The 53,300-nt window shown below is 47.0% G+C and overlaps 1 protein-coding gene across 1 annotated transcript; it reads left to right on the forward strand.

Moving 5' to 3' along the window:
- Window positions 1-13,326: 13,326 nt before the first annotated feature.
- Window positions 13,327-52,668, forward strand: GPR137B (G protein-coupled receptor 137B). Its single transcript, XM_004578520.3, has 7 exons — window positions 13,327-13,896; window positions 36,905-36,954; window positions 41,010-41,232; window positions 43,249-43,398; window positions 45,399-45,527; window positions 49,283-49,407; window positions 52,173-52,668. Exons 1-7 carry the CDS (start codon window positions 13,483-13,485, stop codon window positions 52,282-52,284), a joined length of 1,203 nt encoding a protein of 400 aa, XP_004578577.1. The 5' UTR covers window positions 13,327-13,482; the 3' UTR covers window positions 52,285-52,668.
- The last annotated feature ends 632 nt before the right edge of the window (window positions 52,669-53,300 follow it).

Below are 53,300 nucleotides of genomic sequence, written 5' to 3' on the forward strand. Positions count from 1 at the left end.
AGGCATGGGTGCCCTCCTCACTGATACAAGCCTCCAGCGATTCCTTATGGAGGAACGGGGAAAGAGAAAACCCTTGTGTGCAAGCCTTACAAATGGAGATTTCCTTTCATAGACTTAAGACCTTTCCTACAAGAAGGTGACCCATTCTGTTTTCAAAATTTCTCCTTCATCTGCGGTTTCTCAAAATAATCAGATTAAAATTAATGTTATGCTAAAGAGCTGCGTTTCAGGTTCATCTTCTGCAGTGGGCTTTTATGCAGGGCTAGGCACTGACATCCATGATTTTATCTCATCTTTACCATTGCTCTAAGAGGTTGACTGCCCAGTCTTGGGAGAAGACAGGTGGTTATCAGCAAGGCCATGCCTCTCGTTAAGTCAGTGAAGCCTAGCATGCATCCCTTTCAGAGCTCTCGCCTCAGTGCTCAGGAGCTGGTGTACGGTGGCCTGCCCCCTTCCCTGCGGTTAGTCAGCTCCAGAAACCGCAGCTCAGTCCATGGAGTCTGCTGCCTGGCCTACAGGATGCCATGCAGGCAGCTCTGTCGTGGACGGTTTGCTCTGAAGCATGTTATGGAGTTGTTAAAGCAGAAGCCTGGCAATGTTCCCAGGACCCGGATGTGCGGAGGTGGCAAATGCAGGTCAGGCCCCTGCTGGTGCGGCCTGGGTGTGACCTTCTGCCCCACTGTGGGCAGCAAGGAGTAGCCACTCACTCATCCTCCAACTCCCCAACGTGACCCCCATTCTCACAGTAGGAACTGTGTGATTTCCACCCTCTCCTCCACCCTGCCTTCCTCTCTAATTGATTTCCCAGTATAAGAGATCAAGCATAATTGCTTCTGCATTTGTTATCACAGGGGCTATTTAAAGCATGCAACTGGAAAGTGTTTTGGATCTGCCTCTAGAGGTTCTGGGGCCAAGTTTAAGTCCCCCTGCTACTGGGGAAGAATTAGTTTGTTCTCAGAGCATCCAGTTGAATCATTGCTTCTACCAGTCAAATCCTGCCAGCCAGACCCCCAAGTCCAAAGAGCTGCCACTCACAGTGCCCCTGGATTTGCCCTCCTGGCCCTGTCTGTCTCCCCATTTCCCAGTCTACAGAGGACAGGCTTTGTGCTGGCACAGTGGGCAGAGAGGTCATTCCTCTCTTTTGAAGCACAAAGCATGCACTGTGTCCTGCCATGCAGAGGAAAACTGTGGGGCCCCAAGTGCTGACCTGCTTCTCTTCTTGGGGAGGCCTTTGTTTTCCCTTTCAGCAGGCTGGGCCTGAAAAGTAAGTTGAAACTCATGGCAAGCCACAACATGGACATCATGACGAACGGGCTAGTAAGTGGCATCTGTTCAAAGACTGCATCAGATTCATCACTGCACTAGGAGACAGGGGTGCCCTGGAGGCTCCTGGGGCAGAAATGAAGGAAGACTCATTGAAATTTCCCCAAACTTGAAGGCAGTCCTAAAGAACTCTATGACCGGGATAGGTGTTTGGCACAGCAGTGATAATGCCATTTAGGAGACCCACATTTTATCTTGGAGTACTTGTGTTTGTGTCTGGGTTCTGCTCCTGAGTCCAGCCTCCCACGATGTGCCCTCTGGGAGGCGGCAGCTGATGGCTCAAGGGCTTGGCTCTCTGCCTCCCCCAGCGGAGACCTGGAGTGAATTCCTAACTCAGCATTTGGGGAGTTAACCAGGGGATGGGAGGTCGCTCTCTACCTCTTTTTCTCTTCCCTGCTCTCTTCTCTGCATCTCTCTTTTTCTGTCTCTCCAGTAAAATTAATCAATTAATTTTAAAAAGCTACATGACTGACAAGGTTATGAAGTTTAAAAAAAAATCTCCTGAAATTCAGTAGTCGAAACAAAATGTGGCAAGTTGTGCATGAGAAAAGAATTAGCTTTATTTTCTTTCTACAGAAAATTATATTGCAGAATCAGCCTTATATGAATATTTTCAGCCAAAACTACGCAAGAAAAGGAAGGATTTTTAGAGATGCCTCAGGCAGTCAGCAAGTAAAACTGCATTATTGTTCAGGGTTTCATGATGTTTGTAGCATTGTTCAGCTTCTTAAACTTTGCACATTTTTGTCTTAAATGCAGTGCTTGTTTTAAATCCATATTCACTCTAGGACTTACTTTTCTGTTTTTAATTTCCTTCCCCTTGAAGAGACTCTGTAACAATGAATAAACTTCAGGAGCTACAGAATCTGGTTCTTGCCAGGCCTCTTGCTCTGAACATGCCTGTCACCTTCATCATTTTACTCTGGCCCAAGGCTCTAGCTAAGCCTCTCCTGCACAGGTCTCCAGAGCCTGTAGATCCGACTTTTAACTCTTCTGTGAGCCAGGAGGGCTTGAGGTGCCACGGTCATGGCTAATGTTCCCTGCAGTGCCTGCATCTTACACCCCTGAAAATAAGGTCGGGTCAGTTCTCAGCCTCTAAGATGTAATCATGTTCCCTGGAGTATAGTTAGTTGCCTTTTCCTGCCCAAACCTCCCTTTGCTGAGATGGAAATAGGAAGCATGGAGAGTTTTGAACATGACTGCCAGCAGCTAAATTGCCCTTCCAAGAACACTTGGTAAGAACTGGATCTACTTGCCTCCCTAAACCTTGAGAAAGCTCTCAGAGCGACTTCCCTGGAGCAGAGCAGGATGTGAACAGGCATCTTGGGATTCATTTATAACAAAAAGTTCATCCTGTTTTTAGGCAAGTAGGAAATATTTCATGTTCTTGACCTCTGTGTGTCCCAGCTTATGCTAAATCCTTCCTTGTGCCCCCCCTTTATAACCCCAGATCCACTTAATACTGAAGTTTTAACGAAAAGAGCATTAGATTTCCTTGGATACTGGTTAAAGATTGTCCTAGATTTGGAGTTTGTTATGAAGAATCCCAAGAGCCACTGCTTGAATTAAATCTGAATTGGTTGGGCCCTACATGGTAGCCGAGCAGCTCAAGTCCTTGCTTTGAATGCACTGGGATCCCATATGGGCATCAGTTCATATCCCGTCAGCCCCACTTCCCATCCAGCTCCCTGCTTGTGGCCTGGGAAAGCAACCCTGTATCCACATGGGAGACCCAGAGAAGGCTCCTAGCCCCTGGCTTCAGATCAGCTTAGCTCTGGTCGTTGCTGTCACTTGGGGAGTAAATCAGCAGATGGAAGATCTTCCCTTCTCTCTTCTCCTCCTCTCTATACATTTGCATGACCCATAAAAATAAATAAGTCTTTAAATTTAAAAGAAATTTGAATTGCTTATTGTGGGGGTATGAAACCAGTCCAATATGTACTCCCAGTAATAGTTGGACAGCTTGGTAAGTCATTGAACATCACTAGATTGTACACATGAAGTGGATGGATTTTCTTCCAAAAAAAAACTTTTAAAATAATAAGTGATATACTTAGAGATCTTTCAAGCAAACTCGAGAGCAAATATATGTGTGTGTGTATATATGCAAATATATGCACACATACATAATTAACTCATATTTCAAAAGCAGTGTAATTCGAATAGAAAGTCTTAAAAGAGTTCCTGATGTTTACATGGAGTAAAGGCTTGCTCAACCATTATCACTCATATTTTCTTGTTGACTTTTGAATTCCAGCATTCCTGAAACCTTTGAAACAGCTGGCATTCAAATTTTAAGACTGTAATGGAGGTAAAACAAACAAAACAAAACAAAACACCCCACAAGAAATGTTGACTTTGTCTTGGGTGGCTACCACCACAAACTACAGTCGCCTGGTTAGGTGCTTACTCGATAGGGAACCCAGCACCTACCAATGTGTGCTGGTCGTGGACATGAGGCGATCACCACGTGTTTGTATCACTTGAGGTTGGGCCAAGTAGGACTGTCACTGCCTAACACGAACAGAGGCATTTTATGGGTGGAGCTTGGAAGCCATATGATCATCGCTGTTTCTAAGGACTGAATTTTAAAATTGTACAATTCATAATTACGTGACTAATGTAACTGTGTGGGCCACTGACATTTGTGAATGGGAAGTCTGAGTATGGGATCCTCTGCTATTAGGTTTTTATTTTCCCAGAGGCCTGTGCTCTTTCCTTTGGCTGATATTCCTACTGGTCAGTATGCTCTTTCCACAGACCTCTATTAATACTCCAGACTGGGCCAGTTGTGGTTGGTCAGCTGGCTCCTGTTCATGTCTGTGGCTGGACTCAGCAGCTAATTAGGACAAAGCGTCCTTTCCTAGGAAAATAGAGCATGGATTTGTTTATGAAAATGAGCTGATTCTCACCTGAGGCATTCTTGTCCTCTCAAGTGGAACACCTGTGTTCTGCTGGGCGGGGAGGGCTGCATCCAATATAGCATGAACCAGGATTAAAGAGGGGGTGATAGGTAATAAGAAAAGAAATTGACACCTGAAATAAGTCTTGGAAAACATGTCAGCAAGCCAGAGGGATCCTGTCTCTGCGAGAGTGAATCAGCCCAGTCCTGTCCTGGTGGCTTCATTCATACAGAGAACCATATTTCATATCCACTGAAACCACCTATGGGCTTTCTGTTTACTGGCTAATCACTCTGCCAGGCAGGAGGTCCTCAGGTGGATCATTCCAGAGAGGAGGGGAAGAGAACCCATTTCCAGGTACCTTAGGAATGTGTCCTGCCCAAACCTCTGGCCTTAACAACCACCACCTTGTCAACAGAGTGTCACCCCTACAGCTTCCCACTCTCAGACACTTGGCACTGATCTGTCTCTGTCCCTCTCTGCCTGTGGGTGACTTTCCCTAATGACCCCTGACATCTGAACTTGTTATCTTGAGAACAATGCCTGCCTCTAAGGGCTTTGGCCGTTGCTGACTGCTGCCTTACATGCAGAACGCTCTGACGGAGTTTTGTTCTTGACGCGCAGTTTCTGTCTCTGGCAGGGAACCGAAGTGAGGGTGTGGCATGAGCCTTAGCTAGGGGACAGCTCTGGTCAGTTGGCCTGGGCCAGCTTCACAATGAGAGCTCAGTGAAATTCAAAGTTAAGAGGGCTGTCTGGCAATCACCTCATCTCACAGAACAGCCAAGAGGCATCCTTTCTCTATTTTTTTTAAAGATTTATTTATTTTTATTGAAAAGGCAGATATAGAGAGAGGAGGAGAAACAGAGAGAAAGATCTTCCGTCCGATGGTTCACTCCCCAAGCGACTGCAACAGCCAGAGCTGAGCCAATCTGAAACTAGGAGCCAGGAGCTTCTTCCGGGTCTCCCACATGGGTGCAGGGTCCCAAGACTTTGGACCATTCTCGACTGCTTTCCCAGGCCACAAGCAGGGAGCTGGATGGGAAGTGGGACTGCTGGGATATGAACCGGCACCCATATGGGATCCCGGTGCGTTCAAGGTGAGGATTTTTACCACTATGCTATCGCGCCGGGCCCCCCTTTATCTATTTTAAAGAAATATTTGTTTGTATTGGTTACTTAATACCATGTCAACTAATTCCATAACATTATAAATTGTTACTGATGTAATGTCGGGGCTTTTAATTGATTGGGATGAAACTCTGCCGGCTCTACCTTCAGACCAGAGATGGTCTCCCCAAGAAACCGTTGAACTTATCTGGACAATAAGATGCTGGACTTTAGGCTTGGTAGATACTTGCAATGAAAGAATTTCAACTGAATTTGAACTATGGTAATGCAGCACAGTGGAGGAATCCACCATGGGGGGTGGTTTGGGGAGGGGAGGGGGGAATCCCAGTGCCTCTAAAACTGTGTCACATAATGCAATGTAATCAATAAAAAAAAAGTAAAAAAAAAAAGAAATATTTGTTTGTTTATTTGAAAGACAGTTATAGAAAGAAACAGAGATCTTCTTTCTGCTGGTTTACTCCACAAATGGTTACCAAAGCACTGGCTAGGCCAGGCTGAAGCCAGGAACCTGGAAATCCATCTCACGTGGAACAGCAGACACCCAAGCACTTGGGCTGCTCTAGGCTGCTTTCCCAGGTGCACCAGCAAGGAGCTGAATCAGAAGTAGAGCAGTTGGTGTCACAGCTGTGGTTTAAGCTACAGTGACCCATACTTGCCTTCTTCTCATCCCTTAAATAGTTAGAAGGAAGTTTAAAGGAATCTTGAGGGCAGATAATAAAAAAGGTAATTCCATGCAGCTGCTAGACATCTGCTTTTCAAAAGGTTAATTCTTAACTTTTAACTGCATGCATAAAATAATCTAGAAAGCTGTATAAAAATCAGTTCCTAGACTGGGAACTCCCTTTGGGGAATTCCCTAGCGTGTACAGTAGAGGCTACTGCTATAGGACCAACTGATGTCCAGTTCCCAGCCACTGTGGCTGCTGAGAGGTGGGCAGATGGTCCAGGATCTGCTAATTAGGTGCTCCCTTACCCCACACTTTCGTGACATGAAGAAGCTTGATGTGCATAATTTTTTATAGATATCCACTCACCTGACACCCTTCATAACCCATTTTCCTTCCCCTGCTTCTAATATGGGTCTGGTCGTAAGTATTTTCTTGGCTTCCTTTGTGTCTCTAGATGGCTGCATGAAACTTCTGGCCAGGGTGAAATCAGGGGAAGTGTGAAGGGATTTCTTGGTGAACCCTTGCCGTCTTGACAGAGGAGCCAATCCTTGTATCTCCTTCCAACATCTGCCTTAAATGCAAACATGATAGCTGGGGCTGTGGTAGGCATATGGTAAACATGAGGAAACAATTCTGAGATTTTAAAATCGAGGGTGTTAAACATGAAAGAGCCCAAGGGTCTCTCACATATATTTTAGACAGATGTGTCAATGCTTGCAACACCAGAAATATAAGCTTATAAGAAAAGTGAATGTTTAACCTATTATTAGATTCTCCATTACTTTCCTCTGCCTTCTTTCCTCACTGATAGAGGCATCTTCCATTGAAACTCTGTAGTGCAAACCAGCAGTGTTTTAACTGAAGGTAATGGCAGTGATGTTATTCAGGAACCAGTTCTGCAGCATTCCGTAGGGGGTCTCTGCTCCACCTCAGCCTCCAATCTTCTCCAGTAGTTCTAAAGCCTTGATGAACTACATATGTGCTTTGTGGATTTTTTCCCTTAAATTAACCATATCTTGGGCCCAATGCAGTGGCTTAGCAGCTAAAGTCCTTGCCTTGAAAGCACCAGGATTCCACATAGCGCCGGTTCTAGTCCTGGGAGCCCTGCTTCCCATCCAGCTCCCTGCCTATGGTCTAGGAAGGCAGTCCCAAAGCCTTGAGACCCTGCACCCATTTGGGAGACCTGGAAAAAATTCCTTCCTCCTGGCTTCAGATCGGCGCAGCACCGGCTGTTGCAGTCCCTTGGGGAGTAAATCATGGGACAGAAGAATTTCCTCTCTGTTTCTCCTCCTCTCTGAATATCTGACTTTGTGATAAAAATAAAATAAAATGAATCTTAAAATTATTTTAAAGATTAACCATATCTTTTATTACTTGCAGTCAAGAACTCTGGAAACACAAAAGTTGATACCAGTAGTACTCACGGTTGGTTGGTTGGTTGGTTGAGAGGAACCTGGACTTAATGGAAGCCCAGGAGAACAGGAGTTGAATGGAATGAAATGGTGAACAGGAGTTGAGGTTCCTGAGATTTTATAGTATAATGCAGAAGTAGAAATCTATGGAAACAGGAGTGTTGTTTGGCTATACATTCACCAGTGCTCTACCTACTCCTTTGTTAAAGCATCAAGAAATTTATTGGCAATGGAAGTGCACTGATACAGCTATCTTATGGATGTCTGGGAGGCTGTTGAGAGCTGCTGGAGTTGAATGAATTCTCCCAAGTTTGCCAGAGATATAATTATCCATAAGGGAGAAATTATCAGCAGGCAGCATTATAACCATAGGCATTCCCAGGACCAGTCTGGAAGCCAGAATTGCCTGCACATCAACTGGTAGAAGCCAGCTGACCATGAGCCACTAGGACCAAAATATATGGGTAGCCCTTTGTAATCCTAGTTGATCTGTATTACAAAAGTTAAAAAAAAGAAAAAAAGAACTTTCTAGGTATGGCTGAAGCTGCCTCAACTGAAAATGTTGTACCTGAATCCAATTCTTGGGTCTGAACTTGAGTGTTAAAGAGATGGAAAATTCCTATTAGTTCCTCCATTTCAATCATTCAGTTGGTGTGGAAGATAGAGAATGAAAATAGATTACCGTAAGCTTAATGTCGTGGTCACTTAAATACAGAAAGACCATAGAGTCCCTGGCAAGGGTACGGAAGAGATGCTTTTCCTCCCCTCATTCCCAATAAAAACCCAGCAGCTGTTTTGCATTGTCTGGTGAGGATGCCTTTCCTGTCGTGTAAGAGTTGGGTCAACTCTGGCTCCCTGCTACAGTGTATTTTTCACACTGTGTTAACCATCCTGCTGTTCTTAAGGATATTGGTGTCCACCATATCAATGGCACTGTGCTATGAGGACCATAGAGCAGGGATGGCAGTTACCCAGTACGTGAGAACCATTGTGAATCACAGTGTCAAAAATAAGTTCTATGAATCTACAGGGACCCAGGATCTCAGGGTAGCATTTGAAAGGGTCTGGTGGACTGGGTTGAGGTATTTGCTCCAAAGCAAAGGATGAGCTGTTTGTACCTTATACTGCCTCCTCCAAGAAAGAGAGGTTGGTTAATTAGAGTTCCTCTTATGGAAGCAATGTGTCAGCTCATAGTATGAATGAAAAGGGTGCTCATTTTGAAAAGGGAACCAGAGATGGAATAGAATCTACTTGGTCCAGGATGCAACACATCCTTTTCTGCCATCTCTAACTTGGTGCCTCTAGTGGTGCTCAGATGTGCCTGTCAGTGGCATTGGTGTAGGGTCTAACTAAGATGCTGCCTGGAAGGCCTGCATCCCATACCAGAGTGCCCGGGCGAAGGTTCCATCTCTGGCTCCTGACTTCAGCTTTTTTACTAAGGTACACTCTTAGAGGCAGCAGTGATGGCCCAAGTAGTTGGGTTCCTGACATCCACCAGGAGACCTGGGTGAAGTTTTGGGCTCCTGGCTTCAGCCTAGCCTAACATGGCTGTTGCGAAAATGTGGAGAGGAAACCAGCACATTAAATTATTCTTTCTGTGTCTCTCCCTTTCAAATAAATAAAATAAATTTTAAGATTGTCAGTAGTGTATTGGATTGGTATATGATCCTGGGACAAGCCCTGTCAGGAGAATCAGTATCAGTTGTAAGGGTTTGGGGACAAATATATGCTTTCCTTGTTACATGCCGATTTTCCTTTAGTGATAAAGACTTACCTTGTTACTGGGCTAGAGATGAGATTGAAATATGATCAATTACTATGTAGTCTGAGCTGGCCACCTTGAGCTGGATGTCATTTTAAGGCTCTCCAAAGATCCAGCTACACTGGAGACACACAACCTTCAGGTGAACAGACTGATCTGCCATGCAGAGATAAGTCAACTTTTGTCTCCAGCTTACAGACACAGTAACTATATGGGCAGGGGCTAGACAGATCTATGTTCCTAACAATCTGGCCTTCAGCTCCCAAGGCTGGCCTGGATTCTAACCAGCCATCTTCGATTATTTGAAAGGGCAGCAAACTTGAGAGGTCCTAGACAGCCATGTGGAAGCAGATTATACGGACTTCTTTAATCGTGGAGGATAATAGCAACCTGTCCTTCCCAGAATAGGCAATACTTCTAAACTTGGATTGACTTTCTTTGTCCACTTTGCCAGTCATCTTCAGACTTTCTGAGTACCCCGTTCATCATCATGGTAGCCCCCACAGTATTGCTTCTGACCAAAGATCTCACTTTATGCTAAAAGAAAAAAAAATGTGATGAGATAATTTTCATTCGTTAGTAGCAGCTAGCTTTACAGAATGTTAGAATGACAAATTTAGCTGTGCAGTGCCCACTAGAAGGCAGTGCTCCTGGGAAGGTTTCTCTTCTGAAATCAAATTGAAAGGGATGTTAACTGTCCTTCACTTCAGCATACACAACTATAGGCACTTAGAGGACATCTCTCAGTAATATACCTATGACCCACTTGCAAAGTTTTGTTTCTGAGGGCCACCTGCAGCACTGGCACCCCATATGGGTCCCAGCTGCTACACTTCTGATCTAGTTTCCTGCTAATGCACGTGGGGAAGCAACAAAAGATGACCCAAGTGTTTGAGCCCTAGCATCCACTTGGGGGACAGGGAAGAAGCTCCTGGCTTTGGCCTAGCCCAGCCCCGGCACCAAGAGCATTTGGGGAGTAAACTAATGAATGGAAGACCTCCCTCTCTCTGTAACTCTGCCTTTCAAATAAATGAAATGAATCTTTAAAATTTGTGTCTGTTGCTTTACCTCTGGGCTCTGCTAATTTGGAAGTCTTAGTAATGCAGGAGGAATTCCAACATGGTTTCATTAAAATGGGAAGTGAGATTTTGATTATTTCAGACTCCTCATGCAGTGAGTAACTTGCAAAAAAGGACTACATAGTGGTGCCTGTGATGACAGTGACACTCAGGAGAAGCCTGGGCTCTGTTTAATGAAAAGAAAAATAGGCAAAGAGAGACTCATGGTACTACTGTCTGTTGCTACTGGCAAGTCCAAGGGCAAACTTTAATAACCACAGATGCCTTAGAAGTGAAAGCTGTCCCTTACTAATTGAGTTGCCTGATGAAGAGAAAGGGTGATTTCGTAATGTATGTAAAGGAGAAGAACCAAAAAAATAGCAATTATGGCCTTATGGTTAACTGCAAAATCCAGAATTCTAATTTGTTTATGAGAGTACTTCACAAAGTTCAAGGAAAAACAAAACTAAAAAAAATTAGGTCATTTTATTGCACAATAATTTGAAATCTGCATATTTTTCAATAACATGCATTTCCACGAGCTTTTTTGTTTTAAGGTAAACACATGTATCTTCCTCATTATATATACTTATATGTATATAAGTATATATACATATACTATGTTAAACAATTGCCTTTTGCCATCCACTCCTTTTCTTCTACTGTTTTCTCTTAGAGCAGACTAGTTATAGGTATCCTAATGATTTAATCTGTGGAATGCAGAATAAGAGGGAACTGTAACAGAATTAAAGGGGTAATATCATCCAGGTCCACTTGGGTTTGAAGCTGGACAGTTAACAAGAAGGGGGGAATGGACTGTCCACTGTACAATGGATTTTATATCCAGTGGGGACATTTTTGTTATTTCGTATCTCTGTTATCAGAATTGTAAGCGAGGCAAGCACAGCTGGCACTGAGTAGTCAATGGAGTGGGATGATAGAAACAGTGGGCATTTTCCAGGCTGCTTTGAAGCTATGGGTGGCTGGTTCCTCTCCCAATATATTCTCCATTCTATCTGCAATAGAAGGCTTTTAGACCTAAACAGTGCCATGAGGAATAAAAACTCCACCTCCCAAGCTCCCTTGAAGCCAGCTCACTAAGGTAACTACACTCTACCGACAAAAGATGGCATTGTGGTGGAGTGGTTTGTAGTGCCACCTGCAATGCTGACATTCCCATATGGTTGGAGTCCCAGTTGCTGCACTTCTGATTCAGCTCCCTGCCAGTGTGCCTAAGAAAGACCCAAGAATTTGGGCCCCTGCACCCTTATGGGGAAATTTGGATGAAGTTCCTGGCTTCAGTCTGGCCCAGCCATTGTGGCCATCTAGGAAGTGAAACATTAGATGGAAAATCTGTCTCTCCTCTCTCTGAAACTACCCTTCAAAGAAAAAAAAATCTATTGATGAGTTCAAAGTGAACACGCTGTGCACTATTTCTGGAAAGGCTACACAGACAGGAGAGGGAAAATTGTTCTTCCTACTGCCAGCTTGGGATGTGGTGAAATGGATACAATCTGTAGCCATATTGGATCCTGAGGTAGCCTTGGGAATAGACCCATGTCTAGTGGAGGAGAAATACCAGAGCCTGGACCTGTGATGCTATAAACTATATTCACTCTGTTAACATAAATAAAATCATAAATGTTATTTTTACCAGAGGCCACACAGGTTAAGAAGGCACAGTTTCCATCCTAAGGAAACGAACAAGTGCGGCTAACTAAGAATTAGGCAAGGGTGTTGGGGCAGCTGCAGGTGTGATACTGAACATAATCCCGAGTGCAGGCTGGGTGTGGTCTGTAAGGACCCTGCAGGCAGTAACACCCTGACCAAGGAATGAGATGGCCCGGTGTTGAGGAAGGTGTGAAGCATTTTCTAGGCCTGGGAAGTTAAGCGGTGTGAGCACTGCGTCACCCCTGTTAAGAGGTGTGTAAGGAGAGGAAAGCTAGGGTAGCAGATTGGACTTTATCCTGGGAACAGCTGAGGAACTTTACATTTGGGAATAACAGGGTCAAAATCATTCTTCAGAAAGATCATTTGCAGCTGCTCAATGCAGAGCTGTGAAGAGAACAAGATGGGGGTGGGGTGCAATGCTGTGTTTTTTCTTTTAAATAAGCTTGGAGAAGGAGAGAATAAAACCACTGAGGAAAAAAAAAGTGCAGTGTCCAAGGTGCGCTTGGCCTTGAGTCACTGGGAATACACTGGTCACACAGCAACACGATAAGTTCTGATGAAGGGCTCCGTTTAGGAAAAGAGAACAATCAGCAGTGCATGGGCAGTGTTAAAATGGGAGCCTGGGAAATCTCAGTTCCTATTTTGCTGCCCAGTGATGTTTCCAGACGGTAACATGGGTTCCCCTCTCTACCTGGAACGTTAGCTAAGCTCCCAGCACGCAGCCCAGGACACTGGAAGGAAGGGTGGGCCCCGGGCTGTCCATGGCAACTTTGCCGCTCAGCCAAAGCAAACCGCGAGCGTTCCTGGGCCGGCAGAGCAGCCTAGCTAGTGGGGTGGACTGAACGTGGGAGACTGTGCGTCCGCGCAGTCATGCCGGGCTCTGCGTCGCTGGGTGCGTCTCTCGCCTCCAGCTGCGCGCTCAGAGGCCAGGGGCGCGGCAGGCGCACCCGGCGCTCGGTGGTTCCCTGACGGCCAGACGCGGGCAGAGCAGCGGAACCGTCCGCTTCCGTACCTTGAGTAGACAAACTTGACCTCAGGAAAAGAATCAAAAACACAAACCCTGTCTTTCGCATTTCTGGATTTAGAAATAAACATCGCCTCGGATGCCAGCCAGTTCGCAGCCACAGCGACGTGAAGTTTTATTTTTAAAGAGAGGGAAAACTCGCAAAGTTGAACTTTAGTTTGAAATAGCAGAATTAACTCCTGCGACGCAAATAATCAGCTGCCAAAGGCGCAAGGCTGGGAGCACAGCCGCCTAGTTGAGGGGGAGGGTGAGCGAAGGGTGGGTGGAAGGGAAGGCGAGGGTAGGGGCTGGGACCGCGCCCGGGCGCAGTGCAGGGGCGCGCAGCGCGCCCAGCCCAGTGCGGGGCTGGGGCCGGCCGGGGGCGCGCGGGGGCGGCGAGCGCGGCGCTGCCAATCGCAGACAAAGGCCGCCCCAGTGAATCATGTGGTGCCGGGGGAGGAAGTGCTGCTTGTTTTCGTTCCTCCAGTCTCGGGAGTGCAGGCCGACGGCGATGCACACCGACCACCTCGCGGGCGGCGCGGCCCGGGAGCCCCGATGAGGCCGGAGCTTCCCCGGCCGCGCCGCAGCGCTCCTGGCCCGATGGAGGCCCCACCGTGGGAGCCGGGACACAACGGCTCGCTCCCGCCCACGCTGACGCCAGCCGTGCCCCCCTACGTGAAGCTCGGCCTCACAGTGGTCTACACCGTGTTCTACGCGCTGCTGTTCGTGTTCATCTACGCGCAGCTCTGGCTGGTGCTGCGTTACCGCCACAAGCGCCTCAGCTACCAGAGCGTGTTCCTCTTCCTCTGCCTCTTCTGGGCCTCCCTGCGGACTGTGCTCTTCTCTTTCTACTTCAGAGACTTCGTGGCGGCCAACTCGCTCAGCCCCTTCGTCTTTTGGCTGCTCTACTGCTTCCCCGTGTGCCTTCAGTTCTTCACCCTCACGCTGATGAACTTGTACTTCACGCAGGTGAGGTGCGGCAGCTGGAGGCGCTTGGCGAGGGGTGTGCGGAAGGGGCCGGATCTGAGGTCTTGCCAGGTCTCTGTTGCCCCGTTCCAACAAGCGGTGAGGGACGGGAAGGCGAGGCACCGCCGTGCTCACGGCCTCCCAACCAGCGGCTTCCAGTGGGTCCTGCACGAGGCAGCAGCTCCTGCATTAGCTGGGCTTGGTGCTGATGGGTGGCGCGCCCAGCAAGGAGGCCCGACAGTCTAGACGGCCCATCCCACGCGCTTTGTTCTGGGATGATCATCTGTGTCTTGACCTCCAGGTTGGGGCTAGACACTGCTTTTAGTTTTTGAGTGGTGATGGGTGGGACTGCCCTAGTTTTGATGCCTTGCTTTCAACTTGCATCTTAAAGAACCTTGCTGATCTGCCAGTCACCGGACACCTTGCACCGAGTGGCTAAACCACTGTGTGGGCTGAGCCCCAGATCTGAGTGCCTCCACAGGAGGTCGGGCTGTCTGCTTGATCTCACCCGAGAAGCCCCAAGAAAAGGCCATAAACTTTACACTGGGGGCCCTTTACAGGCACAATGTTTTATAAGGCATATTGTTAATCAGCTAATGGCACAGCACAAGAACGGACCTGGTGACAGCCTGTTTACTCGGGGAAGTATACTAATTGCAACACACTTTACAAATAGTGCATAAAACATGGCACAAAGGTTTAATGACACAGCATCCTCCTCCTCCCCTCCTCATTGTCATCTCTAGCTCCCAGAAGCTTCCCAAGCACAAAAATGTCCATTTTTCACTAATAATCTGCCCAGAGGGACAGCACTAAGTGTGTTATCTGGTGAGAAGCTAAAGGTTGTGTCATGTGCTGAGGCCTTGTACAAGCAGACTTACTTTTTTTTGTAAAAAAAAAAAAAAAAGACAATGTATCTTTTTCTCTAAAAAAAATCTCAGTGGGAGCCACTGATGCAAAAGTTGGAGGAATGGCTACAAAACTAGGAAGTGTAATTAGTAGATGCTCTGCTTTTTAAAAGTCTAATTCAGAGTCCAGTTCATCAGCAGGTTTTCCAGTCCATCAGTAAAGCGTGTTCTGTCTGTCCAAGTGTTACCTTTAAGTTTACAAACCAGTTCAGGCAGTTGGCCGTGCTGCTGAGATGGGGCTCTGGGATTGGGTGGCCCTGGAGTGGTTCTGGCCGCATGCAGGAGTCAGGTAGGTTCTGTTAGCTCAGGAACTGTGTGTGGGGTGATGCTGCACCCGGAGATCTTGGCTCTGGGCCCTGTGTGAGGAAAGGGAAATACAGGGCACTGCCAGGACTGCATGGTCACATGCAGATTCCGCACCTAGAGCTGAATTAGGAGCCTGGCTGCACATTTTCTGCACCATCTGCTGGCTGGGGAATAAATGCTGAGCAAGGAAAAAAAGTGACCCAGCAGAGCCACTGTGGTGAGGAGGCACATAGTCACAGCCCTGGTCTGCTTTGTGCCCCCCAGATGGGCAGGCACCTTAGGCAAAATGTTTCCCTTGAGAGCCCAGAGTGCTGTCAGGAGAAGGTGGTGTGGAAGTGCAGTGAACTACACCCAAGCTAGTCCTAGCTTCTAGACAAGAATCTGGGGGGGGGGGGGAGGTAGAGGGAGGGATGGTTGTAGAGGGGTCAGCGCTTTGATCTGCCCGAGCTGTGCCACTGCCCTCCCTTACTACTCTCACTTTCCTCAGCATAGGGTCTCAACCTCTGGAAGCCTCTGAAATGGGGGAGTTTGGACAATCACTGCTGCCTGACTCCATCCCAGAACATGTAGCTGTGATTTTGGGAGGGGAGATGGCAGCTTGCAGTACGCCCCTAGGAAGAGTTCTAAAGCAATTTATTTTTGCTTAATCTTAGCAACATTCCTGGTGGTGGTGGTGGGGATACTCTGATACTGTTCTCATCTGAGGCTGAGGTGGAAATTTGTGTCACAGTAACATCAACTGTGAGGGTTGCTTGGAGTTGACAATGATCCTGTGAGTTGGAAGGGGCTTTTCACCATTGTGGCCTTTTTACTCTGCTGTGGGCCAGCCCATCTTGCTCAGTTAGCCTTCATGACAATCTGTAGAGAGGGCACTGTCCCCTTCCTGCTGAGGTTCAGAGAGATGAGGCTGTGTGTGTGTGTGTGAGAGAGAGAGAGAGAGAGAGAAGCTCAGAAAAGCACAAGCTCTCATCCCCTGTCACCTGCAATAGCTGGGGCTGGGGTGGGTATGTCAGAAACCGAATTTGTTGAACCATTCCTTGCTGCCTTCGGGAGTCTGCATTAGTAGAGCTGGAGTCAGGAACTGGAGGTTGGAATTGACTTGGGCACTGTATGTGTCTAGCCGGAAATCAAGCAATAAAAAAAATCACTTAAATCTGTGTATATATGTATGTGTGTGTGTGTGTGTGTTCACTGTCCAACAGCGATGGATTTGGTGTACAGAGTCAATAATCATACTTAAGTGGACTAGTGTGATGGTCAATAGCTGAAGTTTTTTAATAGCCTCAGACTTTTTAAAAGAGGTGGTCCTGGGCCCAGTGTGGTGGCCTAGCAGCTAAAGTCCTCTCCTCGCACACGCCTGAATCCCATATGGGCGCCAGTCCCGACAGCCTGCTTCTCATTCAGCTCCCAAAGCCTTGGGACCCTGCACTTATATGGGAGACCCAGAAGAGGTTCTGGGCTCCTGGCTTCGGATTGGCTCAGCTCTAGCCATTGTGGCCACTTGGGGAATGAATCAATGTACAGAAAATCTTCCTCTCTGTCTCTCCTATCTGTATATTTGACTTTGCAATAAAAATAAATAAATCTTAAAAAAAAAAAGAGGTTGTCCAATGCCTATCAGGGAGGGGGTGTTTAGGAATTTACATTTCAGTGGCAAAAGGGAGTCACCTTTCCTTGGTCTGATAGTTCCCATTTCCCTGCCTAAGGAGGAAGTACCTCTTTGTTTTGTATATGCCATCAGTTGTTCTCATTCAAATGGTATACAGTCAATTCTCATGCAAATGATATTCAATCAACTGTCCTTCCACATATATTTTTAAGTTTATTTGAAAGACAGAGACAAATGAAGATCTGTGCATTAGCAGGAAGCTGGGATCTGGGACTTGAATTTGGTAAGGGATGTGAGTATTGCAAGTCACAACTTAACTGCTGCACCAAACCATGGCTTCTCTAATTCCCTTGGTGATTGGAGCCTTAGAGTCAGGCCAGACCTGCAGGCAAGGCACTTGGCAGGCTCTGAGGTGTTGAGGTTTCAGGGCAGGGACTCAGAAGCACAGGCTGGCAGCTTCTGGGCCAGGGTAGCTGCTGAACAGGCCGGTAGGTCTGTCTGTAAACAGGAAGGTCACTTATGGTAGTGGGCACGGCCACATCTGGGCAACTTGGGCGGAGTTCACAGTGTACAACTCAGACTCCCGAGGTTCCCGAGTTGGGTTGAATGGAAAACCTCAGCCTTGTCTTGAGTTCTGTGACCAACTCCTGCTATTCCAGTCGGCTAGTTTGAGGAAGGAAATGGAGAAGTGAGCCCTCTCGGTGGGAGGGAGGTGATGAGTAACATACAGTCTGGGAGCCAGAGCCACACCATGTCTTGGAGGACACACATGGGAAGCTGGCATTTACTAGGGTCTGATGTGGTCTGGATCTGGGCATTTGCCCACTTGGTCGCATCGGGGATGCTGTGTTGTATGGTGATGCCAGGAGCTCATAGTGAGGCCTTGAGGTTCTTGATGGGTGTTGGAGCTCATGGAGACACAAGCCAAGGCTTAGGAATTGAGAGATAATAGTGGCAGTGCAAGAGGTAGGTAAAGTGGATAGAGTCAGATGTGAAGCCCAACTTTGCTCCTTGTATAGGTGAGAGCAGTTTTCTGAGTTTCCTTAAGCTGTTGCTTGACCAGGGAAGGAAGCCATCATGTATATCGCGGGGGCTGGAGCAGGCCAGAGAAGACCTTCCAGACTCTTGGCTTAGGTACTCCTCCTTCACCTCGTCACAGTTGTGAAGCCAGGCTCCTGTGGAGACCCTGGGCTGCATCCCAAACTGTATCCATTGCTCAGGCTCTGCAGCTGCTCTTACCCTGTTTTTTAACCAGCCCACAGTATCATCAGAGTGACTTTTTTCATCACATTGCCACTTTCATGTTTGTAAAATGTCAATGAGTTGGCATGTTGTATGGGAGACTATGGCCAGTCACCAGTCCTACCAGGAACTGCGGAAGTACAGAGCAGGGGTTGTTGCAGAGCCAACTGCTCAGCTATTCGGTGTGCAGGCAAGTTGATCATGGTATGGAGTAGTTTGGGGAGTGTCTGAGATTCATGGCCAGACATGCAGAGTCAAGCCAAGGCCCAGTGCCTTGACTGATCCATCCCATGTTTGTGGCACAGGCCACGTATCCGCTTGAAATGCATCATGGACCTCATCCTTGCTGTTAGGGAAATAGGCAATAACTGAAATTCAGGAACTTATTTTTCACCTGTACCAGGAAAAGTGGAAAGTGGGTGATTATAGCATTAGGTGCGTTTTGCTGTGATTCTGTGCAAGTGTATTTAATCAGGAATTATTTCTCAAAATACTTGCCAGGGGCCAGGCTCTAATCCAGGAAGTGAGCAGACAGAGGCTCGTAGGTCTCTTGATGAGTTGAAGAAGATGCTTACCAAACAAACAAGATAGGCCTTTGCCTGCCTCAGCTACCCCATTTCAGAGCTGAGATCACACACTTGCTCTCCCACATGGGCGGGGACTGCACTTGGCTTGGTTTTTGTATAGCGCACCTGTCGTGGCCTTAGCCTCTGCCACTGACTCACTGTGGTCTCTCTGTAAGCTCATGGCCTTCCAGAGCTGAGTGTGCAGCTGAGTGCCCCTGGAGTGTGTATCTGTGCATTTGTGTGTGTGCGTTTCTCTGCGTATTCTGCCGGTGTATGCATCTTTGTGTGTGCCTGGGTGTGTACCCGAATGTCTGAGTGCATGTCTGTGTTGTACGCCTGCCTGCATGTGTAGCTGTATGTTTAGATGTGTGTATGTGCATGTCCCTCAGTGTGACTGGGCATGCACTTTACATGCATTGGTGTGTCTCGGGGGTGGAGACATTCCCTTATTCACCTTCCACCTACCTGTACCACCTGCATGCCCTAGGATGGACATCCTGATTTTACTGCCCATGGTCCCAAGCTCTGTCTCCCCCAGCACTAATTCTGCACTCTGCTCTGTCATGGTGGCTGTTGCACTGTCTTAGAAGATGACACTTTGCCCACCGAGGCAGAACCAGATTTCCTTAATGTTCTCAGCACTTCAAAACCATCTGATTCCTTGTAGTATATTTGAACCCTGACCTCACAGGAAGCCTAGATTTTCACACCGTAACTGGGCTCAGACTGCGCTCTGACTGATGTTACCATCAGCCTTTGGTCCCACATATCACCGTGCTTGCAGGGTTTGCTGCATCCTTTTGCTCACCTACCTCTTCTGTCACCTGGCAGGCAGTGAGTAGCAGAGTAGCAGGGATGGAACACTGTCCTGAGATGGTTGAAAGAGCTTGGGTGCATTCTGGGCCTGTGTGTAACCACAGACCCTGTGCCCTCACTGAGTCCACCCCCTGAATCCTCCCCCCACCCTACCCTGCCCCAGCTAGCTGACGGGCTCTGAGTGACAGGGAGTTGAGGGCAGGATCAGAGGCCGTGAAGCTGTGGCTGCCCAGAGGTGGTCATTGGCAAAGTGAAAGGTTCCTCTTGAGTCTGCCTGTGAAGCTCAAGTGGCACAGTCATGTGACCTATCAGTAGGTTCCAGCGAGAGAAGGAAACCTCTTGATGTGGAGGCCTGTCTTGGGCCACATGCGCCTACTGGCCAGATCTCCCAGGACACAAGTAGTCTCTACTAACGGTTTCAACAACACCTGCACACAGGCCTTGGCAGTATTTCACTTTTATTTAACTCATGGCTGAAACATCAAGTGCGTCAAGCTGGGAGGATGGAGGAAGGCCAAGTGGTCTCACGTGACAGCTGTGCTCATTTCCTCAGGCTTAGAAGGAAGTGACCAGGGTGCCCATGTGGATTTTAGGCTTGTGAGTCACATAGAGTCTCTGCTTATACTTAAGAAAAAAAATCCTTTAAAAAAGATTAAAACAAAACAAAACAAACTCTGTATTTGAGCTCACAGGCCTATAAAAACAACCTGTGGAGTGGCTGGCAGGCTTGGGGTAAGACAAACCCAGTGTTTGTCACCAAGATCCCATCCTCCCTTCTATGATTCTTCCTGGGAAAGTCCATTAAGCAGCTCAGACCTGGTCTTCCCCTCCTGTTTTAAGAAGTGGTACTCATTTGGTGAGTAAGCCTTGGTGAGCACCTACACACAGGCATACGAGATCAGAGACAGTCGGTAGGGACTTCTACCCAGAAGGGCTGTGGTCGATTGGGAAGAACATAGACAGAAGCAGGAGTGGTATAGGCCTACTTCTGCAGCAGCTCACAGAAGGGTCCCACCGCTCTAGGCTGGGGCGGCTCAGTGAGGGTGGTCTCTATGACACGTGGTGTCACCAGTTCACTGTGTACACAGCAGACACACTTGCCAGGCTGCAGAAACCATAAGACACATGCATTCCATAAGCTGCTCTCCCCAGCTTCCCACACTGCCTCCTGACCAGTGTGGTGATACATTTGCAGCATGGGAGCAGTGCCTTGTAAAGTGAAGCGGGCTGGGTGTGACAGCACTGGTAGACTGTGGGCCAGGCCCTGCCATGCCCATCCACCTCACCCGATGAATTGATCTACGCCACAGGTCTTTATCGTCCCAGCCTCCACAAAGCACCACACAAGGTTATACCAGAACATGGAGACCCTTTTCATTTCATTTAACATGTGCTTATTAAGATTGACATAATTTTATTAGTGGATTGCCAGTATTGTGCAACTGCCATTTATATCTAGTTTGGAGCATTTTAATCATCACATAAAAAAACATCCATGCGTTTTAGATAGTTTCACCTGCCACCCCTCATCAGTCCTGGGTGCCCGCCTATCTGTGTCCTCTGTAGACTTGCCTATTCCAGATGTTTTGAACAGAGTGCATGCTTTGTGCTTGGCTCCTCTCACTCAGCATGTTTTTCAGGTTCATCTTCAGCTTGGCATGCAAGAGCACTTCATTCCTTTCTATGACTAAATGGCATAAACAAGATGTGAGACGGACCACATCTTGTTTATCTGTTTCCCTGCTGATGTTTCTGTTTTTCTGTCGTGTTTTTGAGCTGTTGTCATCCACCGGACACTTTGCAGATTCTGTAATAAGTTCATATAGGGCTCTACTCTCTCAAACTTAGTATTGAGCAAAGAAAAAAGATTTCACATAGATAACTTTGCCATTTGGTTAGTGACAGTCCTTACAGCTGTGGCACAAGATGTGGGATGTTTTCAGTGGCAGGTTGTGGGCTTCAAACATCCTATATGTACTTCCTTGATTTTCCCGCTAACACACTTGTCTTAAAAGTAACTAGTGACTTTTGCTTCTGTTTCAGTTGAAGTCAAATATGTCATTGCAAAAGCCTGTTATTGTAAAAACGAATTTCACTCTTTTTGTTTGAAGATTTATTTTTATTGGACAGTCAGCTATACAGAGGGGAAGATCTTCCGTTCATTGATTCACTCCCCAAGCGGCTGCAATGGCTGGAGCTGAGCCAGCCCGAAGCCAGGAGCCCGGAGCCTCTTGTGGGTCTCCCATGCCGGTGCAAGATCCCCAAGCTTTGGGCCATCCTCAACTGTTTTCCCAGGCCACAAGCAGGGAGCTGGGTGGGAAGTGGGGTCACCAGGATTAGAACCGGTGCCCATATGGAAACCCTGTGTATGTGAGGCGAGGACTTTAGCCACTAGGCTATTGTGCCAGGCCTGAATTTCATTTTTACATAATGTAAATACTGAAATACAGATGTTTGCTGTGAAGAGATGCCATTGCTGTGGCACAGGAGAAGGGCCAGGCTGAAGTCACTGTCTCATTTGTGCTGTTGGGTTTCCACCCTCGTTGCCTTGGTGATACTACCAGAGGCCACTGCTTGGGTGGGCCAGCAGAGCGTGGGGTTGGTGAAGGCCCAGGCTTTGGTTGAAATGTGGGTATCTTCGGAACAGACTGGATCCTGAGGTGACGTGATTGGTTCCCTGTCTGCTGTTGGGTTGTGTCGGGGGAGAACCCTTTTCGTCCTGGCCCTACTCGACATCACGTTGCTGCCTCTGGCCCACATAGCAGCTTCCTGAGATCCTGATCCACCTTGTTTAACTTCCATTCCTGCCCCTCGGGGATATGCAGAGCAAGTGTGATCCTACCCTAAGAATGGCAGACACCAATAGAATGAAATGACAGCTGATGCAGCAAACTCCTGTGTCCTGTCTGCTAGGGGACCAGCCATGTCCAGTTCCCAGAGGCCTCCACAGCATCCCATGGTGAGTGGCAGACCCACTGTCACCTCCAGTGAGGAGCTTCCCTCTGTCACATCCATGTTGGCTCTCCTCAAGAGGACAGCTATTGGGCAGGGGGTGTCACCTGATCCCAGACCAGAGTTCCCAGAGAAGTCACAAACCACACAGTTCTTACTTCTGAAAAGAGAGTTTTTTCACAAGGGGGGAAAACTGGGGCATTTCCACCGCTGATGTGTTTTGTAGTGTGTGGGTCATTTGCCCAATAGGATCGGAGTGCAGTATTAGACAGGGTATCCATCAAGGTGCAGCACAGAAACCTGCTTGTTGGAGTTTTGGGGGTTGGCCAGCTCTGTCTACAGAGAAATGTGGTTTCTGGCCTAACTTGCTGAAGCACATTTGGAACAGCAGTGGGCAGGACCCTCACAGGTAAACTGTGCCCCATAGTGGTGGCAGGAGCAGTTAAGACACGTAACAGTGAGTGTGGTGCCCTGTCTGACCTCCACCTGAGGCTGAAGAAAGGGACTTCTGCTGGGGAGGCTGGTCTGCATTACAGGAAGCCACCTCTGTGCCAGCCACCTGAGAGGTACATCTCTCAACAGCCTCTGCCCTGGCCATCGGTAGAGGATGAGGCAGTGCCCTTCTGTAACTGGGCCTGGCTGTGGACAGAGGATCAGGTGGCGCCCTTCTGTGACTGGGTCTGGCTCAGGGCTGCCAGGCTGCTTCTCTCTGCTTCCGCCAGGACACGGACGGCCAACATGGCATGACCCCTTTGAGGAGTGAAGCTGCAGCTAGACTTGGGGAGCTTCACAGGGCACGGGATACAGGCTGCCCTCCAGAAAGACACTTTGGAGGTCCAAGGCTCCTGAAAGAGCATCTGTAGCAACATCTTGTTCTCACCAGCACCAAAGAGCAGAAAGGAACAAGTGGTTCAGCAGGAGGGAGCCAGGCAGGTTGGTTGCTCAGTTACCCTCACTTCTGATTGCAGGTGCCCAGGTGATAAGAGATGACGCACAAGAATGGAGAGGCTGAAGGACAGCATTTGGCGAGTCATTCAGTTGGCTTGTGAGCCTTTGGATGGGAGGCATGCTCCTTAGAGAACCCAGGCCTTCCCCTGTGGCAGCCAAGAGCCATTGCCTTGTGGGTGGCAGTGTTAGATGGAGTCACAGGACAGGGACGCTCTCCTGAGCTAGTGAAGGGGATCTGCAGCACCAGTGGCCGTGAGGTCTGCTGAACGCTTCGTGTTTAACTTGCCTCACCAGTGGTGAGTCTACCTGGCTGGGGAGCTGGAGTCGCAGGTGCCCTGTGCCTCGTTCTTCTCCCCCTGCTGCTCTCCCAGGTCTTGCTGCCTCACAAGGTCTCCTGCTGAATACCAGTGCTTTTCCTTGGCTTTCCCCATGCAGTGCAGCTTTTTCTTTGCTGTTTTGCTGCTGCTTCGTGGAAGAGGCAAGATCTGGGTATCTCTGTTTGGCATTGTTGGAATCTGGGGGCCCCAACACTGGTTCCCATGGGTAGAACCCCCTGGCTGACCTCTGCTTGTGAATCCCAGCCTGTGGGAGAGACACTGGGCCAGGGGATTGGTTTTTGGCTATGAGTCACAGAGATGCCCAGAGATACCCTGTCACCTGCAGAAAGCCTTGACCAGAATCCAGGGCTGGGGCCACATGCTGCCATTCCTCAGGAGCTTCACTCTTTTTGCTTGTCAGCTTGTGGCTGTAGATGGGGATTCCTTCCCCAGGGTCACCTGGGGCTCAGGCTGAGAAATACAAAGACAAAGGGCAAAAGGAGGATGCGTTTGGAAGGCGCAGACAATTCCAGAAAGCTCTTGTAGACTTCTACCATGACTCACTGTCTAAAAATAAGGCATCACATGCACTTTTTTTTAGCCAGATTTGGGGTTCGCTTGGGTTGGTGAGGTGAGAAAGGCTATTGGATGGTCAACCTGTCTTATCTGCCACCCACAAATGATAGAACACTCCCCCTCAGCAGCTGTTAAGAGCAAGGTTGTCCATCGATATTGGACACCCACAAAGGAGGCATGCGCCCACCACACCGATGCCAAGAACAAGGTTAACAGCAACAAGTCTGGTCTCTGGTAAATGTGTACACTCTGAGATAACTAGAAGTCTACTTGTTAACTATTTCCCCCATCATTAGCTCCATGTGCGGAAGAGAATCCAGGGGGAACTGCTTAATTTATACCTTCTTAGAGAGAGCCTCCTTGGATAGTGTCAGATCTGACTTCACCAGGGGCCTCATTAAACTGACCAGCTTTGATGAGACTGCACATCTCTGTGGATTGAGACCTCCTAATCCTCTTCTCAAGTCGCTTTGAAGTCAGCAGAAAAATGAGTGTGTCTGTGAGTTTCCCCTTCTTTGGGGAAGAATCTTCCAAGTGTCCTCGAGTGTTGAGAGAGGACAAGGCTGCTGCCTCTGTCTCACCTGCTGTCTCCCCAGTGCACGGCGTGCCCATGGCAGGCTCGCCAGTCCTGGTGCTGTGGGTACAGAAGTTGGAAAAGGCCTGTCTGGTCCTGGTTGCCAGTGCTGATGCTTCTGACAGGTGGAAGGAGGACAGTCCTAACCGGCTACATAAAGGCATGGGCCTTGCTGTCTTGGAGAGTCAAGTTCAGAGGTAGGCCTCTGAGCGACAACTGGCAGGGACATCTACAGAAAGAGGAGCACCCCTGAACCTGGCTTTGGGGGCCTCTTGACTAGTGTTCTGGCAACCGAGAATGTAGAAACACAGACCGAAGCAGCTGACTCAGGACTGTCTGGGGACACCAGAGCCTTGGAGTTTGCATAATTTCCCCCAGTATATTTGGGAAGTAGGCAGCCCAGAGGGCCTGAGAGAGCAGCTGTTGAATGTGTCACTGGTTCTTCACCTTTGGCCATATGAAAGTTCCTTTTATGGTCAGGAAGGCGCCTGTGAGTTGTGTTTACCCCAGCGGTGAAGATGTCTGGGTTTGAGTCCCACCTCCAGCTCCTGACTCTGGTTTCTGGCTAATGCAGTCTCTGGGAGGCAGCAGTGAAGCCCCATGTAACTGGGTCCCAGCCTCCCTTGGGGGAGACCTAGCCTGAGTTCCAGATTCCTAGCTTCTGTCTCAGCTGCGGCCATCACCGTGTTGTGGGCAGTGAACCAGCAGAACCTCCCTCACTGTGTCTCTGCCTCTCAGAGTTTTAAGAGAGGATCTGTGATCCCTGTCTGATAGCTGTGTATTTAGAACCAGAGGAGGAAAAATCCTAACCTTAGCAACAGCTGCTACATGGCAGTAGCAGACACATACTTGGGACACACAAGGTGACAGGCGTTAACCCAAGCGCTCAGCAAGAACTGTAAGGGGAGCACTTTTGTCAGTGTCATTTGCTGTTGTGGCACTCAAGGCACAGGTCAGGTGATTTTGCAAGGTTAGTGGAGCCAAACTTCAAGGCCAGGTGAGCACCTCCAGACTTCACACACTTAGCCATCGTGGAACAGCACTCTGCCAGAGATGCCTTATTCCTGCAGTGGTACCTGCTGTGCTTTAGTGAAATGTGAGAACTAGAGCCATGTGTTTTTGTGTAGGCCCACCCCAACCATGTCATCATGGGCCAACAGAGGGGCTGCAGCAGTCTGGAAGTGCATTCGTGTAAAGGCATCACCTTGTGAGTTAGGAATGCAGGTTGCTTATGAACGTATCCTTACTGAGTAAACGAATAAAACTATTTGGCTATGAAAACCCCAGGGAAGTGAGGCTGGAAGCTTCAACTATGTCATTTTCATTTATTAAGAGCAAAATAGGACAGGCATTTAGCAGTTAGGATGCTGGTGAACATGCCCATCAGGGCACCTGCATTCAAATCCCTGCTCTGGCTCTTGCTCCTGGTTCCAGCTTGCTGCCAGTGTAAATGACAAGTAGTTGGGTCCTTGCCACTCAACGTGGGAGACCTGCAGTGAGTTCCCAGGTCCTTACTTTAGGTTGGATCTGTCCTAGAATTGCTGATAATTTGGGGAGTGAAGCAACAGGTAGAAAAATTCCACACTCAGCCATCTAGAATGTAAGGGGGAGCGGGAGGCAGACATGGCCAGGTGTTGTGGGTTGATGTTCATGGAGTGGTGGCCACCCTAGTGTTTGCATGTTCTTCATGTGTGAGTGGAATATTTTAATAATAGAAGTGCAAACCTACTGTTGTGGCCTGGAATAGGATCGGGGATGAAGAGCTTTTTTTTTTTTTTTTTTTTTAAGATTTTTTATTATTATTATTGGAAAGCTGGATATACAGAGAGGAGGAGAGACAGAGAGGAAGATCTTTTGTCCGATGATTCACTCCCCCAAGTGACCCCCAACGGGCCAGTGCGCGCCGATCCGAAGCTGGGAACCAGGAACCTCTTCTGGGTCTCCCACGCGGGTGCAGGGTCCCAAGGCTTTGGGCCGTCTTCAACTGCTTTCCCAGGCCACAAGCAGGGAGCTGGATAGGAAGTGGAGCTGCCGGGATTAGAACCGGCGCCCATATGGGATCCCGGGGCGTTCAAGGCGAGGACTTTAGCTGCTAGGCCACGCCGCCAGGCCCTGGGATGAAGAGCTTTTTAAGAATAAGGGGATTAAGAAGCCGTTGAACTTGACTGGACAATAAGATGCTGGACTCTGTGTTTGGTATACGCTTGCAATGGGGGAATCTCAACTGAACTTGAGCTGTGGTTATGCAACAAGGTGGAGGAATCCACCATGGTGGGAGGGTTTGGGGAGGGGTGGGAAGAACCCAAGTACCTATGAAACTGTGTCACATAATACAATGTAATTAATGAATTAAAAATAATAAATAAATAAAAAAAGAAGTAAAAATAAAGTATCTCAGATTTCTGTTAAAAAAAAAAAACATTTACAATAAAAACGCTTACATTGATTTAAAAAAAAAAAGAATAAGGGGATTGTGTTGTCCCCTTGGCCTGTTTGTCCTGTGGGGTGGCATGGCAGGGAAGGGCACAGAAGGGAAGACCCTGAGATCTAGGTTGTGATTCAGGGGGCACTTAGAAAGCCAAATGGCTCCCAAGAGAAATTCTGTATCAAGTGCACGCCCAGAAGCCTAGCGCTTCCTGTCGTCACCACGGACATAGCCTCTGGGGATAGCAGAGGTTATTTTTGTTGATTTTCACTGAATGCATAAGGGGTCACCATCATGGCCACAAAGAGTAGCCTGGGACCTTCAGGCCAGAAGCAGTGGACATGGCCTTGGTGCAAATGGTTGCGAGCCAGCTTGAGGTGGTGTGGAAAACGTAGGCAGACAGGAGTTCCAAGGCTGAGAAAGAAGCAGTGGCGCATTAAGAGACTGATTTATGAGGGGGCAGGGCAGAGTTCAGCCACTGCCCCAAAAGCCTTTCTGCTTCTCTTGAGGCAAGGGACGTCATAGGTAGGGTCCTGCATCATCTGAAAGGGTGAGAGGTTAAAGGCCTGGAGCTCCTCAGGGGGCATCTCCCAGGCAGCTCGGCTTGCAGCAGTCTGCCCAGAAGCCAGGGGACGCAGCGGGCGTCATGGCTGGGCTGCCACAGGGTCCATGGAGGTTCTAGGTGGGACTTAGAGATGCAGAAGAAATGATGCTATTGTTAAGAAGAAATTTGCTTTTGTGGGAAAATGCTTTATTCCCACAGGGTAACCAGAACTGACTTCAGTGTTCTGTCCGTTGTAGCACTGTGGGGGAATCCCTGTAGAACGCTGGGGTTTTCAGAGACTGTGTACATGACTGAAGAAGATGGGCAGGAAGGCTGGTGGGACTCTTCCTTCATTTGCTGCCCAGTTCCTGATAAAGTCCCATGGGGAGCAGCTGGGAGCCTCCCCACTGCCCTCCCCCTCCAGGCCAAAACGCCTCTCCCCGTCTTCTCCTTCCCCTCTCTACTACTTGTTTCCCCATTGGGCCTCATGAGTGCTTGCCTCCCTCCCAGGACTGCCCCCTGCATCTCCCTCACTGCTGTCCTGGGACCTTGCTCAGCTTTCCCACTTTATAGCACTAGGGCCCTGCCCCCTTGAACAGCTCTCAGCTTTGCCTAACACCGCGTGCTCGTGGACGTCCATCTGCTCCACCCCTCCTGTCTGCAGCCAGTGTTGGCCTACCTCCCTCCTGGGCCTTCTTCAGCCTGCCACACTCCCCCTCTGTCCGGTTGGACCCTGGAAGCAGTAAAGCCTCTGATCCCACGTCCCAGGCCTCTCCCTCAGCAGTCTGCCATAGCCTGTGACTGTGGAGGGGGCTGCTCCTTGCCTGCCTACCTCCTTCATTTGTTTTAATCGTTTTTGAAGAAGATGCTTTGTATTTCTTATGAGTTCCCCATTCAGAGAGTTCTATATTCTCAGAGTTGCCCAACCATCACCACAGTTTTAAAACTTTTCCAGCTCCCCAAAAGGAAACTCTGTACCCATTAGCAGCCACTTCCTGTTCCTCTGCAGTCCCCTGCCAGCATGGCTAGGAGCCAGTGACCCAGCCCTATCTCTGGCTCGCTTAGCCACAGCTCTGATGGTCATGGCCCTGTTCAGCCAGAGTCTAGCCCCTTTGCTTGTGTCTCCTGCTCTCACGCCTCTTGCCAAGCACAGATTGGATTTCTAATGGTGCTCCTTCTCTACTACTCATCCTCTCCAGCTCCTTCCCAGGGAGATCCAGTACCTGCACTGCTTCCGGCTGTTTTCTGCTGCCATCACTTCCTCTGCCTGAGGCTCCCAGGGTCCCTGCAGGCCACCAGACCTCCTCACACTTATTCACAGCTCCTTGGTGCAACAGCTCAGACTTTCCCATATCCCCCCTCCCCACCACTCAGCTCTTCATGTCTCTCCTTGCTTCCCCATGGCTCCCCACACCTTCTCATATCACCTCCCACCTCCTGATGCCTACTCATGGCTCCTCATACCTCCTGGCACCTAACACCTTCTCACACCTCCCCATCTTGCTGCATGTCTTCCCAAACCTCCTCATACCACTTTACACCTCTCTATGCTTCTTCACACTATCTCCTGCCTTTCCACAGTTCCTCATGCCTCTCCATGTCTCCAAAACTAGGTCTGCCATGCGGGTGCAACGGCTCAAAGGTTTGTACCGTCTTTTGCTTTCCTAGGTGCATTAGCATGGACCTGGATCAGAAGTGGAGCAGCCAGGACTTGAACTGGGCCCCTACGGGATGCCCACATTGCAGGCAGCAGCTTACCTTTCTGCCATAATGCCAGCCGCTAAATACAACTTTAAGGAATTTAATTCACAGGTTAACTTCAAGGATGAAGGGAGTTTCTTTCTTTTTTTAGATTTATTTTTTTTTATTGGCAATGCAGATTTACAGAGAGAAGGAAAGACAGAAAGATCTTCCACCTGCTAGTTCATTCTTCAAATGGCTACAATGGCCAGTGCTCTGAAGCCAGGATCCAGGAACTTCTTCTGGGTCTCCCATGCAGGTACAGGGTGCCAAGGCTTTGGGTCATCTACTGCTGCTTTCCCAGGCCACAAGCAGGGAGCTGGATGGGAATCGGAGCAGCTGGGACACAAACCAGTGCCCACATGGAATGCTGGTGCTTGCAATGGGAGGGTTAGTCAGCTGAGCCATCGTGCTGGGGGCCCATGAAGAGAGTTTCTAAGCACAGCTTGAAAAGGTCCAGTGGAGTTCAAGATAAAGCCCGTGAAATCACAGAGTAGATAGAACTTGTACAAACTGTTGATAAGGCTTTCTTATGTGATGTTATCACTATGGCTTTTATCTTGGGAGCATCAGAGTATCTTTTTTTCCCTTTCATTTTTTAAAGTTTTATTTATTTTTATTGGAAAGATAGATTTACAGAGAGGAGAAACAGAGAGACAAAAATCTTCCATCTGTTGGTTCACTCCCCAGATAACTGCAATGATCAGAGCTGAGCCAACCAGAGCCAAGAGCTTCTTCCAGGTCTCCCGCATGGGTGCAAGGTCCCAAGGCTTTAGGTCATCCTCTACTGCTTTTCTAGGTCACAAGCAGGGAGCTGGATGGGAAGTGGAGCAGCTGGGACGTGAACCGGCAGCCATGTGGGATTCTGGCACTTGCAAGGTGAGGATTTAGCCATTGAGCCATTGTGCCAGGCCCATCAAAATATTTTTTCTTAAATATCTCCTTGTACCTCTGTCTGGGATGTACACATAATGAAGGTCTTTGCTTGCGTAGGTGCTTTGTTTTTTGGCTGGTGTGAACTTGATTTGTGGGGGCTGTCAGGGCAGGGGATGGCAAAGGAAGGCAGGAGGTTGGGTATGTCTGGAAAGTTACTTTGCTTCTTGTTTTGTTATTGTTGTTACTCTTATTAAAACTACAGTGAACATGCCATTCATGCTTAATTCCACAGGGCACTGTTGCTCAAGCTCTTTCTTGGAGCAGTTGTTAGACTGTAAGTGGGGAAATGATTATGGAAAACTGACTACCATATGTTTCACTTGAAGATTGGCAATACAGTAGCCGTTTACAAGCTCTGACAATTCTGGCAGGGGAAAGCAAGAGTTCCTTGAGGTTTCTAAATGTGTTTGATTCTGTGACAGTTATTTCTACCGACATTTATTACTGAATTCCATCCATTCAGAACACCTTGAGAAACTTTCACCTCAGAATAAATTGTCCTAAATGGAATACTTGGTGCAAAGTGTATGAGTGTCAACAAGGCTCAGATATTAGAGCAAATGCTTAAGGCCATGGCAGGGAATCCTGGCCTTCACCAGGTGGCAGGAAGAGATGTTCAGGGCTCTGCCTGACTCCATTCAGTCCCCCACAAGCTGGACATGTGTGGACAGAGCTGAGAAGCCAAGGATGGTATAGGGTACAGAAATGTCTCTGTGTTGTTTTTTCTTTTAAAGATTTATTATTATTTTTTTTAATGGGAGAGGCAGATATATATAGAGAAGAAGATACAAAGAGAAAGATCTTCCATCCACTGGTTCTCTCCCCAGCGGCCGCAGTGGCCCGAGCTGAGCTGATCTGAAGCCAAGAGCCAGGAGCTTCTTCCAGGTCTCCCACATGGGTGCAGGGCTCCCAGACTTTGGGCCATTCTTTTCTGCTTTTCCAGGCCTTAAGTAGGGAACTGGATGGGAAGTGGAGCAACTGGGTATGAACTGGCACCCATATGGGATCCTGGTGTATGCAAGGTGAGGATTTAGGCATTAGGCTATTGTACTAGGCCCAGTGTCTCTGGTTTTACTGACAGAGAACTGGTAAGTAGGTGTGTACCACTTTCATTTGGGAATGTTTTATTCTTTTTGCAGCTCTTTGGGGATATCATTGTTAAAGTCCTGGGGCTTGAAGTCACACCATTGGCCCCTTGGTGGGGGTGACCTGGCCTAATAAATAAATGCTGTCTTGTGTGACCTTCATGTGAACTGGAGCTGCAGGGTGGGCAGCACTGCACTGAGAACTTTTGTAGGTCCAGGTCTTTCACATCCAGGAGCATTGTGAGCCCACTTTACTGATGGCACTTTGCACAGAGGCGGTGCCATAAACCGCCTGCTTGTTCCCTGACCAGGGATGCTCTTCTGGGTGGTTCCGTGGCTGATGTTGGTATGTTGTGATAGCATTATGTGGTGTATTTGGTAAGAGTACAGCAAACAGGCAGACTGAGCTGGCTGCCACCGAGTAAGCCCTACAAAGTGTGGTAAGATATGAGAACAGCAGTTTTGCTTATTTCTATGACCAGGTCACACACTTTAAAAATAATGTATATATATATTTTTAAGATTTATTTTATTTTTATTACAAAGTCAGATATACAGAGAGGAGGAGAGATAGAGAGGTAATGGAGCTGCCAGGATTAGAACCCGCGACCACATGGGATCCCAGCACGTCCAAGGTGAGGACCCTAGCCACTAGGCCACACCATTGGGCCCAAAAATAATGTATATTTTAAAAACAATTTATTGGAAAGGCAGGGTTATGGAGAGATAGAGATTTTCTGTCTGCTGGTTCACTCCCCAAATGGCCACAACAGCCAGAGCTGGGCTGACCTAAAACCAGGAGCCAAGAGCTTCTTTCCAGGTCTCCCATGTGGGTGCAAGGTCCCAAGGCTTTGGGCCATCCTCGACTGCTTTCCCAGGCCACATGCCGGGAGCTGGATGGGAAGTGGAGCTGCCTGGACACAGACTGGTACCTATATGAGATGCTGGCACTTGCAGGTGGAGGATTAGCTGTTGAGGTATCACCCTGACCCCAAAGTAGTATCTTCAAACTTGGATATCTGTGAAGAAGTCTGTCAAATACTAGAAGCAAGAGGTCCAAGCTGTCTTAACACAAGAGCATTGTTTTATAAGTGTATGTCAACAAGTTCATAGGAAATGCATTATAAAAATAATTACATGGAATTAACAATCTTTTGCACCAAAGTAGTCTTATCTTTTAATTTCATTTCCCATGAACTTTTGGAGGTATGCTCATAGGCTTGTGAATCGTTACAGTGCTTTGTAAGAACACTTTAACTGCGATTGTGAATGTCCTCCTTGTTCCTAAGGGAGGTTGTTGGGCATGTTTCTCCGTATTGGTGGCAGGGGGACGGCAAAGGTGGTGGGGCCCTGCCTAGAACCCTGTAGTAATTTGCCAGATGAAGCTGGACTCAGTGCTCCTTTATGGCAAGGGCACTATGCCGTCCTTTGAGCTCTGCCTCGGAGTTTGAGATTTTCCTATGTTTGTGGGAGAATCTCTACATCCTCCCTACTTCTGAAACAGATTTAGCACAGAAACCAAAGCCATGTTTGCTATCAAGACATTCATCCTTGGAGTCGGGACGTCCTACCTGCACAGCTCTGAGTAGGTTCCAAGAAGATAGCAGTGTTTACTCTAAAGCCTGTGGGAATACCAGCATCCGCCCCACCCCGAGATAAGCATAACTGCATGGTTCTTGAGTCCTCACTAGCAGCCTATGAGTGGGGTCAGGTGGCACTGCCTAGTGACTCAGTGTCTCTGATCAGAGTTCTCTGGACACTGTACTGCCATGCCATCTGATTATTGTCATCATGTGTTTTCCTAGTCTCTCTTTTTTTTAATGTTTGCAAAACTGTTTAGGAGATTAGGCCAGGCTCTTTTGCTGTGTTTAGATGAGTACTTCTCAGTAGGTGGCCCTTGGGCTAGATGTGTCAGGATCACAGGTGCAAGGGACTTACAAAGGTGCAAGGGAGTGGTTTCTGATGTCCACCTGGTCACGCTGAATTGGAATCTCTGAAGGGGGGTGGGCAGGATGGACCTTTTTGGCAAGTTCTAAAATCTCCTTTTGGCAAGGTGATTCTTCTGCACATGTAAGCCCAATGACGCTTCCTGGGATTGGTCAGCAGAGTAACTTTTGAAAACTTCCCAGAGGGCATGATTCCTGCTACAGACATTCGGAGAATTGGCTTTGGGCCCCTCCTCATAACACTGCATCAGTAGGCACCTGGGATCCCACAGAAGGATCTCTGGGTTACCCAGACATCCTACAGTAAGTGGACCCTTCTCCTCTACCTCCTTCCCAAGTAAGCGGGTAGCTCCTAGCTTACGTGCACCCAGGGGCCCAGAGCTGCCTACCACAATTGATGCTTTTCTTTTTTTTTTTTTAAGATTTATTTATTTTATTACAAAGTCAGATATACAGAGAGGAGGAGAGACAGAGAGGAAGATCTTTCGTCCTATGATTCACTCCCCAAGTGAGCCACAACGGCTGGTGCGCGCTGATCCGAAGCCGGGAACCAGGAACCTCTTCCGGGTCTCCCACACGGGTGCAGTGTCCCAAAGCTTTGGGCCGTCCTCAACTGCTTTCCCAGGCCACAAGCAGGGAGCTGGATGGGAAGTGGAGCTGCTGGGATTAGAACCGGCGCCCATATGGGATCCCGGGGCTTTCAAGGCGAGGACTTTAGCTGCTAGGCCACGCCGCCGGGCCCAATTGATGCTTTTCATCCCTGCTCGGCACTCAATTCATTTCAACCCAGGCCACGTGTTCCAGTCCCTTAGACAAATATTTGCAGGGCCTGAGCATACCTTGAGAGGAGTACCCTATGGGGAGAGAGTTGAGGAAGGGGAACTCAGGAGACGGGGAGGATAGCAGGAAGAGGCAGGACTGGGAGTAGGGTGCATGGGGGCACTGCAGGGTGCCAGAGGGATATCATAAGTCTAGGGCTGGTGGGAGGAAAGGGCCAGAGGCCATGGCCATGGATAGGAACTCTACTGGACAAGGTTTGCTGGGAAGGAGGGCATCTGAGTATTTAAACGTTTTGTCAAAGGATGACTGACAAGCAGAAATTGTGTATGCAAGGTGTACCATGTGACATTTTGATGTACATATCCAAGTGAAATAATTCCCCAAGATAATGAACACATCCACCATCTTAAGTAGTTCTATTCACCCATTTTTATGGTGAATGCTTAAGCTTTACATGCTTAGCAAAATAAAAGTGCACAGTTTATTGTTATTAACTAGTCATTACACTGCGCCTTAGGTTTCTAAGATTTAGTCAACAGGGTGAACCAGGAGGACATTAAGCTTAGCAAAATGAACCAGACACAGACAGATGCAGCATGATTTCACTTATATTTCGAGTCTCCAAAGGCCAGACTCATGGAAGCAGAGTCGAAATGTGGTTGTGGGGTGGGGGGGATAGAGGGTGAGGGAGACAAAGAGTCAAAACTTGCTAGAACGTGAGTCTCTGGAAAGATAGCCTCTCCACGTTCTTACACTTTGTTTCCTGTTCCCAATACTCCACCCAACCCCAGGGATCCAGGGATATCAAACCCTGGAGGTCACTTACTGCTGCTCTACCTCTAGGAGGGACCCCGGCCTCCTCAAAAGCTCCCTAAGGCCCCAGCAAGCCTGAACTAACCTCAGAGCTCCTTCTCTGGCAGGAGCAAGCACACCTCTCTGTGGGATGGCAGCTTGAGTGGACACCTACTTGCTGTCTCGCCCTGTTGCCTTCTTGAAGCTTCCACCAGACCAGTGCCACACCCACTGCAAGCAGACGGTGGAGCAGGCTTCTAAAGCTTTTGAAGAACCACATCCTTCAGTATTTCTCTTATAGAAAATCATCAGGCTTAATAACGTCTGTAATCCACATACACTAGACTACTTTAAATTTGCTATAAAAGCTGAAGCCTACATGGACGTTTAGATTCAAGCAGTATTAATTTGGTGCAGGTGAAAGTTTAATAAAGAGGCTAAACTGTTTATCTCAAGTATGAATCTTTCATTATTACTGATGAATAGAGAGAAGAGAGAGAAGGCGAGGAAGAGACCAGCTTCCATCTGCAAGTTCGCTCCCCAAGTGCCCACAAAGGCCTGGAATGGCCTGCACCAGTAATGATGTTAAGAGGGCCTGAGGGGTCCAGGTTGTCTTCAGCATGGGAAAGAATTCAAGGCCACGATGAGACAAGGCTAACAGAGGAATACAGGTTATTAACAAGGTCTAAGTGCATGCTCAAGAGGGTCTGTGGGCATGTTCAAAGGTGAACAGCACCCCATGAGGTACAGATTCGTTTTTCCGGAATGTGGAGGCATAGCTCGTGCATTAGGCAGGATTTTCCAGGAAGGGATGGAGTATCCTGAGAATTTGGAAACTGCCTATTTTTTTTAAGGTTTATTTTACTTGTATTGGAAAGTCATACATGTAAAGAGGAGGAGAGACAGAGAAGATCTTTCACTCGCTGATTTACTCCCCAAGTGGCCACAACGGCCAGAGCTGAGCCAATCTGAAGCCAGGAGCCTCTTTCCGGTCTCCCATGTGGATTCAGGGTCCTAAGTCTTTGGGCCGCTCTCTACTGCTTTCCCAGACCATAAGCAGGGAGCTGGATAGGAAGTGGAGCTGCCGGAATATGAACCAGTGCCCATATGGGATCCTGGGAGTGCAAGGTGAGGACTTCAGGTGCTAGGCTATTGCGCCAGGCCCAACTATCCATTTTTTTAACCTTAGGAAATCTTGGAAGTATCATGATGCCAGGTGAATGATGGCAAAATTACCATGGTATGCCATGGTATGCCATGGTAATTTTATTATAATTATATGATAATAGATCATTGCAGCCATGTTGGATATTTTTAGCTGGCACCAGTTCTGGCAGCAGCTGTGCTACAGTTGTGGTTTTGAGGTTGTTGGCCAGAGCGGGGGTGGAGGAGGAGGAGGCAGACTTTCAGAAGCGACCCTGAGCAAGAGGATGTGGTGATGTTTGTGGGTGTGTGTGTATGTGTGTGTTTTAAATCCATGACTGCTTCCTCACCCATATCTTTGGGATGTTGAACCCAATCCAGCTTTCTTATGTGAATGGTAGAGACCCAAGCACCAGAGCCGTCCTCTGCTGCCTTCAGGGGACTGAAGAAAGTTGGAACTGGGAGGTGGAGCCAGGAATTGAACCCAGGCACTGCAGTATGGGAGGAGCACTTCTCAACTGGTGTCTTAACTGCTAGATGAAATGTTGACCAATCTCCCTCCCAACCCCAACAAGAATCTTAAAATAAGAGAAGTACTTGGCAGTGGTAGATCAGTCATACCTTTCATTTTTCTTTTTATAACCATTTAAAAATACCTTTGGCAATGTGTTACTTCAAGAACAGCATGTGAAAAGCTGCCCGAGGGCCTGGTTGTAGAAAAGGGGAAGGGGAAGTTCCAAGGGAGGCTGTCAGGGGTCGCTGTCAGCATACTGTGCCCCCAACTGTCCTGTGCTTTGTTGTTGCAGGTGATTTTCAAAGCCAAGTCAAAATACTCTCCAGAGTTACTCAAGTACCGGTAAGTACACGGGGTGTTGCTCTCCATGCTAGGAGACATACATCCCCGCACATTATGCTTGTTTTTCCATCTGGAGTCTGCACACCTTGCTCCTGCATAAGTCCCCAGAACAGTCTTGCCTGCCACCTGTCTGCCCGCCAGCACTGTTTCATTGCCTGGGAGTCTGCTTACTGAACAGGGTTCCTGCAGTACATTTGCCTTGTTTGGAAACAAGAGCCGGTGCTGGTCCTACCCAGGGAAGAAGGAGGGAGATGCATGCTGTGTCTACACCTTTCTCAGGCACTTGAGAGTGAATGGCCTCAGCGGAAGAAAAACGTTTTTCCCTGAAGATACCTGGTATGAGGCCTAGTTCTTGCAGGTGCAGGGGGTCGAGGGGGATTCCCTCTCCCTAGTCTCTAGCTGCTGATTATCAGTGGGCTCCTGGTTTTCTGGAGCCCCACTGACCAGTATCCAGTTGCTATCACAGTTGCTGGCTGGGCTCTCCTTTATATTCAGCAGGTATAGTTTTGTTCATTCAGTCTTCTGTCAGGCCCCACAAGGAGAAAATGTACTGGAGAAGGAGTTCTGTTTGCAGAGGTGTCCTAAGCAACACAGACAGTGTAGTTTGGGCAAGGCAGTATACTCAGTGCACCAATAGCATGGACCGTCTGTGGCTCGGGAGTCATGGAAATCTGTGCAAGGGGAGAGGCTTTTGCTGGGCTGTGCAGGGGAGGCTTGCATTCTCAAAGTGAGTCCTTCCATCCTGTGCCAGATACATGTGAAAAGGTGGACAGGAGTGTTTCTTCTCCAAAGAGGGTGCCTGGTTCCCCCCAGGTTGTCTAAGAGGTCTGACCACCCCCCCCCACCAAAGCCATGAACCAGAGGCTTCATTAATGGTCAGAACTGGTTGTACAGGAAAGGGAAGGGGAACAGTCTGTATCCAGATTGTCTAATGACCTGCCCAGGAGAATGCCATGGCCACAGGCAGATGTGGTAAGAAAAGTGACCAAAATGAAAAACAAACAAGCAAACCAACTTTCTTACAGTATATACTGTATTTTATGTAAATTGCATCAACTCTCCATGTCTGCTGGTTCCACAGCTTCAGTAGATTGAAAATATTTGGGGAAAAGTTGTGTTTATGATGCATATGTACAGACTTACTTCTTGTCACTATTATCTAAATAATACAGTGCACCTCCTGTCAACATAGCATTTATACGAAATAGTACCAGTAATCTAGAAATGATTTAAACTATATCGCAGGATTAGGTGTTTAGCCTAGTAATTAACATGCTGGATAAGACATCTGTATCTCATATGTTAGTACTTGAATTTGATATCTGGCACCACCTCTTCCCTCCAGCTTCCTGCTAATACAGACCATGGGAGGCAAGAGCTCAAGTAGCTGGGTTCCCACTACCCACATGGGGAATCTGAGTTGAGTTCCTAGCTCTTAGTTTCTGCCCTGCCTACTGCAAGCCATTGTAGGTATTTGGGGAGTAAACCAGCTATGGGATATCTTTCTCTCTTCCTCTCTCTCTCCATCTCTCTCTGCCTTTCCAAAAATCCAAAAGGCAGAATGCAAATGTACTAAATGTGTTGTATGACATTCACCTTCAGACTGTATATATAAGGTGTATAAGGAACATGAATGAATTTTGTGTTTAGACTTAAGTCATTTCCAGGATAGCTGCATTATACATATGCAGCTATTCCAAAATCTAAATATCCCAAATCTCAAACCCTTCTGTTCTGACACATTTCAGATAAGGGATAGTCAACATGCAGTAAACTCCAAGTGGATGGTCTCTTCTCCAACCAGAAACCAGCCAGGTCTTTCTTTCACATCCATAACCTTTGCCCTCCATCCCCTCATCTAGGACAGCTGGGGAGAATGTTCTGATTGGCTCATAGAACTGCCTTTCTCTTGGAACTGGTCAAGGTCAAGACAATGAAATGGCTGCTAGGTATAGAATTATGAAAACTGCTCAGGGAGGAAACTGTTGAAAAGACTTGCATTTTCTGAGCATCGGGATGGCATATTTGGGTGAGAAGATGTCGGTGTGGGTACAGCTGCTGCTTGGCCCTCGAGTCAAGATACACCTTGGAGATCGGCCACGATGATACTTGTGGGTGTTTTTATTGGGAAGGAATTCACAGAAGTGAAGGGAGAAATAGAGGCAGGTGCAGATATTACAAGTGAGAATATCAATTTTGGGAATCAAAAGGGCGGCACAAGTTCAGATAGATAATGTTGCCTGACTCCTCCTGCTTCCCTTTCCCCTTCTCCCACTCTTAGCCATACTTCTATGAGCCCCTGGCATACCCAGCATGGACATAGAGAGTGAAGGAACATCCCAAATCTGAGCATGGAGAAAACTTCATGAAGTGCATGCAGGCAGAAGTGAACTGAATCACTGTCAATAGATGTTGTTATAAAGTCTGATAGGCCTGTGGAGGTCAGGTGCAGGGGACCAGGAGGGCAAATGTCAGAGGGCACCAACTTTGCTTATTTACAAATGTATGTGTGCATGTGAGGAGTACAGGAAATGTTTCCTTACAACAGTTCTGTTTGAGCCAAGAACTGCAGGGTGAGTGACAGGGAGGCAGAACACGGGTTGTGAAAATTAAATGAGAGGCTTTGCCAGTGGCTAGTAAATTATTAATAGCAAGACACAAAATCCCATTCAATTTAGCCTAATGTGTTAGAGGTTGTTCTGTTACACTGGCCGCCGAGGGCAGGAAGTCAAGTCCCAGCTGGCCGCTGGCGTGGGAGTGCTGCAGCGGACACCTGTGCCGCTCTGCCTCTCACTGTGTCTGTCTCTCTCCTGCCCTCCCCCTTCTCATCGCTCTCGCCCTCTTATCTCCCTTCAGCATCAGTACCAGCTGTAGCTGGAAGCAGAATCAAGGTTCCTCATTCCCTGGCCTTCGGGGCTTTGAGAGCACTAACATCACTTTCTGGCTTCAAAACAACTTTTAGTAGATGGTTTTCTGCTCTCGTGCTTGCATTCTAAACACACTCAACTTAGCCCAGTCTATTTCTGAGTCAAACAAGGCTGTTAGTTTCATGTCTTACCAAAGTAAATGTGATACAGACAGTCATGAAGAGAATCTTGAAGCTGTTGGCTTGAGTGTTAGTACTTCTGAGAAGTTCTGCGTAGAACACAGAACGCTCTGAGAAACTCCAGGCTAGCAATGGCCAGTGGACAGTTAATATTTATTTAGCTGGCAGCCATTGCTGCGGCAGATTGGTTTTTAAAGGTTTATTTTATTTATTTATTTAGGTTTTTTTAAGGCAGTGTTACAGACAAGGAGACAGAGTTCTGCCACCTGCTGGTTTACTCCCCAAAAGGCCACAATGGCTGGGGCTGTGCCGGGCCAAATCCAACTCCTCATTAGCAGGGAGTTGGATTGGAAGTGGAGCAGCCGGGATTCAAACTGGTGCCCATACGCAATGGCAGCTTTACCCATTATGCTACAATGTCAGCCCCCTGCTGTGGCAGATTTTTAATCACAGTCATCATTTTATCCAACAGAGTGTTCCCTGGATGGCCCTGTAGTAGTGACGTTTTGGGGTTAAAATGGGTCATACAAAACAATGCATTGTACACATACAGTTGTCCTTCAGTGTCTCTAGGGGCTGGGAACACCTCCTCTCAGCTACTCAAATCCAGGGAGCTCAAGCCCTTATAAATATGGGATTTGCATATACTCCTTGCACATGTTCCTATATACTCAGAGTCGCTAAATAATGTAAATTATATGTAAATACTTGTTATAGTGCATTGTTTAAGGAATAATGACAAAAATAACAGTCTGTATATTTCAGGACTACTACATTTTTTCCAACTGTTTTCAGTTCACAGTTGGTTGAACCCAGGGATACCTTCCTGAGGCAGAGTTTGTAAGTTGAATCTGGGAGCATCCACTGCTAAAGTCTGAGCCCTTCAGTCTTGTCGCCTTTGGCACAGCTGCCTCCTGGTTTAACCAGCACACAGCACAGTGCCCTGGCTTGATCTGCCACCTGCAGGGAGAGAGAATGGAGCCTTCAGTTTCCCTCTTGTCCTTTCCAGGCTGCCCCTCTACCTGGCCTCACTCTTCATCAGCCTCGTTTTTCTCCTGGTGAACTTAACCTGTGCCGTGCTGGTGAAGACAGGAAACTGGGAGAGGAAGGTGATCGTCTCCGTGCGAGTGGCCATCAATGACACGCTGTTTGTGCTGTGTGCCATCTCTCTCTCCGTCTGTCTCTACAAAATCTCTAAGATGTCACTGGCCAACATTTACTTGGAGTCCAAGGTAGGGTGGGCATGCTGTCGAAATCCCTCTCATGAAACTCATTCTAAAAATGCTGCCATTTCCTGGTCTGCAATCAAATAGGACATGACCCATCTCCTTTGCACCTGAGCGCCTACTAATGATTAGCTATACCATGGCTGCCAAACACAGCGGCAGGTGGATCTTTGAACTTTGTATTCCAGAGGCTTTCATTCCAGAGGGCCTAAAGGGTAAGTGTGGTTACTGGCAGAGAGTTCCGTGTTTGACTTGCAGATGCAGTGATTTCACCTACTTTTTAAGGGAGGTATGGGCTTGATTGAACCAATAGTAACAGTGAAGGTATATCTGGTGCTGATGACATTCTAGGCACTTTGAGCCCCTTAGGTGTAGAAACCCAAGCCTCCTTCCGACTGCAAGGTAGTAGTCAATATTATAATCTTTGCTTTATAGATAAGAATGCAAAGGCTCTAAGAGAGCAAGTTGCTGGTCCCTACTAGCAGAGCAGGTGAATAAGCAAGATCGGTGGCCAGCGCCTGGCACCAGGGGCTGTGATCCTTTCCCCGTAGTACTGCTGTGGAGATCCACCTCAAAGCCCATGCTGTGGCCTGCTGTGCCCTGAGTGGCGTCTCCTCTGCAGTAGGAGCCGCTCCCAGAATGAAGGACATTTCTTCTCAGTGCCCATATTGAGACATGATGTGAGAGGCGGAAGCTGCCCCTTCCTTTGCTTATACAGCCGTGCCTCACAACTGAGTCTCCTTTCCTGTGCCCAGAGTTCTAAAGGAGGACAAATAGGCAACCATGCTATGCTGTGCCACCAAGGTGCTTCAGATCAGCCCGGTCACCTGACTTTCCTCTCACTGGCATTTTCCCAGCCTGAACCCAGACACCCGGGACATGGGCTGAGAGCAGCTGTCTGGGCTGTCACTGGCTGGAGACATGGTGCTTCCACCTTTGCCTCCAGTTTGTCTCCCTGTGCCTTGGTTTTCTTTTGAAATGGCTAAAAGAGAGGGCTCCAGCGCCTGAGCTTCTGCAGTTCAGTGGCCGTGTGCCCCGTGGCCTAGCTCCTGCTCTTCGTCAGGTGGCACATCTGGAGATTGCAGAACAGTCTCTTGTTCCGGTAATATTATGCCTTCGGCACAATCTCTGCCTCTGTCTTCAGAACGACTTCATCAGGGCATCTGCGATTTAGATGCACCCTCAGAAAACCCAAAACAGATCCTGGCAGAGTCATCTTTGATACATTTCAGACTTGATTTTGTCTTAACTTTCTGTTAGGTTTGTCTCTCCTCTAAGAGTTATCCAAGGCTTCTGAAAACAGAATTACCATTTTTTGATGAGGGATAAAGCATGGCTTGTCAAAAAAAAAAACATTTAGTTTTACCTGTATAGCATGCAGACTAACAAATTTTGTTGACAACATAAAATAGTGTCATGGAATCGGTTAATGACTTCTAAATCCAAAATTCAAAAATGAGTTGTAGCTTTCTGGTTCTGTTAACTGTCGATTTCTAGCTAGAAGGTCCATTACCTGACTTTGGGACTAAATAATGTCAGGAAGTAGAACATAAATCACTGATCCACCTGTAAGTCCAAGCCACACTGGGACGCCTGTACTCGGCCCAGGAGGTGCAGGCTGCCCAGAGCTCCATGGGCAGCACAGCTCTCTCCCACCCTCTGTCCTCTGATGTTGTCTGTGTGTGCTTCCTGAGAGCCAGGCCTGGTCTGTGTGGATAAGCCAGAACATCCTCTTGAAGCTGAACAGAGTTAGAGATTGAACCAGACAAGCCATCTGACCTCCTAGCCAAGTCCCAGGGTGAATACAAGATGATCACTTGAGATTTCTGGGAGTAGGGTGCGTGCCCTGAGGCTCAGAAGGAGTAAGAGGTGAGGGAGGTGGGTCTCCCAGAAGGCTTAGTGAGACCACAGTTCCTGTGAGCTCTCAGGGGGCTTTCCATGTCAATACCGGGTGGGGGGCAGGGATGGAGCTCTGTCCTGAACCTACAGTGGCCCACCATTCTCTGGCTTCTTCTTTTCCAGGGCTCCTCTGTGTGCCAAGTGACCACCATCGGTGTCACTGTCATCCTGCTTTACACCTCCCGGGCCTGCTACAACCTGTTCATCCTTTCGTTTTCTCAGAACAACAATGTCCGTTCCTTTGACTATGACTGGTACAACGTGTCAGACCAGGTCAGTGGAGCCTGTGCGCTTTGCAGCTGTCTACCTGGTCAACCATGGGCTGATGCGTAAGCCCGTTCCTGCTGCTGCCTCACTGGCTGACCTGGTGGACACAGTCACTTTCCCACATTGGCTGCATCCTCATCTGCCCAGTAGGATCACCTGCCTTGTTCCCCTCTATGTCTTCTGAGAAAATGTGTGTGTGTGTGTGTGTGTGTGTGTACATTCTCATATGCCTATGAACACACACAAGGTTACTGTAGGAAGTTTATTTTGGTAAATTTTTTTGAAATCCATGCATACAAGCAATGGAGAGCTCTAAACCATTTGTGAAAGTATTATGAAAAAAACTACATGGATTTGAAAAGGTTTTCATACCAAAAGAAATTTGTTTGAAGAGCAGAGTGACACACAGAGAGACAGAGACCATCCATCCACTGGTTCACTCCCCAAATGGCTGCAATGACCAGAACTGAGCTGATTTGAAGCCAGGAACCAGAACCTGCTCTGGGCCCCCTATGTGAGTGCAAGGGTCTAAGGACCTAAGTCATCCTCCACTGCTTTCCCAGGCCACATGGAAGGAGCTGGATCAGAAGTGGAATAACCTGAGTACGAATGCTGCAGGTGGAGGCCTAGACTACTACACACCGGCACTGATACCAGCCCCCCAGATTTATCTTAGTATTTCATGAACATTTTGAAGTATCCTTGGTTGTACAAATACATGAATGTGTTTACACATACAATTCATCTCTTTCTGCCACCTGTCAAGTTAGTACCTACCATTTCAGTGTTTTCATATAAATGTAACAGGGCGTTATTAAAGAGTAAAAGTTGGAACAACTGAACAAAGTATCCTCAGTTTCAGGAAATACTTAAAACTCTCATGTTCTGATTTCTTTTTTTAAAGGAAACATGTACACAACATCTGAGAGAATCCAGACAAAAGTGCCTAAGGATATGAAGGTTGTAGAAAAAGAGCATTGCACCAGTGGTCTGCCAGGATTCTCTGTCTTGTCAGAATATACTTGAAAGTTATAAAGGAGATGGGCAAGCACAATGAAGTGTCACCAGGCACCCATGTTCACCCATGGGAACCATGTTCACAAGGGCTCAAAACAGAAAAATGAGACTGAACTGGAATGAAAAATGTCAATTGAATTCATCTTACATTAAAAAAAAAAAAAAAAAACTCAAGCATTGTACAGAGTGCTGGGAATAACAAAAATATTCCTTGTCCATTTGTTCATTAAGAAAAACACTCTTAAGAAATGTAATTTTTCTAATATTTTGGATTGACTTGCAAAATATTAAATGTCTAATTATAAAAGTGTTGAAGTTTACCTTTAAATCCCCAACAGGGGCAGGCATTATAGCACAGTGTGTTCAGCTACTGCTTGAGTTGCCTGCATCTTGTGTCAGAGTGCCTGGAATTGAGTTCTGCCTCTGATTCAATCTAGCTTCCTGTTAGTGCACTGGGAGAAGCAGGTGGTGCCTGCAGTACTTGGGTCTCTATGCTCAAAGGGGAGACCTAGGTAGCATTCTTGGACCTGCCCTCGCCTCAGCAAATGTGGGCATTTGGGGAGTGGACCACAAGAAGAAAAATTTCTTTTCCTCTTTCTCCTGTCTTCTTGTCGCTCTCAGGAACTGAGGAGGAGGCAGAACAACATTCTCACTCTTGAGTTGTGAAAGGAAAAAAATGGGCTTCGGTTGAAGGTAGAGGGAGTTAACTTGGCTGTAAGGATGAGTTTTGGGCGGTGATGTACTTACACATCAGAGATAGGGAGTTTCTGTCTTCGAATGTTTTGAAGCAGCTTGTCTACCCCGTTGGTTTGAATGCTGCATGCTCTCCCAAACCCTAGAACATACATACCTGAGGTCTGAGCTGTTACTCTTGTCTGGTGCCAGTAGCCACACAGTTCAGGGCAAAGGAAACATTTTAAAGTATTCCGTGTTCCTGTTGGGATGAGTGCCATGGCCTTTGACTCTCCACTGCTTCCTGGCTTCCCTAGGCGGATCTGAAGAACCAGCTGGGAGATGCCGGATATGTGGTGTTCGGTGTGGTGCTTTTCCTGTGGGAACTCTTACCCACCACCCTGGTGGTCTACTTCTTCCGCGTTAGAAATTCTACCAAGGATCTTGTAAGTAAATCATTTTTTATTTGCAGAGGATAGCTCCTAATTCTGATCATGAAACTTGGTGACTAAAGGTTTTTCTTAGCTGAAGTAGGGAACATGGTCTCTTCCATTCAATCAGGGTAAGGACCCTGATTCATTCATTTGAGATTTCTTTTCCCTTACTTCTGTTTTGGGAGATATTGTGTTTTTCAGTTTAGCTTTCTGTTACAAAAGCTTTTACACCAGAAAGTATATTACATCCCAAGGCCTGAGGGAAGTAACTGCTTTTATTAATGGAATACAACTTCACTAATATTTGAGCCTTGACTTGCTATGAACCAAAGGCAAATAGAGAAGGAATGGTAATTCTGTTCTTCACTGATGCAGTATTCCAGAGAGTAATGAGGAAGTGGGAAGATGGGGAGATAAATCCATTGGAAAGGATGTTATAGTCCCTCCCCCAGCTGGGTCACATTTCTGCTCCACCAACTTTATGTAAAAGTCTGCATGAAGGTCAGTACTGAAAATATAAAACCAGGTTGAGATTCCCTGGGTATCTTGCTCCATAAATAATTTGAAAAGAATTAGTGGGTTTTTTTTAAGATTTATTTATTTTTACTGAACAGTCATATATACAGAGAGGAGGAGAGACAGAGAGGAATATCTTCCGTCCGATGATTCACTCCCCATGTGGCTGCAATGGCCAGAGCTGAGCTGATCTGAAGCCAGGAACCAGGAACCTCTTCCAGGTCTGCCACATGAGTGCAGGATCCCAAGGCTTTGGGCTGTTCCCGACTGCCTTCCCAGGCCACAAGCAGGAAGCTAGATGGGAAGTGGGACCTCTGGGACACAAACTGGCGCCCATATGGGATTCCGGGCGTGCAAGATGAGAACTTCAGTTGCTAGGCTATTGTGCCCAGCTCGAATCAGTGGTACTTTTGACTCACCAGTTATGAAACCTGTAGAAAAGTATCCGGAGTGGATTTTGGTTTGGCCAATGGCCCAGGATGATTCCAGTGTGAAATCCAGCATCCTTTTCTGGATGGCCATGTCGGGTTCCTCTCTTTGCATTTTTTTAGTGGTGAGTAGTGTTCTTGCACCTTTCTTGACCTTAGCTTGCCCTGGACCACTGGAGGCTTCAATAAAGTCAGACTCTGAGCACTTCCTCACATTGACAAAGCAGCAAGTCAAAGTTAAGAGTGCATTCCTGGCTGAGTCTTGCTGCCTAGCTTCTGATGACCAACTTTGGCTAAGGGATAGGTAAAGATTTTTTTGAGCAAAACTCTGGAGCTCACTGGGGCCTTGCCTGCACTCTCTGTGGGTCTCATCGCTTCTTGGCACAGTGCTCGGTGTAAATACAGATTCCCAGGTCATGCTCACGACCCAAGTCAGAGTCCCAGGGGCTGGTTCAGGGAATGCACCTTTGTAACAAGTGATTTGAATACACTATGAAATTTGAGAATCTGTGTTCGTATTTTTTAAAAGTATTGATATAATTCAAACATATCTACCCATTTCATGTGTACTATTCAATGATTTTTGGTGAGTTCAGACATGTGCAACTATCACAATAGCCAATTTTATAGCATTTTCATCTCCTTATCTATCATTCAACATTAGCCCTCCTCTTCTTATTCCATACCAGGCCTATGAACCACTATTCCACTTCCTCTGGTTGTAGATTTTTCTGTTTTAATCTCTTATACAAATGGAATCGTGCATAGAGTAGGTGGTTTATTGTGTCTTCTTTGACTTGCCATAATGGTTTCAAGGATCATCCATGTTGTATTTGATTAGTTATATAGATGTACACATTTTCTTATCTGTTCATTTTGTGATGGATTTTAAGGTATTTTATTTTTCTTTTGAAGTGCATTTTATCAACTCAGGCTTGTTGACTACTCACACTGAGTTGGGTTATTTCAACTTTCTGGCTACACGAGTAATACTGCTGTAGCACCCTTGTATACGTTTCTCTAGGAATGTAAGTTTTCATTTTTCTTGGGCATATATATAGCTGGCAGTGGAACTGCTGAATTATACGTTAAAGCCATCTAGCATTTGAAAAACTGCCAGTCTTTTGCACAGACGCTGCACCATCTTTGATTGCTTCTAATGGTGTATGAAGGTTCTGCTGCCTCCCTGATTTTACATATGTTCGTGGGTAAGCAGTGATACCTCTCTGTGGCTTCAGATTTGCGTTTTCTCAATGACTAAGGACGAAGAACATCTTGGTGTGTGCTCACTGGCTGTTTCTGCGTCCTCTTCGGAGGAAGGCCTGTTCATCTATCTTTCCCTTTCTACATTCGGTTGACCTTTTGTAACTGAATTAGAGGAGTGATTTATGTATTTTAGAATTTCAAGATACATTTTTCATTCTGTGGCTTTTTACTCTGTTTATGGTGATGGTATCCTTTGAAGCACAAACATTTTAAATTTTGATGAAGTCTAGCCTGTTTTGTTGCTCATGCATTTTGGTGTCACATTTAAGAATCCCTTGCCAAATCCTGTGTTTGCCCTGGAAAAGTTGCTCTTTGTATTTTTTTAAAAATTTATTTATTTTTATTGCAAAGTCAGATGTACAGAGAGGAGGAGAGACAGAGAGAAAGATCTTCCCTCTGATGACTCACTCCCCAGGTGGCTGCAACACTCAATGCTGTGCCATCTGAAGCCAGGAGCCAGGAACTTCCTCCAGGTTTCCCACATGGGTGCAGAGTCCCAAGACTTTGGGCTGTTCCCAACTGCTTTCCCAGGCCTCAAGCAGGGAGCTGGATGGGAAGTGGAACTGCTGGGATTAGAACCAGCACCCACATGGGATCCCTGCACATTCAAGGCAAGGACTTTAGCCATTAGGCCACGCTGCCAGGTCCACCCTTTGTATTTTATTCTAAGGGTTTCATGAAATTCATTCAAATTATTTTTGCTCTTCCTTATAAGGTTCATAGACATTCTGAACTGTCAAGGATAGTAAATTTTAAAGTGTCTCGCCTCATTCAGTTAATCATAGAAAAACAGGTATCACATTATTTGTGCTCATTTTTAAATTTATGGTCATCTTATGACAGCCTCACTCCATATAGTATCTGTTGACTTTTTTAAAAAGTCCCTCTAGTGATACGTGCAAGGATTTCAAACCCTATGCCAGAATTGTTTTGCCATAAAATCTAGTTTGATCATCTGTTTATGTGAACTCTTTCCTGCCAGGGAGGACTTGAGTTTTCAGTAGTTGTTGACAGAGAAGGCTTCTCAAGTCACAACAATTGTCCCAGAACAGGTATGATCCTGAAAGCTGGCACTAACATCTATGGTTTACTTGAGAGCAGTTACTTGACAGTTTTTGAGAGGAACTCAGGGCATGCACACAGGATGCAATGATTATAGAGGCTGGAAATGAAAACAGGAAGAGAAACCCTTTCCAAATGATTTCATGATCATCATCATCACTGTAGTGTGTTCTCAATGCCCTCATGTTAGATGTGGATCCAAACGGGGGCCACTTTGGTTTACGTCATTTGAGAGTTGTCTGACTTTCCAGCAAGGGACTGAAGCAATGATTCATTATTACATGCAAGACTGACAGAAGATTTTGCACCCTATGGATAAAGGGAAATGCTAGTCTCTCCGTGACACAGAGCAAGTGAAATGAAGACTCCAGTGGAACAGGTGCAGCCCCCATCCAGAGGGGGAAAATATCTGCAGTCTCCTTCAAGGAGGAAGATCTTTATCTAGTGCAAGGCACAGTGTCTGCCAATATGCTCAATGATTACCTGTCCTTCTAGACCAACTCTGGAATGGTCCCCAGCCATGGATTCAGTCCCAGATCTTATTTCTTTGACAACCCTCGAAGATACGACAGTGATGATGATCTTGCCTGGAACATTGCCCCTCAGGGACTTCAGGGAAGGTAAGACCTTAATTCACTTCAGAGAAGTCTTGTTCAGAAAGGAGAGAGCTGCAGCAGCACAACAGATTGAAACTAAAAACTCCTACCTAAGTGTCATGCAGTTGGAGGTAGTGTAAGAGTGGCTAGCGATAGCAGGATATCAGTTTATTTATATGAAACATTTCCGAATAGCACAGTACTGACCTTGAAACTTAAAAACTCCTGTAGCATTATACACAGTGTTTCCTAAATAATGTTCTGTGGAGTTCCATTTTTTTTATATGCCTGTGCTACGCAGAAGGAAATGATAGTTTAAAAGAAAATCAACATTTTTTTTAAATTGTATGATTTCTCAGAGTTTGCAATATGACTCTCCAAGAGGGGGAACAGAGCACTTGCTCATGGAACCACTCAGGGGAACAGGATTTAGGAAATTCAGGCAGGTGTCCATTTTCCCCCCCGGTTGTTGGAATTTTTTTTCTTCTTTCAAGTTTTATCTGAAGGGAAAAGTTATTTTAGAGAGGAAGATACACAGTGATCTTCAGTCCACTGGTTTACCTCCTAAAAGGCAACCACAGCCAGAACTAGGCAAGTTCATAGCCAGGAGCCAAGAGCTTCTTCTGGGTCTCCTATGGGGTGCACGGGCCCAAGAACTTGGGCCATCATTTGCTGCTTTACCAAGCACATTAGCAGGAAGTTGGATTGAAAATGGAGCAGCCAGGATTTGAACTGATGTCCAAATCACTTTTACTAGCTATGCCACAGCACTGGCCTCTGGGCATATGTCCTTAATCAGATGTGCTAAGGCCAGAGTGTAAATTGATTAGTATTCATTTGTTGGAGTAAATTATATGCACCAAGGACCAAATTTTCAAATTTTAATGTCAACTCTTAATTGAAAGTTTTATTTAAATGAAATGTGTTCACATCTCCTATATGTCTGACAGAGTTTTAAGAAGTGCTTATTTTAGTCCTCTGTGAGTACTACTGGCCTCGTATTTCAGATGAATGTGAGGCATCTGGAGGTTTGGTGGCACAGCTCATCAAGGCTTAGGCTCTGATCCTTCGAACCTGGGCTCCAAGTCACTAGACTATGCCCACAGTTCGTGAATTAGTACTTCATTCCTTAGTCTCACTTAGGCTGTGCTCTCCTGGGGGTTTTAATGGTCTCCTTATGCAAGAATCCACTTGTAGATCTGGACCAGAATATTTTGAATCATGTAGTTAGAGAGCTCAAACCAACATACACAGAGCCTGCAACAGTCAGTGAGCTCCCAGTCCATATGCCATCACCTGCTTTGCAGTGAGTTCGGAGAGTTACTAAAGAGGAAAGCACCTGAGTATGGGTGACTCAGCAGGCAACCACCCCAGAGTCCAAGATCTGCTTATCTTGACTGTTGCGTGGTCCAGAAAACAGGGAGGGTGTATTTATTTGAAATGCAGAGTTTCAGACAGAAAGAAAGCACAGACAGGAAGATCCTCCCCAGATGGCCACAATGACCTGGCCTGGACCAGGTGAAGCCAAGGAGCTTCTTCCAGGCCTTGGCATGTGGGATTCGGCTGTCTTCTGCTGCTTTTCCTATGCCATTAGCAGAGAACTGGATCAGAAGTAAAGCAGCCAGGACACCAAGCTCCCATATGGGATGCCAGCATTGTACACAGTGGCATCACAATACCCCCTAATCCTTTCTTTAGCCTGTGAGTGCTGCAGCCACACTTGAATGCTCAGTGATCATCATACCCCCATTTCCATCTGTGAACCTGGAGTGTAAGATCAGCAAGGACAGTAGGGGTGAGAGGCGCTCAAAGGGCTGAGCTAGTGTGGGTGGGGGGTGAGGGGCACTCACTGGTCACCCAGGGACTCCTGTCCTCTGGAACTTCTTATATGTCAAACATGTCTGATGTAGTCCTTTGTGACTGTCAAGACTCTCCATTTACACTGTAGTATAAGTTTTTCCTCTAGGGGAAATAATAAAAGAACAATTTACATGCTTTTTTACTCTAAGCAATAGTCAAAGACCTTGGGGGGATGAGGAAAAAAGGCCAACCCAGGCCAAAAAACACCAAAGGACCCCATCGGAAGGGGGTCAGTAGGAGGACTTCCTGAGGTCAGAAGCCATCCCTTGACCTTCCTTAGGTCAAAAAAGGGCCTAGAGGTCATGCAGATCCTGAGCTCCACCCCTTCCCTAAGTGGTCTCAAACCCAGCTAGGCCACTGCATTTCCTGTCCACTGTTTGCCCCTTTAAACCAGACCATGCTGAAATTGGTCTAACTCCTCACCTGCCAGGAGTGACTTGAGAGCTTCTTTACACAGAAGGCAACGAATATTCAAAACAACTCAAATGTACTGGTGTTCAATGAAAAATATTAGAGATAATTCTAAGCACTTTTTAGATACTAAGTTACTTAGTCCCCACAGCAGACTAACAGAGCCATTTCTAACATCTCCAGTCCACAGGTGAGGTAATTGAAGTACAGAAGTTAGTTGCCCAAAGACACACAGGTAGTGAATTGTATTCCTTTGGACTAATAACAATTTATTGCTTCACAGCATAACTGGCCTAAGGTTCTAGTAATATCACACTTCCGAGCTCTCAAGAACTCAGTAGACTTAAGCAGTGTGCTCAGCAATGTTTTGTGGGAAAATGTGCTTTAAGAAGCTACCTGAAAGAACTCTGGGATTATCTGCAATTATAGAAAAGTTCTAGCTCAGTCTGTAAACTAGGCATTGTCAGACTTAGTGTATGTTTCAACCCGCTGAAAAGTTCTTTTCTTTTTTTTTTAAGTTTTGCTCCAGACTGCTACGACTGGGGACAACAGACTAACAGCTTCCTGGCACAAGTAGGAACTTTGCACCAAGACTCTACTTTGGAACCTGACAAACCAAGCCAAGGATAGCATCACTGAAAAATTTTATGGGACAGTCCACAGTTGAAAAGCTTCAGAAAGACAAACTCCATGACAACTGAACGTTTAGGGCACTTTCCCTTAAGAAACAGACAATTTTTATTTGCTACAAGTTTCTAATGGCTCCACAGGACTAATCAATACTTTAGGCTGATGAACTCTTATTTTAGTACTAAAATGTGAGCCTAGCTATTTCAATGGGTATAATTTAAACTTTTGAAAGAAAATCTGTACTTTTATAAAGATATATTTTATATAACTTAAATATTAGTGAAGTATACTAGAGTTTCCTTGAGAGTGTTCTTACAGAATGTTGTAGTTTGCACCCTTTTATGCATAATTCACTTTAAAAGTAGACAGTATGGTCTAATAGTTTAAGGACTTTTGAACGAAAGTATTCCTCCACTTTTTACCTCTGAAGCTCACTCAGATTTTGAGCTCTACATTGATAGTCTCCTAAAATACAGTTGGAATCTGGCAAGCTAACTGCAGCTCCAACGCTTGCTGAGAGTTGAAATGGAGTAACAGTAGACTGTCAAGTAAGTGGATCTGTAGAGTTCCTGTGAGGTCTGACAGCTGGTCCCTCAAAGACTTCCTCTCCTTTTGTTTGCTTTCTAAATTAACTTTTTGATAAGTAGAGAAAAGACAGCAAGGATACTCTGATCTATGGGTTCACCCTCCAATGCCTGCAGGTGCAAAGAGGCAAAAGCTGGGACCCAACCACTCCAGGTCTCCTGCAGCTGTGGCAGGAACCAAGCCATTTGAGGTTTACCGCTGCCTCCTACAATTTACATCAGCAGCTGAAGCCAGGCAGTCCGACATGTGATGTCCTAACCAGCACCTTAACAGCTAGGCCAAATGCCTACCCCAGAGAATTTTAAAAATTTTCCCAGAAGTCTGGTACTTTGTTTCAACAGGGCACTAATGTATACACTGTGATAATAACAAGCTGAAAATGTTAAAAACGTACCTGACTTAGACCATTAAACCTCTTCTGCTGTATCTGC

The sequence above is a fragment of the Ochotona princeps genome, chromosome 10 (assembly GCF_030435755.1).
Source record: "Ochotona princeps isolate mOchPri1 chromosome 10, mOchPri1.hap1, whole genome shotgun sequence".
Lineage (NCBI taxonomy): Eukaryota > Metazoa > Chordata > Mammalia > Lagomorpha > Ochotonidae > Ochotona > Ochotona princeps.

Bases quoted from the DNA above. Each gene is read 5' to 3' on its own strand.
- GPR137B (XM_004578520.3), top strand. From the start codon at position 13,483: ATGAGGCCGGAGCTTCCCCGGCCGCGCCGCAGCGCTCCTGGCCCGATG. The intron at 36,955-41,009 runs GTAAGTACACGG...TGTCCTTTCCAG, and splicing joins CCAGAGTTACTCAAGTACCG to GCTGCCCCTCTACCTGGCCT. The intron at 49,408-52,172 runs GTAAGACCTTAA...TTTTTTTTTAAG, and splicing joins CCTCAGGGACTTCAGGGAAG to TTTTGCTCCAGACTGCTACG.